Raw genomic sequence first — 72,089 nt, forward strand, 5'->3', positions numbered from 1 at the left:
GAAGCCATCTGATCCAAGGCTTTTGTTTGTTGGGAACTTTTTTTTTTTAATTACTGCTTCAATTTCACTAGGTGTACTCTCTCTATTCAGATTCTGTTTCTTCCTGGTTTAGTTTTGTATGATTGTATATTTCTAGGAATTTATCCATTTCCTTCAGATGGTCCAATTTGTTGGAATATAGTTGTTCACAATATTTTTACAATCCTTTGTATATCTTCTTCATTTACCAGGGAAAAAATTTTAAAAGTTGTGTATTTGGTGTATAAATTTATAAAATTAATAGTTATTATTTCATCAGAGTTATTTAAAAGGTAAAACTGGCATTTTATTTCCCTGTGAGTACATATCTTTGAACAATACAGTGATTATGTGTACAGTTTGGGAATACTGCTGTAACTTTTACCCACCATTTTGGGGGGCCATCATTATAAAAATTAGCATAGTGGAAAAAGCAAATAATATCTTAGTATTGTCACAAAAATAATTTCCACCTTGGGTTTCCCCAAGAGGAACTTAGAGTCATTTATCAGTCACCGAACCACACTTTGTGTACTACCAACCTACTTAGAATAATTTAGTTGCATAGTCCATGTACTCTGAAGAACCGTTGCCTCACCAAACACTTCCTGAGAACACTTCTAGTCTGTGGGGATACATTAATAAACACAACAGTAAGTTAAACTCATTTCTGTCTTTAAAAATGGACGGTCATCATACATTGAATAGAAGCTAATCAGAAATATTATAGAATATTGCAGATGTAATTCCTAATAAATTGTTTTCCATGGAAACTTCAATTTTAGCTGTGGCTTTGTAAGGAAACTTTGTAATTGGCTCATTACTAGTGATTTTATTCTAGATGAATATCTCAGGCATAAATTTTACTGAAGTAGAACTTTCAACCTATACACTCTTTTAAACATTTTCACTTAATTAACTGTTTAGAAATATATAATAATCAATCTATATCATACATGGTGCTACCTAGGTTTTGGAAAGTTAGTACCAATAAAATTTTCTCCATTGATATAAAATAAACAGCATAATCAAATACTACAAAAGATATAGTCAGTGAAATTTCAGAAAATGATGCTTAATCAGTGGATTGCAATATATTCTTATGATTCCTTTATATTCTTTTTCTGTAGTCCAAAACAACTTCTTAGTTAGCAGGAAAAACAGAACACAACTGAAAACCACACAATTAAATAATTGAAAACTAAGACTTATGACCAACCTATTTCTAAAATCAAATATTTTTAAAAAATTGTTTTTAAATAAAAACAATTGGAGGTATACCAAAAAATGTAATTGGTGACTTGTGGATGTTACACTGCATTTAACAGGGAAGCAGTTAAAAAAGCTTAACCCTTCCAAACAGATTACTGCTTTCTAATTTAGAGATGCTTAATTTTACCAATTATAAAACCTGATCAACTGGAAATAAATTATACTTTTCATCCACATGAGTTTATATATTTCCAAAAGCTTTCTGAGACTTCACCACTCATACTTCACCTGTCAGAATGCTCAGTAAAGATGGCTTGCCATGGTTTTCATCTGGAAGTTATAGCTCCAACACATACCACTTATAGGAAAAGCAAAATCAGGATGAATAATAAGGCAATATATTTTGAAATCAAAATATCTAGAAGGCAGGCCATAGTGAAGCAATAGCACCCAAATCTAAGGAGTTATCCTGTGTAAAGTTATTAAAGATATCAGGCTTTATATTAAGAGATGCATTCATGGCTGTAGATTTTAGAGCAAGATGCTGCAAGCATCCAGATGAATAGTGGGAATTGCAAGGAAACAGTCCCATATTTCCCTTCTTGACAAGCATTGGGTCTTTTTAGAGATATATTTTATCAAAGATAAGTAAGCAGAAAAATATTTTAAAAATAAAAAATGTAGTATATATTTTGAAAAATAGGAGAAAAGAAATATTATATTAATGACTTGTAGGAAAAGCTGTCCAAATTAATTAAATAAAGAAAAATATTTAGAGAGAACAGATTTATATTTAGTAAGAAACAAGAAAATACCATGTCTATGAAATAAAAGTGAGAGATCATAAAGCAACTTCCAGAAGAATGGTAGCAGACCAAAGATTTGTAACATCCTACTGAGATACAAACACTCAAATCAAAATGGATAAACTGAAATTGAAAATGTGTTAACAAAATTATGATCCAGTCACTGAGGAAAATTGCAACAGTGATTCTCAGGACATTTTAAGTAGTTCCCCTAGAATAATTAGTGTAAGGCCAGTAACACAAACCCTCTAAGAATGAGATGGCTGGCATTAGAGATAGAGAAAACATTGACACAAACCTATAATATTATCTTATTGGCAAAAAGAAAATAAAAAACAAAAATCAAACGTACAATAGAAAAAAGGACAACTTACAGATTTGACAAATTACCTGGGTAGCTATCCCCATAAGTGCTACCAAATCTAGACAAAATTAGTGAAAAGACAATCATGTATTATATTTTGAGGGTCAATGTAAAAGAAACAGTAACCAACATATACCCATGCAAAAACTACCAGGTTACTTACAAAATACACATGAACACACCGAAAAAATATCAGATTATATCCAGACTTTATCTCTGAAAGACTAAGTGTCAAGAAAATGATCAATATTTAGAGATTTTAAAATTAAATTATGTTTGTTGTTATAATATATTAGTCTCTCAGTAATTTTGATTTTAGATAGAGCATTGGTTATACAGCACGATCTCAACTTTGAACTTAAACATCCAGCCAAATTTACCAGTACATAATGTGTGCCAAGAATTTTGTGTCCTGGCCCAAGAACTTGACTTTTTTAACATGTTATGTATGGGAAATACATTCTGATTTTCCAGAAAAACACCTCAGAATTTGTAAATCTGATTATCTTAAATTTTTAGATTACTATCTTCATTTACTCGGGTTATATTTTCTCCAAATGCATTTTTCTTTGCTAGTTGGTTACCAATGTAAAATAACTACAAAGAGAAAATTTTCTAGCTGAAAAACTTATGTCCAGATTTCCTTTGAAGTTACAACTTCGTAGTTCTTATTGAATGTCAATAATTTGGCGTGTGACTTATAAATCAATCTAGAGTCTATTTTTAAAAGGAACTCCTTATGTAACAATGGAAATAGTCTTTGTTTGTGAGAGAATTCGGTGACTAAAAGACTTTAGACAAAATTTTGAACTGTGAAATACTTACTAATGAATATAAGGCTTCCGTAGAGCCAACTAACTGATTTTACCTTTCATTTTTAAAATTTTATTTTAAACATTAGGTCACAAACATTGGTTTCTTTAATTTTCATAGTAACTACAGAAGAAAATGTTCCTTTTTCTTCATTTTATGTGAGACAATTGAGCTTCCATAAAGATAGAAAAATTGACATTATTCATAGTTTGTTGTTTTCAAAGCCTCCTTAATTAGCATATTTTATAGACATTTGTGCAATATACAGGCAAAATAAATTCATTTTTATGTAAATTCTACCAGTGCCTTTAAAATCCTACTTTTGAAAATTGAAATTCATTGCACTCATTCTAATTCCTGGCATTTGCCTACAAAGCAAATGATATAAATATGCTATGAATGTTTAAAATATGTTATATTTTGAAGCAAACGATACAGAGGTTCCTCAGATTTGATGTATAATGAAATCACATGAATCCCAGATCATTCCAGCAGTATTTTTACTACCTCAAATTCTTTTAGACATACTTAATGAATGAAATGAAAAATAATGGAAGTTGAAATTTTCTTACTAGTATCATCAGTGAAGCATCTATCATGTGTAAAAAATACAAATAAGCTCAGGTTTCTTAAGTAGAAAAATATAGTTTATTTAATGCATACTGCAACAATGAAGAGAATAAGACAGCAATGCTCCTCTGAAAATAGAATTTTGAAAATGCCAGTTCCTTGATTAGGGCTCAAAGTCAGGAATTGATTCACTGTGGCACTTGTATCATTCCTCTGAGTAATTTCTCTTTTTTTGAGAAATACAGCCCAGTTTTGCAGCTGAGTGTCTTTTTTCTTTCTTTCTTTTTTTATAGGTACTTAATGAATCCATGCATAGTTAACTGCAGAATTAAAGGGGACTAATTATCCTTTGGAATGGGGAAAATTCATTGTTATGTGATGGAGAATATGGGTACTAGACATGCTATATTTTGGTTGGATAGAAGAAAGTAGAAATAAAGTTGGGTACACATAAGGAATGAAGGTTTTCTGAAATTGAAGCTTTGTATAAACCAAGCAAGTGAAACTTGCCATCACATCTTATATGTTTGAAATAAGGGGATTTTTGAGGTGGGACTGCTGAAGTCAGAGAAAATTATTCTGCTGTGTATTATAGTTTTCTGTATGAGTTATATTTCTTTTCTTCAGGAAATAGGATGAAATTGTTTACTTGTGTTCATGTGCAAGGACTCCTTGGTGAAAACCATATGGCAAATAAAATTATATTGTTTTATCTCAAGACAAAATGCATCTGTATCAGTTACTTATAGCTGCATAACAAATTATCCCCAAACCAGTAACTGAAGATACCGATAAACATTATTATCCTCAAAATTCCTGGGGGTCTGAAGCTTTTGGCTTGGCAGTTCTTGAATTGGATTGGGTCGGTTGTTAACAAACCTTAATGAGAACTGCCATTTTCCAACCAGTTGACTTGGGATGGGCAATCTACTTGTGTTTACTCATGTATGTAGCTTGTAAATTGGCATTGATTGTTGCTGAGAGGCCCTGGTTTCTGTACAAGTGGGTTGCTGTACAGGAGGACTGTTCCAATGCCATATGGCACATTGGGTGGCTTTTCCCAGAGTGAGGAACACAGGTGAAGAAAGCAGAAATGTTAATGTATTTTTGGACCTAGCCCCAGAAGTCACATAGTATTGTGTTTACAAACTCTGATAGGTCTACAAATCAGTCTTCTTCAGTGTGGGAGAAAACTGAAGAAGCGTGGAAATACAGGGTAAGAATAATTGGAGACCATCTTGAAGAATGGTTAACCAAGTCCATTTTCCAGTAACTAGTGCCTTTATGTTCACCCCCTCATGCAAGATCTACCTCTTCTCTCTAAATGTGCTCCAAATTCTGTTTTCAACATATGCTCAAATGCAGGATCTTGCCTTTGAAATCAGGTTTAAATGTGGGCACGACCTCTCAGGTAAGGTGCCTAGAATACAGGTCCTCTTGATCTGAGAACACTTGATGTAAAGCTACAGGTTATTTGTTTCATTATCTTCTCCAAATCCCAAACCTAATATACAATAATGTAATAGTCATAGAATACTGGCACAGACCTTCTTACTCAAAAAAGGGAAAAGTAGAAAACACACAGTAGTCACTGTTCTATGATATAATTCTGAACTCTCTAATTTCTGAATCCAGAGTGGCATTTATTACCAATTCGTGGATTAGAGTTTAAAGTCTGAACATGATATACTGTGGCTCTTGGACCTGTCCCCTGAGTAATTTCTCCTTTTTCGTGAAATATAGCCCATCTTTGCTGAGTGACTTTCTCCAACTTAATTACTGCCTACAGAATTTTTGGTGTCTAACAGACTTTTTGTTTCTTCCTTTCTTTTTTTAAAATTGAGATATGATTGACATATAACATTATATAAGTTTAAAATGTAGAATGTGTTGATTTGATAAATTTGTATTTTATGATCATCATAGCATTAGCTAACATGTGTATCATGTCATATAATTATCATATCTGGGATAATGCCCTCCAGATCTGTCCATGTTATTGCAAATGGCAGGAGTTCCTTCTTTCTCACTGCTGAACAATATTCCGTTGTGTGTGTCGAGGGGCGCGGGATGGCTTATGACACTTCTTTACCATTCATCCAATGACAGGCATTTAGTTTGATTCCAGTCTTGACTATAGTGAATGATGCTGCAATAAACATAGGAGGACAGATACCTTTTTGATATTCTGTTATCATTTCCATTGAATATATATACATGGAAGTGAGATTACTGAATCAGATGGTGTACCTATTTTTATTTATTTATTTTTAAATTTTATTTATTTATTTTTAGAGGGGAAGGGAAGGAGAGAGGGAGAGAAATATCGGTGTATGGTTGCCTCTGCCGGGGACACACAATGTACCGTGTGTCCCCTGCCAGGAACTGGCCCGCAACCCAGGCATGTGCCCTGACTGGGAATCCAACTGCGATCCTCTGGTTCGCAGGCCCACGCTCAATCCACTGAGCTACACCAGCCAGGGCTTTTTATTTATTTTTTTTTTAGGAACCTCCATATTGTTTGTTCATCTCTAGAAGAAAACATAAGGTAGAATGTTCTCAAAATTAGTCCTGGCAGTAATTTTTTAGATGTGTCACTAAAAAAAAAAACAAGCAATGAAAGCAAAAATTGACAAGTGAGACTACATCAAACTTAAAAAGCTTTTTCACAGCCAAAAGAAGCTATCAACAGTGAAAAGACAATTGACAAAATGGGAAAAATATTTGCTAACTATATATATGATAAGTGGTTAATATCCAAAATATATAAGTAACTCATACAACTCAATTTTAAAAACCCTCGAATAATATGATTTAAAAATGAGCAGAACTGAATATGCATTTTAAAAGAAGACACCCCAAAGGTCAAAAGGCATATAAAAAGATCCTCAGCATCACTAAGCATCAGAGAAATGCAAACCAAAACCACAATGAAATATCATTTCAGACCTGTTAGAATAGTTACTAGTAAGAAGAATGCTGTGTTTAATGTGCACCCATGATTTTGGCTCAAACTTTCAGTAAAAAATCTTTTGTTTTAATTTTTTAAATTCAGTTTTTAATTTATTTATATTTAGAAACAGAACCAATTATCATGTTTCAGGGTATTATTTTGTATACAGACATTATTATTGCTTTCTAGAGTTACGCTTTTAATGCATAAGCATAAATAAAATAATTTAAAACATTTATATATATATACAGAATTACTACTACCTATGTATAATGCACATCCTTATTTTTTCCCTAAAAATTAGCAAAAATTGTTCATTAAACAGAGAAAAATATGGTATTCACGCTGACAAGGATGTGGAAAAAGGAATCCTTTGTGCACTCGTTTTTTTTTAATTTTTAAAAATATTTTATTTATTTATCTTTAGAGGGGAAGGGAAGGAGAGAGGAAGAGAAACATCAATGTATGGTTGCTTCTCATGCATCCNATATATATATATACAGAATTACTACTACCTATGTATAATGCACATCCTTATTTTTTCCCTAAAAATTAGCAAAAATTGTTCATTAAACAGAGAAAAATATGGTATTCACGCTGACAAGGACGTGGAAAAAGGAATCCTTTGTGCACTCGTTTTTTTTAAATTTTTAAAAATATTTTATTTATTTATCTTTAGAGGGGAAGGGAAGGAGAGAGGAAGAGAAACATCAATGTATGGTTGCTTCTCATGCATCCCCTGCTGGGAGCTGGCCCCTGCTGGGAACTGGCCCCTGCAACCCAGGCATGTGCCCGGACTGGGAATCGAACCGCAATCACCTGGTTTGCAGGCTCATGCTCAATCCACTGAGCTACGCCAGCCAGGGCCCTTTGTGCACTCTTGATGGGACATTTTCTATCTTGTTCTCTTATTGTCACTTTTAGTCCAAGCAGGCAGGCTAGTGTAATTCTCTTAAAACTTTTTTGGTCTCTTATGAATGTTATTGGGTTAAATTCACTACCGAAAAATCCACACCTTCAAATTGCTTTGAGATACATATTTTTTTCACAGGTGACTATTCTTAGGCTGCTGAATGATACTGCATTGAATTCTTAGAAGGTGTTAGTTGACATGTCCATCCTCTGAGGCACTGTCCTAGATATGTGTGAAGTTTCAACAAGGAATTTATAGTCACATCTTTGGTTTTATTATTAGATAATTTTGGTCTAATAATAGACCACAAAATAATAGGCTTAAAATGCGGTTTTCCTGTTCTTTAAAATCTGTGACTATGTTATTTTGCATAGAAGAGGGACTTTGTTGATGTCACTAAGTGAAAGGTCTTGAGATGGGGTGTTTATTCTGAATTATCTAGATATGCCCAATGTAATTGCAAGGGTCCTTATACAATATCCAGGAGAGTCAGAGTTAGAAGGGGGAGTGTGATGACATCACCAGAGAGTAGAATGATGCAATCATGAGCCAAGGGCTGTGGATGGCTCTAGATATTGTAGAAAGCAAGGCACAGATTCTCCTCTAGAACCTTCAGAAGAAATGTACTCTGGTGACACCTTAATTTCAGGCCTTTAAGACCTATTTTGAACTTCTGAATTTCAAAACCTTTATGCTTATGGCAATTTGTTGCAGCAGCAATGGGAAACAAATACAACTATGGTGTCCTGAATATGGCTTGGATTTGAGTTTCTCCAGAAGACATTGTTTGATTTTAAACTGCCTTGCAACTTGGAGAGGTTGGGAATTTTCAAATCCAAAAGGTTGTTGTTCTCTTATGCTCAACAATTCTTTTTTCAAATTTTTATTTTTTTTATTATTTTCTTGCATTTTACTAAAAGTATCAAAAAAAAAAAAAAACTAGGCAGCATCTTTAACACTCTGCTTGAAAATACCCTTATTTGGATCACACAGTACATTAAATATTTTACATTCTTTCCAAATTATAATGGACACAATTTCTGCCACTACACATGTTTCTGCTTTCATTTTCTTTTACCATGTATTGTTAATAAATCACTGAGACCTATGTAAAAATCTTTTATGAATATGTCAAATCTTATAAAAAATAGTTTCCAAAACAGTGGGACAAGTCTGCGCTATAGCTTTATATTTTGTAAAATCAATGAAATAATAAAAAATTCAAACTAATTTGGCAATTCAATTTCAAAACTAAATTATTAGAACTTAAAAATAAGATATTCTGTTGATAAGTACATAATATTTATATAATGGTTATATTGATTTTGTCATTATAGTTTATCATATATTTTACTTACATTTATTCTGTTTTGCTATGTTTAATGAAAAATTTTAGTTATTTAAATATTTGACAGTGACCAGAGGGGAGAGGGTAGGGAATTTCAGGGGAAATAGGGGAGGGATTTAGAGGAACAAATACAAAGGATACATGGACAATGACTAAGAAGGGTGGAAATGGGAGGGAGGGGGGAAGATGAGGGGTAGGTTCGGATGGGAGTAATAAACAGAAAACTGTACTTGAAAAATAATTAAATAAATTTAAAATAAATAAAGATGTTTGACTTCTTTAATATTAATATCAAATTGAATATACAGTGCTCTTTTAAAGATACGATGAACTCATATTTTGATTTACACATTAATAGTATTTATAATATTCCTGAATTTTTAACTGTCACCTGAGAATGTGTTTTTTATTGATTTTAGAGACAGAGGAAGGGAGAGGGAAACATCAGTGTGAGAGAGAAAGATCAATAGGCTGCCACTCATACACTCTGACAAGGGATCGAAACAGCAACCTAAATATGTACCCTGATTGGGGAGCAAACCTATAAACTTCTGTTTTATAGGAAAACGGTCCAACTGAGACACCTAGCCAGGGCTACAGTTTTTGTGAGCATGACATAAAATGGATTTCTGTAAAGCATCAACATTTAACTCCATTTTATTCATTCAATTATATGCATGTATCTCAGAGCTGATTTATTAATGATATAGTAGTTTGTAAAAACCCTTAAAATTATGCTTGCTTGGCAAATATGTACCAGTGTAAATCACAGTTTTTACTAAAATGGTACATTGGGATTAGTATAAATGAAGCTTTTCTTTAAATTGTTTATATACTCTCATTATTTAGGCATAATTTCTACTAGTCCTTTTTCTTCCTATGTTTCTCATATAATTCATCTTATCACAGATAGATTATCTATTCAAAAGTAGAATTTATACATTATATTTTTCCCTGATTGGGTAGACACACAGTGGAGCATATTGGTATTTTACTCATAACTGTTCTGTGTATGTGTACTCAGCAAACACCTATCTGGTTTAATTTCTACATTCTCAGAAGGGCAATCTGCTGCAGATAATCTCTACACTAATATTCTGTCTCCATTTCCTGCTCTAACCAGCATGCTGTAAGAATAGTTATTTTGTCACTGGATATGTGAAGAGAGATACAAATATTACATCGAGATTTTTAACAGATCCAGCCATTAGCAACAATGAGTGTACTACCCCGAATTAGTTGATCACGAAGGGGTCAGGGCCTGAATGAAATATAATAGAGGCTAGGTGAATGGACTGTAGTAGTTAGGAAGTGTTGACCCAAAATTGCTGACTTGCATGGACACAGTGTGGAAAAAGCACAGGCATCAAGGAGTCAAGGTGAGCACACTGAGTGCTTCCTCAAGTTGGATCCAGGGATGCTGGAAGGGAGGTGAGGAGGGCACTGCAAACAAACTTGGCCTATTTCAAATTTTTGCCTACAGCTGTAATATACCACTGTAAATATCTTCATTACTGTTTTGTGCTTGTCATACCTGTCATTTTGGCTCATCATCATTGCATCTCTTTCTGCGTGAGAGAAATCTGGTTGCTGCTAATTGCACATTCCTATGCCCTTTAAAAAGCTCCTTGTGTTTCCTTCTTCATTTCTGATTTTGGCCTTTAATTTCCTCTCTGCGTCTTCTCCACTTAAATGCAGTAACATTTAACTTTATAATTGACTTCTACTCTTTCTCCAACTAGCTAGTCTCATTTATCCCTTGTGATTCCCCACTTAAAAACAAATACCTATTAGCACCTGTGATTTCTTCCTATTTGAAAAAAGAAAAAAATAATAATCTACAGGTAAATGTCAAATTCTAAGAGCAATACAAATACCATAATCAACAGAAAGAACCACATGATTTCTGGATGCCAAGTATAAAATAATTGAATGTGTGACTAAAAAAGACAGATTTATGTAATTTTATATAGATATGTTTATTTGTTTTCTAGCTAACTCAGATATGGTAATTCTAATATGAAAATTCCATTGGAATGAAACAACCATAGATAATAATCAGAATCTGAGTATCTTCACTTCAGATTGTGTGGTTTTAGTTCTGATCATTTTAGAATATGGAGAAATAAAATAAGTTATCTGCTCACCAAAACTTATATTTCACCTGTTCTATTTTCATATTAAAAATGTCAAGTAAAGCATTTTCCTTTTCTAACAGTATGAGTTAATTTCAAGAAGAACTTATAATGTACGGAAAGAACACCTCAGAAGTATGACCGTACAACTGCTCACAACAAAAGTCCGTGACTTATGCCTAATTTTTCTCCTCATCTCCATACTTAACCCACCAGCAGGTCCTTTGGCATTATTTTTGATATATATATATATTTTTTCAGTTACAGGTGACATTCAGTATTACTTATATTAGTTTCAGGTGTACAGCACAGTGGTTAGACATTTATATACCATATTTTTCAGACCATAAGAAGCACCTATGTTTTAGAGGAGAAAAATAGAAAAAAATTTTTGAAGCAAAAAATGTGGTAAAATATTCAATAACATATATAAAGAAATATTTCACCAATGTAAATGTAAACAGAACTCAACAGCAGCACTAACAACGATTATTCCTCCCAAATTTGGGGGGCAGGGAATGAGTTTGTCTTATAGTACAAAAATATGGTAATTTATGAAGTGATCCAACCAGTAAGTCCAGTACCCACCTGTCACCAGATGGTTTAAAATGTATTTGTAGTTTAAAATAAAACGGGCTTATGGCAGAAAGAAAGAAGAAGCTCCTACCCTTCATGACAGCATGGATAGAACTGGAAAGCATTATGCTGAGTAAATAAGCCAGGTGGTGAAAGACAAATACCATATGATTTCACCTAAAAGTGGAACCTAATCAACAAAACAACTACTGATAATATAGAACCAGAGACATGGAAATAAAAAAACTGACAGCGACCAGTGGGGAGGGTGGGGTGGGTAATGGGAGTAAGAAAGGGAAGGGCCATCAAGGAACATGTATACTTTTGATATATTTTAACTCTATACATTTATATCCAATATTAGTGCCACCATCATAGGGCAAACTATCATTGTCTCACTTCTGATGTACTATAGTCCTTTTTAAAAATTTATTGTTTTGTTTTGCTCTTTCCATGTTTGTTGTTTCTCCAAACTCCTAATTCTCCCTGGCAGTCTTAACATTTCCCTTGAGGTTTAGTGCTGCCTATAGGCCATTTCCTAGAATAATTGTTTCTAAAAATAAAATATTTTGAATTATAGAAAAATAATTACATTTTAATATCCTTAAATTATTTGTAAAATATAAATCATTCCATGTCACTGCCTTGTTTAATAAATTCTTATTAAATTAAAAGAAGAAAATACTTATTATGACCAACAAGATTCAACTGGCCTGCTTCTCCATTATCGCTTGTCTTATCCCTTGCTCACCAGTTTCTAGCTAAATATATACCTTTATTTTCCATCAGTTCTCAAACTCTTTGTATACTATGGTGTTTGAATTTGATGTTCCCTATTTCTGTCTTACATGACATCTGGAATCTTTTGCAGGTCAGTATTCTTTATTATTATATACTCAGTTTTCATACAACGAAGGTACATAAAGTGTTGGTTGTAATCTTACTGATCAAATAGTAACAATAAATTTAAAACAAAAATTGCTTTCAAAGTTTGAACGCTTCATTCCAAGCACCTTTAGAGTTTTTATGCAAATGGTATTTGCATAGTGTGAAAATTTTGACATTTTTAATACCATGTGTCATACATTGAATTTAGACATGATGAAAAGGCAATCTATTTTCTTCATACAAGTTACTGATAAATTGAAATAGAAGAAAATAAAGTTTTGTAATTAATCATTAGAAATTGCTTTGTCTATACTCCTCAAAACATAAAATCATAAACATGAAAATTGCCATCTTTTTACTATATATGGGAAAAATACAAAACTTAAATATTATAAGAGATTACTTTATGTTCTATTGAAGTATATAAAAATAAGGTTATCTTTTAGCAGATGCTCTGATTGAAATTACTGACTCATAAAAATATATCATTGCTTAATTATCTAAGTTCAATGACAGAAAACGAAGTGAAAGCCACTAACTACCTGCCAATTATCGAAGGGTAGTTCAAGAAAGGGAATTAAACTGAACAGGAATTACTTACGAACAGAATCAACTGAGACAGCATGCTGTATGAAGCATTCATTAAACTAATGAAGGGAAGCTCCTAAAATCAGATTCTAAAGGCATTTTCTTAGGGTCAGAATTCACACTAATTACATTTTGTTTTGATGTGGTTCATTTAAACTTAGTCTGGCATTTAAAAAATTTGCATTACGTGATAAAAAATAGAAAGCTGTTATGTTTCTTGTCAGAAAATTTAAAATAAAACAAAACTCAAGTACCATCACCATATAGTTTCTGAGGAAATTTAGTCATATATATTTATCTAAAATTATAAAGGTTTTCCCAATGCTGGACAGTTTTGATGCTCTTACTGCATTTGATCTTGGAAATTAAATGACAAAATGTCTCATCTTGCAATTTTGATATGAGTAAGGTCAACATTTTGCACATGAAATAGTCTACAATTTATAAAGTTTATCTGGATGTATTTGTTAATTTATTTCTTCCAAAGTACATATTTATGCCAGTAAAACTAGTACATGTGTTTTCATCACATATGTTCTATATGTAACCTAAACAAAAATCCTATTCATATAACCCCAATACTCTATGATATTTTTGGAAGAAAAATTAATTAATGCTTTGATTTTCATAGCTATAGTGTTATTTCATCAACAATATAAAGAAAAGAAGTGTGAATTGACACAAACAATGTGAGTAGCAGAGACCTTGGAAATGTTAAAACTTGCATGTTCAGTAATTTAGCTCAGCTAAAATGATATGAATATGTGTGATTCGACATATTCTTGTCCTATCATTCCAGCATTAATCATTTAGCAAGAATGTTAAGAAAATATCTGTAATTGCAAACTTAGCTTTGAGTGGGTTATTTTTTTAAAAATATTTTATTTATTTATCTTTAGAGGGGAAGGGAAGGAGAGAGGAAGAGAAACATCAATGTATGGTTGCTTCTCATACATCCCCTGCTGGGAACTGGTCCCTGCCAGGAACTGGCCTGCAACCCAGGCATGTGCCCTGACTGGGAATCGAACCGCAATCGCCTGGTTCGCAGGCCCGTGCTCAATCCACTAAGCTACACCAGCCAGGTGAGTGGGTTATTTAACTAAAAGGAAACTATGCTGTCTGTGCTGAATTGGGGATGAATAGGGTAAAAGCCAGCTCCATTCTTAAAAGGTCAGGGATACAACATACGCTCCTTTCTTGTGTTAATGAAACAGTTCATAATCACAGTTTAAAGATTTCTAAAACCAGTGAAACTGGTTAAAACTTCAGGGCTATCGCAGTGCACTAATAAACATAGATTTTGAAGTTTCTTAGCACAGGTGTTTTAAAAGAGTAGATTACTGGAACTATTTCTATACATGCTCTGTAACTAATGTTTTAGTTTGTGATTATAGCCCCAGGATTGTAAAACATGGCTGGTCTGACATCCAACTGAGGATGACACAACTTGTTGTCATTCTCAAAAAAGAATAAATAAATAAAAGCACTTCTTGACTGGGTAACCTAAACTATAAAAATATCATCATGATAGACACCTTTAGATATGATTTTATTTGTGCTAAAGCTCTTCTGGGGAGCACTGGGTGGGGGGACAGGGCTGGGAATACAAGAAAGAAAACTGTACTTGAACAAGAGTTAAATAAAATAATAATAATAATAATAAAAAGTCTTCTGTACTTAGCTTGACCGCTTTATGATTCCTAGGTGTTGTAGTTCTTTTCTGCTATTTAAGTACATTTTATGTAACATAGACAGGCTTTTTATTGGCTGCTTAAGTAAAAAACATATTTTCAAAATAAAGTTATTAATTTTTTGCTTCAGTTAAATGAACTGGTAACAAATCTTGACAGTGCCTCTCTAGTGCAGGCAGTAGTAGGTCATGGTAGTGGACCCGTCCAAGTCCAGGGTCTCCCAGACTTTTCACTTCACAGCCCCCTGTAATGGCGGTGAAAATCTTGTTTCCAGGACATGTCAGTTAGTGCATAATAATATGCATTGTTCCTAGAAAGTTGTGGCTGTAACTCACCTGTGCTTCATAATCTAGTTTTCTTAACCTGCCATATTATTATATCCCACTTTGTTTTTGTCTTTTGTTTAAGGCCATTGGGGTATAATAATTCTTTTATGCTGCAATGTTTGTGACAAAGGCAGTGGAACCATGAATATCTTTTTAAGGTAGCAGCAACTGTTTCCCCTTGATGCCAGGGGATGCCCGTGTCTGAATTTAGACGATGTCTTTCACAGGGGGTGGATGTATTAACACCAGAAGTACTGGTGCATCAACCCTACTGTGCCAAATCTGTGTTTGCCATCTCCTTTTATTTCCATGTATATGAATGTCTTACATTGTAACTGAGGTATAAACCCATGAAAATTTATCAAGAGGACACTCTTGGGGACAATGAACACTTTCTACTACTTAGAGTAACTGTTCTCTCCAACTGTTACATAATTACTATGAATCAAATTTGAGAGATTCTACTCACATTTTCATTGGGTGAATTCCTTCATTGGAAGTCCCTCATTTCCTCCTGCTCAGGCAAGCTCAATTTCTAGGCTGTGCACAATGTGTTTTCAAACTTGAATCCCTGCTGCCCAGAGCTATGGCAAGCCCCTTGACCATAACATGGAAAAAGATATAAAAATATTCTGAAACAAGAAAACATGAGCTATATCCCTTTGAATGTTGCAGTAATGGCAAGAATTGTGTTACAATTCCCTTTTCCTTCTATAACCAGAATCAATATTTCCAGTTCACTCCACTTTAAACAAGCATGCGCTACTATTTATTTTTAATCAATAAATATTGGTTTCTTTCAGTACTGTTTTCTCCTCTAAAAAAGAGTAAAAAGAAGGAAAATGTTGTAGCAATTGCATTGTTTGATAAATTAATCTATGTGTAGATGTGTGTGTGTGTCTTTAAAATAACACCAGGTATTCATAAGTGGAAAATCAGCAGAACAAATATTCAAATAGATAATATCATAGTAAAAAGTTCTCTATTAAGTTTGCTACATTATTTAAATAATATTAAATAAAAATATTGTTCAGAGCCATTCTCTCATTAAATGTGTGCATTTTTTCTACAAAATAAACTGTAGCCAATAATCTCACTGCAACTACACATGTAAAATAAGACATTGCTAATGAATTGCCATGATATTTATGTCTGTATGTCTTCTATGCTCTTTGGCCTACATTTGCTCTGTTAATTATCAACTACATTTAGTCTCTCTCACACAAAGCATTTGTTTTGGGCTTCAGTGTAATCTCATTTTCTTCATTAGTTTGGCTTCTGAGATGAAGATGAAAAACAAAGTCAAAACAAATGAAATTCAACCATCATATGTTTTTGTTTGTTTTTTGTTTCCTTAGGATATAACATTTAACTCTGACTGGTAGTTTTTGTTTTGCTAATAACTGTGTAACAATTCATTCTCCATCTAATTTTAATAGCACTACATTCTTTACTTTTGTTTGCCAACGGTAAATGTCATAGTAATTTTTTACCATACTTATTTTCTTTTTAATATTAAAATTTCCATTATTTCTAAACAAATGAGCAAAATTGTTTACAAAGTACAAGATAACTTATTGCTTATTTCCAGTACTTATTTTCATGTTTATAAAGAAATTATAAAATATTTCCACTCAATGATAGCATAATAGTCTTTAAAATTTGCAATTTTAAGGCTAATTTCAGAATGGGTTTATTATTTTTATGTAGTTAAACTTATTTTTTTGTTATTTTATTTTCTTTTTTAAATATATAATTTTTATTATATTTTCTCTTTACCCTTTAGTCTCCTTATAACCATCCCCCGTGAATGTCCATGAGTTCTTTTTCCTTTTTGCTCCAAATCCCTCCACCCCTTTATCTCCCCCCACCAGCTGTTATCTGTTCTCCGTCTGTAAGTCTATTTGTCCATTTGATTCCACATATGAGTGAAATCAGACGGCATTTGCCTTTCTCTGACTGGCTTATTTCACTTAGCACAGTGTTCTCTAGTCTATTTATACTATTGCAAAGGGTAAAACTTTCTCTTTTTTTAATTTTAATTTTTATTTAATTCTTGTTCAAGTACAGTTTTCTGTCTTATATTCCCAGCCCTGCCCCCCCAGTGCTCCCCACCTCCCTCCCATTTCTGCCCCCCACCTTAGTTATTGTCCATGTGTCCTTTATACTTGTTCATGTGTGAGTAAAACTTTCTTCTTTTTAATGGCCAAGTAGAATTTAATTCTGTAAATGTCCCATAGTTGTTTTATCCACTCATCTATTAATGGACACTTAGGCTGCTTCCATATCTTTGCAATTGTAAAGAATGCTGCAATGAACATAGGAGTGCTTATGTTCTTTCAAATTAGTGTTTTATGCTCCTTCAGATATATTCCCAGATGTGGGATTGCTGGGTCAAAAAGCAGATTCATTTTAAATTTTTTTAGGTATGTCCATACTGCTTTCCACAGGGGCTGCACCAATCAAAAGAGTTCCCCTTTCTCTACATCCTCACCAGCACTTGCAGTTTGTTAGTTTATTGGCGATAGCCATTCTAGCAGGTGTGAGATAGTATCTCATTGCAGTTTCAATTTGTATTTCTCTGATGATTAGTGACATTGAGCATCTTTTCAGACAATTATATGTCCTCTTTGGAGAAGTGTCTATTCAGTCCTTTGCCCATATTTTAATTGGGTTGTTTATATTTTTGTTGTTGAGTTTTATAAGTCCTTTATACATTTTGGATATTAACCCCTTATCAGAAGTATCAGAGAATATGTTCTCCCATTCTCTGGATTTTTAAAAAAATTTTTCAAGGACTTCCTTTGTTGTGCAAAAAAGCTTTTTAGTTTGATGAAGTCTCATTTATTTATTTTTTCTGTTTCCCTTGCCTAAGGAGATATATCTGAAAAAATATTCCTACAAGCAATGTCTGAGATTTTTGCTGCCTATGTTTTCTTCTAGGATTTTTATGGTTTCAGGTCTAACATTTAAGTCTGATTCATTTTGAATTTATTATTGTGTATGTGGTATAAGAAGGTGGTCTAGTTTCATTTTTCTGCATGCCTCTGTCCAATTTTCCTAATACCATTTATTGAATCAAATATCTTTAGCCCATTGTATGTGCTTGCTTCCTCGGTCAAATTTTTTGTTTATTTCTTTTTATATTGTTGTTCAAGTACAGTTGTCTCCATTTCCCACCACCACTTTCCCCCACGTCATCCACCCCCGCCTCCCACCCTCAGTCTTACCCCTCTTTGACTTTGTCCATGGATCCTTTGGTACATGGATCCCTTGTTTCCCCTGTTACCCTCCCTCCCCTCTGGTTACTGTTAATTTGTTCTTTATGTTAATGTCTCTGGTTGTATTTTGCTTGCTTGTTTTGTTGAATAGGTTCCACTTACAGGTGAGATCATATGGTTTTGTCGTTCACTGCCTTGTTTATTTTACTTAGCACAATACTCTGCAGTTGGAACCATACTGGTGCAAAGAATAGGAGTTTCTCCTTTCTTTCTGCTTGGTAATATTCCATTGTGTAAATATACAATATTTTTGATCCATTCTTTTACTGATGGACACTTAAGTTGCTTCCTACACTTGGCTATTGTAGATTGTGCTGCTATGCAAATTGGGGTGCATAGGTTCTTTTGAATTGGTGTTTCAGGATTCATAAACAACCATGAATAGCTGCAGCAATTTTGAGAAAGAAGAGCAAAGTAGGAGGGATCACAATACTTGCTACTAAACTGTATTGTAAGGCCACCGTAATCAAAACTGCCTGGTATTGGCATAAAAACAGACACATAGATCAATGGAACAGAATAGAGAGCCTAGAAATCAACCCATACCTCTACAGTCAATTAATATTTGACAAAGGGGGCAGGAGCATAAAGTGCAGTAAAAATAGCCTCTTCAACAAGTGCTGTTGGGAGAATTAAACAGTTACATACAAAAAAATTATACTCCATCAGCAACTTATACCATACACAAAAATAAGCTCAAGATGGATAAAAGACTTAAATATGTCATGATACCATAAAAGTCCTAGAGGAAAACACAGGCAGGAAAATCTCATATATTCCGCTCAGCAATATTTTTACTGATATATCCCCCAGAGAAAGGGACATAAAGGAAAGAATAAACAAATGGGAGTTTATCAAAATAAAAAGCTTCTGTATAGCTAAAGAGACTATTTCATTTATTTATGCTCTGATATTATTTCCTTCTTTCTACTCACATTGGGCTTTGTTTATTGTTCCTTTTAAAGTTTCTTTAAATGTAAGTTATATTATTTAAGCTTTTTCTTGTTTTTAGAGATAGGCCTACGATGTCATGAATTTCTCTCATAAGATTTCTTTCCCAATGTCCCACAGATTTTGGACTGTTGTGTCTCTTTTCATTTGTTTCAAGTTATCTTTTGATTTCTTCCTTGATCTTGTTGACCCATTCATTGTTTAATAACATGTTATTGAGCTTCCATGTCTTTGCATGTTTTTCAGTATTCTTCTTATGATTGATTTCCAGTTTCATAGTGGTGTGGCCAGAGAAGATGCTTGATGTGATTTTAATCTTCTTCAAATTTTTGTGTCCTAGCATTTAGTCTAAAGTAGAAAAATGTTCCATGTACACTTTTCCAAGTATGTATATTCTGCTGTTTTCGGATGAAGTGCTCTGAAGATACCAATCAAATCCTTTTGTTCTAGTGTGTCATTTAAGGCTGCTATTTCTCTGTTGATTTTCTGCCTGGAAGATCTATCCATTGAAGTTAGTTGGGTGATAAAATCCTCAACTATGACTGTATTTCTATGTCTCCTTTTATGTCCATCAAGATTTGCTTTACAAATGTAGTTGCTCCTATGTTGGGTGTATAAATGTTTACTAGGGTTACATCCTCTTGTTGGATTGTCCCTTTTATCATTATGTAGCGTCCTTCTTTGTCTCTTACTATAGCCTTGGTTTTAAAGTCTGTTTTGTCAGGTATAAGTACTGCTGCCCCAGATTTTTTTCCATTTGCATGAAATTTCTTTTTCCAACCCTTTACTTTTAGTCTGTTTAGTCTTTTGATCTGACATGGGTCTCTTGGAGGCAGCAGTGTTGTTTTGTTGCCTGATCAAACACCCTCTGTCTTTTGGTCAGAGCATTGAAGGCATTTACATTTAATGCAATTATTGATAAATATTTAGTATCATTTTATTATTGTCATATTATTGACAATAACTATTGTCATATGATTGTTTTCCTCTGTTTTTTTCTCTTTTTCTTTTTCTTCTACTCAAAGCAAGCCCTTTAATATTTGTTGCTGTACTGGTTTGGTGTTAAAAATCTCTAGCTTTTTCTTGTCTGGGAAGTTTCTTATTTCTCCTTCAATTTTAAATGATAGTCTTGCTGGGTAAAGTAGCCTTGGTTGTAGGTCCTTGCTTTTCATCACCTTGAATATTTCATGCCACTCCCTTCTGGCCTGAAATGTTTCTGATGAGTAATCAGACGACAGTCTAATTTGTTCTCCCATATAGATAACTACCTAGTTTTCTCTTGCAACTGTTAGGATTCTCCTTAACTTTAAGATGTGTAATTTTAATTATGATGTGTCTTAGTGTAGGCTTCTTTGGGATCAACTTATTTGGTAGTCTCTGAGCTTTCTGCACTTGTGTGACTTTTTCCTTTACCAGATCAGGGAGGTTTTTGGTTATTATTTCTTCAAATAGGTTCTCAATCTCTTGCTCACTCTCTTCTCCTTCTGGTATAATGTGATGCAGATATTGTTACACTTCATGTTGTACAAGATGTTTCTTAAGCTATCCTCATTTTTTGCATTCTTTTTTCTCTTTGTTGCTCTGACTGATTTTTTTCTATGTTGTCTTCCAAAACACTGAATTGATCTTCTGCTTAACAAGTTATTAACCTATTATTTATTCCTTCCAGTGTATTAGTTATCTCAGATATTGCATTCTTTATTTCTGAATGATACTTTTTTATAATTTCTTGGTCATTTTTATGCTATTGATTATTCTTATAATCATTAAACTATCTGATAAATTGTTTATTTCTATTTCATCAAGTTCTTCTGGAAAATTCTCTTGTTCTTTCATTTTGGTACATATTTCTTTGTTTTCCCATTTTGGCTGCTTCTTTGAATTTTTCACCTTATAGGTTAAAGTAATCAGCCATTAAACAGATCAATCAGTAATGTAATCTAATCACTCTGTGATCAGTGGAATCCTGGCTTACCACTAGACCTCTTCTGACAGTGCCCTGAGGAAGGATAGAAGTGCCTCATTATAGCTACACATATAACCTCCACTGACACCACAAGTGGAAGTTAGGGTGGGAGTAAGTGTTTTCATAACTCCTGTATAATAGTGAGTAGGCCTTCCACAGGCCCTTCTGACATGATGCCTGAGGTGGGGGAAGTACCCTTCCTTACTGGCTAATATGAATGGAAATCCAAGTTCAGCACATGATCTCCACTGGTCACTTGGTCGCTTGTTATAGTCCATTGGGGAGGAAAGCCCCAGCTCTCTACTGCACATTCACTGATACCACACCTGGAGGTGGGAGGGGATTGGAGCTCTTTGTTACAGTCTGGCAAGTACAGGAGTCTGGAAGTCTTGGTATTTGGCATGGCTAAAAGTTAAGGCACAGTTTTTCCCTTCTGTGGTATTGAGCTAGCTAGAACAGTTGTTCTTGAAAGTTTTCTGTCTTCCTAAGCTGTGCTGCCTCTTCTCAAGTTCACTGCTTTAAAAAAAAATATTTTGTGCTCAATTCTGCTTTTTCAATTTCCTTTTTCATTTTGTTTTAAAGACATACATTTTTAGCTGGTTGGTCTCTTCTTTCCATCTGTCAGTGTCTTTATATATTTGTCATATATGTAATATCCAGAATTTTTAATTGTATTCAGAGGATACAATAGGCAAAGTATGTCAGCTCCTTTTTTTTGGGGGGGGGAGACTAAAGTCCTAATTGTATTATTTTTTAAAAATTTTGCTGCCTGTTCTTAATTTTTAAGAATTCTTTTTGTGTCTCTGTGTTGCTTTATGATAATGTCACTGATCTTCTCCAGTTATATATTTATAATTTTATTTTCCTTTTTATAAGCTCTACTTAGAATATCATTGCTTCAACTTGATTGTTTTGTTCTCTTTCATTTGTATTAGAACTATTCCATAAATAGTTGATTATATTTGCTAGTTTTTAAAAATATTTTTATGAAAAGCTAATTAGAAGTTCTAATACAGTACACAGGGCTGGTTAAATGATTGGACTAAACACTGTGTAATTGGGTAGAGATTCATTTCTTTCACTAGAGTCCTCTAAATACAATGATTTGTAATTATTCTGTTTGGCCAAATGACACAGAACTATTTGATCATTACAATAGGGTACTGACAGCTAAAAATAAAGGAAGAAGAAAAGAGATAGAGAAATTAAGATTTGAGAACAATGTGAATATGTTTATTTGCTTATTCAGATTAAAGGAAAAGACAAAATAACAAAAATGATGAGAGAGAAGAAAATGAGAGAAAGTAGAAAGCATTTAAGAAGATGAATGCAAAATAAGTTATACTAAATGGGCCAATAACAATAAATACAGATATAGAAGAAGTATATGGATAATAAATGTTAATCATATTCTAGGGAAAATTACTAAATAGACCCATTCCATACAAACTAGAAATAAATGTCTTAATGTAGAAAAAAATAATCTACCCTCAAGCCATGACAATTGAGTCAAACAATAAATGAATGACATATTGGTGTATTCTCCTTTATCCAAATTAAAATATATGACTTGTGGATATTATTTTATTTCATTTTTAATAGTTATTTTGGACAGTACTATCCTATAGGTTGGATAAAATGCATTCACAAACATCAGTCACTATTTGCTTGAGCAAAAATTATGTATTGAGCATGTTAGAGATTGTGACTTTTTATCAAGGATCTATGTATTTGAAAAAAATACATTATTTTTTAAAGTTTTATTTTTAAAGTATATTTTATTGATTATACTATTAAAATTGTCTCATTTTTCTTTACTCTTTATTCCTCTCTGACCTATACCTCCATACCCTCCAGCATTCTTCCTACCCTTAGTTCATGTCCATGGGTTGTACATATCTGTTCTTTAGCTTCTCCATTTCCTATACTATTCTTAACCTTTCCCTATCTATTTTGTACCTACCATTTATGCTTCATGTTCCCTGTACCTTTCCCCCCATTCTTCCCTCTCTCTCCTCACTGATAACTATCTGGTAATTTGACTATCTGGTAATTACCCCCACTGGTAATTTTCCATGTGATCTCCATTTCTGTGATTCTATTCCTGTTCTAGCTATTTGCTTAGTTTGTTGTTTTTTTAGGTTCAGTTGTTGATAGTTGCATTTGTTGTCATTTTACTGTTCATATTTTTGATCATCTTCTTGTTCTTAGATAAGTTCCTTTAACATTTCATGTAATAAGGACTTGGTGATAATTAGCTCTTTTAACTTGACCTTATCTGGGAAGTACTTTATCTTCCCCTCCATTGTCAGTGATAGCTCTGCTGGAGGGTTATCAGTGGGGAGGGGGAGGAGGAAAATGGAGGAAAAGGTATAGGGAATAAGAAGCATAATAGGTAGGCACAAAATAGACAGAGGGAGGTTAAGAATCGTATAGAAAGTGAAAAAGGCAAAGAACTTATATGTACAACCCATGGACATGATCTAAGAGGGGGAAATGCTGGAGGGATACAGAGAGGAGTGGGATAAACTGGAGAAAAAATTGGGACAACTGTAATAGCACAATTAATAAAGTATACTTTAAAAAAGGAACAAAAAGGTACTTTATATTACTTCATAGATATGATTATTTTCTCATCTTTCAGGTACAGATTTATTCGGGGTGGTGTAAGAAGACTTTACTAATTTCCACATTTTGTTGTAGCAATAACTGAGTTATTACATACAATTTGAACATGGTGTAGTCAGCAGGTGTTAGGTACTCTTAAAGGAAGGAAATGATGGAGAAAAACCTGATTACTGTGTGACTCACCAAGACCCCTTACTCTAAATTTGGTAAGGAGATAAAGACTGGGCAAAAGTTGAGGAGGACACCAAATATATAGAATGGGAAGAATTATTTCCCTGGGTAGAGATCACTGACAATGAGTACTTGTTGCATGGGAATTGTGGAGCAAAGAATGCTTCTGCTGATACTTGATTTGAAGAAGAGTGATATGAATTCAAAGAGGTAGTCATGATGGCAAGGTATACCTCAGGAAATGTGCTTGGGAAAATCGACCTCAAATCAATGAGAAAATAAAAGCTTCACTTGATCTTAGCCAAAAGGCTGAGAAGTGATAGAAAATAAAAGCTTAATGAAAAACTTCTCATTAATTAAGAAATGAAAATATCTGGTGAATATTAATATAATTATTAGATTTTTCTAATATCAAATAATTTCATTCAACTTTCAGAAAAAATAGATGCTTCAATTACATGTTAGTCTCTCATAAAGTATTTTATTGAAAATGTACCTGTGGTCTCTAAAATTATCTAAATTATCTAAATACATTAAAAATTATTTTTAGTAACCTTGTAATTGAACAAGGAGCAAACTACTTCTTTTCAAATATTGATAGATTTTTGTCTTAGATTTAACTCTATATTATATATGCAAATATATATATATCCTTGTGTGTACATATATATAATATACAAGAACATATATAATATGTATGTATTATGTACCACATGTACCTTTATCTTTATTTACACATGTCATTAGATAGGTATTTATTCATCCTATTGGTTTTGTTACTCTGGAGAACTCTGATTTATAGTTCTGATTTATAGTCACTTAGGAAGATATCTTCATCTCTATGGCTAGAAGGGCAAAGGGAGCATGCAGTGTTAACTATAGGGAGCTGGGGCCACACAACTGAAGCTGGTAACCTGTCTGGCAGAATCTGGGAGTGCTGGAGGTGCTGACTATCAGAAACTAGAGCCACTGAAAAGATTGAGTATCTACTAAACATGCTACCTAATGCAGTGAAAGAGAAGAATATCCTACCTTCTTCCTTCCTCAGGCTCTCTGATCATCCCCCAAAGCCTCCCATTGGCAGAATAAACCTGGAAGTTAGATAGCAAAGGAATCAGAAGAATTATTTCATAGCATCATGCAACACAGAAAACAAGGAATGAAGAATGAATTTGGAAGCAAATATAGATGAACTGCTCATCTCAAGATGAAGATAGCATATTGTTCTAAGAAATTTCCATTTGCAATGAAATTCATGAACATAAAAAAATAGTAAAAACATTTGGAGCTCTTTTCAAAGTACTATATAGTTCAGTATATCTATTTATATATATATCTATATATAAATATACCTTATACTTTTTATTATTTTATAATACAGAGTTTATACTAATGTATTAGCTTATAAAGAGCCAGACTATTACAGAGTAATACAGAGTATTACAGAGTAAAATCCTCTACAAAGATGTATAATGAGTTTGGCTAATAGGAAGGCAAGTTGCTCTTGTGGAGTGATTAAGTGAGTGGGAGCATTAGATGAAGCATGAGATTTTATGCAGGAGTCAGATTATGTGAGGCCACATTAAAGATGATGCAATTTATCCTAAATGCACTTGCAAGCTGTTAAAATGTTTTAAGCAGGAATATGATCATATTTTTCTTTAATGAGATCAATTGTGGTCACCATTTGGGAAATGAATTGGAAGAGTATGTAATGGTAATCAAAAACCAGTCAGGAAGTCTCTGTGGGATAAGAGGATGGTGTCTTGGAAAATGTGAGAAAGAAGAAGAGAATAGGAAAGAGTAAAGAAATCTTTTTGTAGGGGCACAGTGGTAGCCTAAAAAATATTCCTTCATTCTAATTCCTGAAATCTGTAAACATTGTAGTTTCCATTGTAAAAGAGACATTGTAGAGATAATTAAATTAAGGATCTTTTGATGGTGCAATTATCTAGGATTATCTGAGTGGGCCAAGGTAATCACATGATCATAAGGGCTCTTATAAGAAAAAGAGAGAGGCCGGGAAGCAGATGAATCAGAGGAAAAGAAGCTGTGATGATAAAAGCAGACGGGAGAGAGAGAGAGATTGTTGCTCTTGAAGTTACAGTAATAGGCCACTTGCCAAGGAAGTAAGCAGCCTCTCGAACCTGGTAAAGGCCACGATGTGAATTCTCCATTGAAGGCTTCAGAGGGAACACAGCCCTGACAACACCTTGATGTTAGACTCTGGCCTCCAGAAATGTAACAGAATAAATGCGTTTTAAGTCACTAAGTTTGTGGTGATTTGTTCTTTCTTTGGAAAAAAAAACCCTGTTGATGTTAATATTTATTTCTTTTTTAAATCCTCACCCACAGATATGTTTTTGTTAATTTCAGAGAGAGAAAAGGCAGGGAGAGAAAGAGAGAGAGAGATTGGTTGACTCCTGTATGTGCCCTGACCAGGAATTGAACCCTCAACATTTTAGTGTATGGGATAATGCTTCAAACGACTCAGCCACGTGTCCAGGCATGCGGTAATTTGTTCTCTCACCAATAGGTAAGTAATACAGAAACTTGGAAAAAGTTGGTGTTGCTTTGAATGTGGAGGATGAAAGAGAAAAGAAGTGCCTAGAAAATATCTCACTTGGCAGTATATGAGCATCTATTTGAGATGTGGGAAACTGGGGGAGAAGTGTTTTTAAAATGTGTATATTAAGTCTGAGGTATTCACGAGATGACCAAGTGGTGACATCAAGTGTATCACTGTCTTTGGGTGTATGAAGCACAGACACAAAGATAGTTCTGGCTATACACATGTTAGAATTACCCTATAGATGAAATTTAAGACCATGTAAATAAGTGAGATTCCTTACAAAGAAAGTGATGCATGTGAAGAAGAGGCCTAAGGTTTAACTCTGAGACACTGCAAACTTTGGAAATTAGAGAAGACAAGAGTAATACATAATATGAAGAATTAATCAGAGAGGAAGAAGGAGAAATAAGATACTGCATTTTAATGAAATTCATCATAAGAGAGTTTTAGGGGGGAAAAGATTACCTTGTGGAGAGACTATTAACATGTAGAGAAAATAAAATGTGAGTAGATCTCAACCAAACATGTAAACACCTTCATAGTATAAAAACTGACCTCTCCCTCCCCACCCCCACAAAAGGGATTCTGCCAGCAGATGACCTTCAGACTTGAAATGCAACATTGGCTCTCTTTTTCATCTGCAACTTGATGACCCATCCTGTACATTGTGATTTCACAGTTTCTACAACCCATGACATCACCTTAAAATAAATCTTTCTCATCCTCTCTCTTTTTCTCCCCTTCATTTCATCCCACTGCCCTCCCCTGACACCAGATCAGATCTCTGGAGTGGGCAGAGCACAAACCTCAGTTGAGAGAGAATTGTTCTTCCTCAATGAATGTCCTTTCAATTTAATAGTATTTTTTTAACATAAAATAAATTTTTACTTATGTTTTTTAAGAGAAAAAATGAGCAAGGTATATAGTTTAGATTCAAAATCCACCTTGTTTCTTTCTTTCTTTACTTTTAATTATTTTATTGCCATTCAATTACAGTTGTCTGCATTTACCCCTCACCACTCCCCCAACACCTACCGTCTCCACTTTCCTCCCCTGCTTCCACTCCCACCTTGGTTTTGTCCATGTGTCCTTTATAGTTCTTGAAAATCCTTCCCTCCTTCTCCCTATTATCCCCTCCTACCTCCCTTCTGGTTGCTGTCAGATTATTCTTAACCTCAATGTCTCTGGCCATAATTTGCTTGCTTGTTTGTTTTGTTGATTAGGTTTCACTTATAGGTGAGATAATGTAGTATTTGTCTTTAACCACCTGGCTTATTTCACTTAACATAAAGCTCTCCAGTTCCAACCATGCTGTCACAAAGGGTAGGAGCTCCTTCTTTCTGCTGCATAAGTCTATACTTTTAGGAATCATTTCTATAGTTTGTTCCTATTTTTATTTTCTTAATGCAGATTTCAAGTTAGATTCCTCAGTGTCATAGTATGGTAACATGCATAAATGCACTTATTTGAGTAGTTAAGTGAAACCTAGCTCTTCCATAGCGTGAATTCTCTGAGCTTCTCTACCTGACATGCTCCAGTCCTTTGGCTTCTTGATCTTTTTTTTAAATTTAATTATTGTTCAAGTACAGTTTTCTGTCTTTTACTGCTATTCCACCCTACCCCCCCTCCCAGTGCTCCCCACTTCCTCCAATTTCCACCCCCCTTATTTGTTGTCCATGTGTCCTTTATACTAGTTCCTGCAAATCCTTCCCCTTTTTCCCCTGAAATTCCTTCCCCTTTCCCCTCTGGTCACTGTCCCCATGCTCTCTATTTCAGGGTCTTTGTTTTTATTTTGCTTGCTTGTTTGTTTTGTTGTTTAGCTTCCTGTTAAAGGTGAGATCATAAGGTATTTGTCTTTCAACACCTGGATTATTTCATTCAGCATAATGCTTTCCAGTTCTATCCATGCTGTTGCAAAGGGTAGAAGCCCCTTCTTTCTTTCTGCTGCATAGAATTCCATTGTGTATATGTACCATAATTTTTTGATCCATTCATTTATTGATGGGCACCTAGGTTGCTTCCAGCTCTTGGCTATTGTAAATTGTGCTGCTATGAACATTCTTGATCTTTTAAAATCAAAATGTATCACCGATTTCTACAGACATTGAAATTCCATACTTTTGAATTGTGTGTCAAGGAATCTATATAGCTTGTATTTATTATTAAGGTCACTGTAATCAGCTTTATTTTTTAGCAGAAGAAAATTTAATCCTGGTGTTTCAAATTGCCATTAAAAAAGAACAAAGAAGTGAGTATTTAACAAGAAAACTGCTTTGGTAAAAATAAACTGCCTTAGAGTAATTGCTGGTAAAGTGATGACTGTATTTTGAGGTCCTTCAAGGTTTCCTGAGTTTCCACATCCACAATCTTATTTATTTGTTAATAAGTGTTTTTCTCTAACAGAGGCAGCATGACAAGTAGTGGACTTGTGCTTTATTCTATAATTAGTTTGGGTTTTTTAATAGTTGATATTTTGAATGTCTATTAGGTTTGACAACTTTATTCAAGATTGCCAATTTAAGTCATTTTCTATAATTTACATCTTAATCAAAATTTAATATACTAGTCTATGTGTTTTAATGAAAATTAAGGTAGTCCTTAGGTAATGCATTTCTTATTATTGTCATTTGTGACACCCACTGCTAAATCTAAGTACTCCTCAGTATCCCTAAAGGAAAGATACTTGTTCAGTGCCCTAGATTTTTTTCCAATAATAATTGTAAGCTAACTTTTTGTATATCTGTTTGAGTGTTTTTTCTTTTACATACTTCTGTCATATCTTTCAGGAGCTATTCAGCTTCTGAATTTAAGAAAAGTTGACATTTGAATGGCTCTTTCTGAATGCCAATATATTGAATTATTGCACTTGGGAATGTATTCAAATTGATCATTTGCATAAGTGGATGCACTATACTTATTCCATTTCAATGCCTATAAATAAATATTGTTATATATGCTCTCCAATCTTCATATATTGATTCTGATAAATTCATTTCCATGTAAAGTGAAAAATAATTTATAAATAAAAACAAACTCTTTCAATATATATTTTATGTATAAATAATAAAGTAGCAAATGAATATTGTATGCAAAATAAGACACAGAGTTTTATAGATAATTTATATAATTTTAAATCAAATATTAGAATTTAGATAGTGAAGAGGTGATAATAATTAGGCATAAAATGATGTGTTAGGATTAAAATAAATAAATATAAGCTTATTCTCTTATGAATGTGTCATATCCATGAAGGGAGACTTAAAGTTTAAGTTATATATACATTTTAAATTACTGACTTAACATATAATATTAAAATTCACATGAAATATTATTAAAGATATAATATTTTCATGTTAAAATATTATTTAACTATGGATTACAGTACATTCTACTATGTTTTCAATTTTATCATGTATGGAATTTTAGCTATTTTAGGCACATTTCAATGCTTCTTGATCAGATTAGCTATATTTTGTAGGTATCTTACATTTATTTAGACAAAGTAATATCTTTTTATTTTTTTAATTTAATATTATGTTTATTTATTTATCCATATTTTGATTTACAGTTGACACCTTTTCTTTTTTCTTTTTTAAAAATTTTTATTTAACTCTTGTTCAAGTACAGTTTTCTTTCTTGTATTCCCAGCCTTGCCCCCCCCCCAGTGCTCCCCACCTCCCTCCCATCTCTGCCCCCCATCTTAGTTATTGTCCATGTGTCCTTTATACTTGTTCATGTGAGTCCTTCCCCTTTTCCCCTGTGATTCTCTCCCCTCTCCCCTCTGGACCCTGTCAGCACAAAGTAATATCTTTATTTAAAAAGTTCTTTATCTGATTCTAAATGCTTCCTCTCCCACTTAAACTATCCATTCTGTTTTCTGAGACCTTATTCTGAAATTTGGTTCATAACTTTTTTAAATGTGTATAATAATAAGAGCTCCCTTCACTTTATTGTGTTTATGAAAACCAAATGAGATAATATATGAATATGAAACAAACACAAATTGTATAAGTAAAAAAGATGTTACTAAATCCTAGAAGTTCTAATTATAAGATAAAAACTAGTAACTATGTATGTTGATGGATATTAATTAGACTTGTAGTGACCATTTGTAATATTATGCAAATATTATCATTTGTAATATATGCAAATATTGAATCATATTGTACATATGGGACTAATATAATGTTATATGTCAGTTATACCTAAATAATAAAATAATGACATATAATTTCACCAGTTACATTTTTGTGCAAAACAAATGACACATCAATATTTTGTTCAGAAATATTATCTCTCACCTAAAAATATAATTTTATGAAAAAAGCTTTTGATCTTTTTTATATATTATAGTTTCAGAGAAATAAAATCTAGAAAAAGAATATGTTTTAAAGAAACCTGACAATTTATAAATCAACTGCTTTCTCTGTTAACATTATCATTTTATTTTTACTTATGATTGCTACCGATATAATTAATGTGTTTAGATAACATCTTATTTTGTTTAAAGCTTAAGCTGAGACAAATTCTAAAGAACTTTCTCTAGAAAGTTCTCTCATTTTTCTCTGCTTGTTACAGGAAAATATGGCCAGAAGAATACTTCCATCATTAACAGTTAAAGTAAATATTCAGGTATTACAAAGTCTGCAACAATAAATAAATATTTTAATTGAGTAACTTTTTACACAATTTATTTATCTAGTTTTTCATAAATAATGTATTTACATCTCGTCAAATTAGAGAATACCAATATAAAATTATAGAGAGTATTTGACTTCTTATTTATAATAGCTTGCATTTTTATCTTCAGAGTCTATCTAATTAAGTTTTTTACTTATAATATCAGAAAGTCACCACGGGAAAAGTATACACTATAATCATCAAATATTTAATAAATATCAACTTCATACTAAGTGCATTTCTTTAAATTTAGCTTTTGTTGAGTTTAAAATGAAAAGGTTTAGAAAAGATTTAACTCCAGCTTTAATTATTATTGTTAAGAATAAAAATTATCATTATTAGAAATAACATTTTAAATTATGTTATATGTTGTTATGGCTAAATTATGTCCCCCCAAAATGCATATGTTGAAGCCCTAATACCCGATATTGAGAAAATAATTTTGTTTGGAGATAGGGCATTCAAAGAGGTAATTAACTAAAATGAGGTCTCGAGTGTAAGCCCAGATTCAATCTGCCCAATGTCTTTGCAGGAAGAGAGAAGTAGGATACATGGACAGACTTTGGTGGGTATGTGTACTTGAAGGATGGCTACGTGAGGACTTGGTAAGGAGGTGGCTTTCTGTAAACCTAGGAGAGAGGCCTCAGAGGAAATCAACTATGCTGGCATATTCATCTTGGACTTTCAGCCCCCAGAAATAATTCTGTGTTGTTTAAGCAACCCAGTCTGTAGTATTTTATTATGGTAGTCAGAGAAAACTAACATATACGTAATTCTTTAAAATGTCTTGGAAAAAAGGAGGTATGGAGGAAGAGAAAAAATTGTAATACAAAAGCAATTAATGTATTGCTTTTTAATGCAATTAATGTGAAAGCTCCTAAAGTAAAAGCAAACTTTGGCCTCTCTTATCACTTTACTTTTATACTTAAGAATACTGATAATGTTTTTTAAAAGACATTATCAGAATACAGGTTTAATAAAAAGTTATTTGACTCTTCTTTGAAATAGAAATAATGGGAGAATGACCTTTCTTAGAGTAGGAGGAAAGAGGATGAAGTTACAACAATGTGCAGTTTAGGGATTCTGCTGGTTACTGGTGTTTTAGGGGGAAAGTGTTCATATGACTCAGATAACTGTCAATATCATTTGTTGCCTTTGTTCTCTTTGGAATGTTAAAAAAAAAGCTCCTGTGAGGGCAAGGGCCTAAACCAAATTATTCGTAATTATTTGTAGGAGAGATTCCCAATTTTCTTTTTTAAAAAAATATTAAGACTGCTGAATTTCAGCTGGGCAGGCAGTCACTCCACTGTATAATCCATTTCCAAGCCTTCCTTGTGGCTATTTTTTAGTCCATGATATCTAATTATATATTTTGTGTTCAAATCCAAGATCATTTATTTAAAGACAAAGCTACTAAACTATGAGTTTTAATTAGGACATAGAAATTTATAAGAGATTACTTTTCCCACCCTACACACTAGACAAAACAGGATAGATTAAAAACAGCATAAGTTTGTTTTTTTTTTTAAGATTTTATTTATCTATCTTTAGAGGGGAAGGGAAGGAGAGAAGGAGAGAAATGTCAATGTATGGTTGCCTCTCATGAGTTCCCTGCTGGGAACTGGCCTGCAACCCAGGCATGTGCCCTGACTGGGAATCCAACCGCGATCGTGTGGTTTGCAGGCCCGAGCTCAATCCACTGAGCTACACCAGCCAGGTAAAAACAACATAAGTTTTCAATCCAGCAGACAGCTGAACATACAAAGAAACATAAATAAACTAGATTTCAGGATGTAAATTGTTCTTTCTAAGGGACAAGTGATCCCTTTCTGCCATCATTCTTGACGGAGTAGTGGGCAATGAGGAATACATGTAGATAGGATTATGGAGAACCTAGTCATAATTTAATTGTGTTTAATGGACCAGAACTGGCTTGGCATGAGAGATTAAAACCTGTAGGAATCTCAGTAACAGAACACTTGGACAGCTACTGACAAACATTTTTCTGTGGATCTCTGACAAGTGCACAAAGATACTGGACTGAAGACTGGAATCAGAGTAGGAAAGATGAGTGAGGGCCCCTCCGAGTCTGAACACATCCTCTACAAGTTAAAGACATTGGCCTGCTACAAGATGCAGTCAGGAAAGGATATTCAGAGGCAACCATATAGACATTTTGGGTCCTCAATGTATAACACAGATTAGGTGGGGGGCAGTGCTCCTCTATTCTCGTGAAGAATAGAAAGTTTTTGGTGGGCTGGTAGAACAAAGAGAACTGGTGTAATCCCCCCAGACTGGAATCTCCCATAGTTAGAAAAGTTGGTGTTCATTAACTACTTACTTCTCTCCATGGTGTCTTGGATGAAGATCACGTACAGATGCTCCTTGAATTATAATGAAGGTAGGTCCAGATAATTTCATTGTAAGTTGAAAATATTGTAAATTGAATATTCATTTAATACACCCAACATACTGAATATCATTGCTTACTCTAGTCTACACTAAATGTACTCAGAACACTGACATTAGCCCACAGTTGGGCAAAGTCATTTATCATGATGAATACACTGAAGAGTATCAGTTGTTTACCCTCATAATTTTGTGGCTGACTGGAAGCTCTGTGTTGCTGCCAAGGCCTAGTACCACAAGGGACTATGTACCACAGACTGCTAACCCAGAAAAGACCAAAATTCAAAGTGAGGTTTCTACTAACTGCATATAACTTTTCGCACCATTGTAAAGTCAAAAATCATAAATCAAACCATCATAAATTGGGGATCATCTGTCGTGAGCACCAGAATCTTCAGTGCTCTACTGAAGAATAAGTCCTGACACAGCTTTCAAAGTATCTGAAGCTAACGGTGAGCGGCATCAAACTGAGGCAGTAACAAAAACAAACTCAGTTCAGATATAGTTTTGATTGTCTCAGTTATTCATGCTAGCTACCTGGAAGAAATAGGGGCATGACTTTCTGGGAACAAATAATATTCACTGCAATCTCTACTTTTTAAAAGCAAAATGTCTAGCATATAATAAAAATAAAGAAGCAAAACAAGAGAATTTAACCCATAGTTAAGGCAGAAAAAAAGTTAACAGAAGCATACTGAGTAATGACCTAAATAAATGAATCGTTAGTAACAGAAATAGACAAAACAATTTTATAAAGAATCTCCATTCTTCCCATGGTTCACATAAAAATTAGCTCCTTGTGGCTTCTATAGATATTTATGTCAATATTACTTTTGGAAAAAATTATCTATTATGCATATCAATGCTTATCTTTATATAATAAGTCTGTTCATATTGGATTGATTTTCAATAGTTTTATTGTGTTGTGACTAGTAAATTTTGCCTATAAGCTCTGGCTGGTGTAGCTCAGTGGATTGAGTGCAGGCTTGCAAACCAAAGCATCACCAGTTTGATTCCCAGTCAGGGCACATGCCTGGGTTGCAGGCCATATCCCCAGTGTGGAGTGTACTAGAGGCAACCATACATTGATGTTTCACTCCCATCTTTCTCCCTCCCTTCCCCATCTCTCCTAAATAAATAAATAAAATCTTTAGAAAAATTCTGCCTATAAGAACTAACAATTATTCAAACATGGTCAGGAGCTTACATATGTACACATATACTCTGAAACTTATTTGCAAATTCATCTATCTATGTATATGAAAATATAAATCTGATAGTCATTATATGTGATCTTTGTATCAATCTTTAAACTTTTTATATATTTGAATTTTTCTCATAATAAAAGAATATGCACAACAAAGGAATATAATAATTTTTTTCTTCTAGGGGCTATGTCTTGTTGCAGTTATAAGCTGGAGATAAATAAGAATGATGACAAAATAGTGCAACATAGCCTAGTGAAAAGTACATTTAATCTTGTAATTGATTGAATACCGACACACAAACTGTTAAAAAGATGTAATCTATTGACTTCTTGTCTCCATGGTGTGTTAAATATGCATTACTATCATACAATTTATACAAAATATGTGTAAGTATTCTAGTTAGGAGACTTCTTGTTTTATAGCGAAGTAAATACTTCAAAACATATTTTAGTGAGATAAATAATTTGTACTCTTTGGAAAACATATATTTTGAATTATAAAAGCCATATAGAAATATCTTTTAAGTTATAGACTATGTCAAGAACTGTGTCTACAGTCCAGAGGGCTGTAATAAACCCAAATATTGATTTCAAAGAAATTCTATGTATTCTCAATTGAAAAAAATATTTAAATGCACGCACAAAAAGAAAACAAATAAATTGCATTACAGTAAACAGCTCTTAAATATAATGACTATCATGGATGATAAATAAAAGAATGACAAAGACATAGTATAAATACATTGGTATACATCATTATTTGAGAAGCTACCAGTTAAGGTTAGCATAAAATTCATAACACACAAAAAAAAACATTTAAAAATAAGTAAAGGAATGCTCGTTTATTTAAATTTATTTTTATATTCTCATCTTTCTCTGTGGTCAGAACTAGAATATGATGATTTGAAAAGAAAGCAAGTTTTTAGAGATCGCAAACAACCAATTTCACACTGCAGGAAGTCAGAAACAGCTAAATTCCCTTTAGTAATACACTATTTATCTTTGTGCTTCATTGAGTTCAGAGAAAAGCTTTTTTCAGAGTTTAAGCAATTAGTTTCTCACTTTTTTCCTATTTTAGAAAGAAAATTATCAGAAAAACATAGGGTTAGGAAGCTACAGAGTTATAACAGTTATTCCTAGTGCATGAAATTTCAATTTAGCAAAACATGTGAAACCCTAAAGGCAGTTAAGACACAATATAGGGAAACCATTTGTTTTCACAGTATATTTGTTTTGCATTGTTACTGACCCAAGTGATTTTATGCTGAATTGACATGAGTGGGGATTAGTTTCAGAAATTATTCTGTGCTGTACATTCATTACCAAATCAATGTTATGGTTTACCTACAAAATTCCCTGAAAAGTTTTGTCAAGCTTATGTTGTAGATATTTTTTATACCTGACAATTAGATTTTACTTTCAAAAGAAGCTGAAATGTAATGTTTCTTAAATATGTATCTCATATTCTAGGAAAGATTAGAAATTGATGTGTTATAAAATGACTACCCATTAGAATAATTATAATTTTCCCTAAGCTTATTAAAATATATCTATTTTAATATTCATAGATTATAATATAATTTATAAAATAGTTCAAAGATGCATAAAATTTAGTTATGTACAATGAGGATAAAAATAGTTACAAGAAGAGAGAGTCTGGAGATGTTGGTGATCATGTGGTCATTATTATTGCTCCCTTTTACCCTCCTAAATTATCTAATTACAAAGTCATTAGGATAATAAAAGTAAAGACCTTTAGCCAATATCTTGAGCAAAATTTGGTGACAGAATATTTTTATAGACCCACACATTCAAGTAAGTGGGGCAAAACACTGGCAGCTACAAGACTTTGATTGTCTCAGTGTTCATATGGGAAGAGACACAAGGAACTAAATTTAGCTTCTGTTGAAATTTCCAAATCCTGGAAATCATGTTGGGCCAGTCTGAGAGAGCAGTGAAAACTAGACAAAGTTACTCAAGAAAAATTTCATGAGTAATGCTGGATTTACAGTGCTGGAGAAACTTGCACTTCACAAACACTCTAATACAACTCAATATCTTGGCAAGACAAAACTTCACACTGTGGAGGCTGTATAAATAGAATCAAAATTGATCAGGACAGGGTCAGTGGGGCAAAAGAACAATAAGTTCCAGGAAGGGAAGCAGACATGACAGATACTGTAAAGTACAAATATATATATATATGTACACACACACACACATATATATATATATATATGTATATATATATAATTTCATTGTAGAACCATAAAAGAAGGACATTATATAAGAATGTTAGAATGGAACATATGAAAATATGTTAGGATGTAGCTAAAACAGGGTTTAGAGAAAATTAGAGAAAGATATGTTCTAAAATCAATGACATATTTCACTTTGAAATATAATAAGAGAAAAAATACAAACACAGGTAGAAGAAAATAGTAAAGATAATAACAAAAATCAATCAATAGATATAAGACTGGAAATAAAACCTGTTTATTCAAAAATATCAACAAAATTGACAATCTTTTCCCTTAAACTAGTGGAAAACAGAGAATATGAATCAGCAATATCAGGAATAAAATAAAGAGATTATCAATAAAGATCCTATGGACATTATAATAATGATCAGAAAATACTAAAAACAACTTTATGCCAATAATTTGACAACTTAAGCACTATGTTTCAATTTGTGGAAAATATAATTTATAAGAAGTTATGTAAGGCAACAAAAAAATCCCTGAATAAATTTATAACTGTTAAATAAATTTAATTTGTTGTTAAAAAATCTTTTCAAAAGTAAAATTCAAGCCCAGAATTTTTTATTAATTAATTCTATCAAGCATTCAAGTAGGAAATGGCATTAATCTTAATTCTTTTTCTGTAAGTATAGAAGGAGGAAATATTTCCCTACCCTATTATAAAGCTAGTATAGCCTTACAGAAAAGTTTTACAAGTCATTAAAAACAAAATTGCAGACCAACAATTGTCTTTATTATTGGCATGAGTCTTTAAAACTATTAAAAATCAACAATTTTACAAAAAAGGGTAATATGCCAGGACCAAGTAGACTTACTGCTTCATGCCCTTCCTGTCCCTCAAACTCTTGGAAGCAACCACGTCATGCCTTAGCTCTGTGCTGCAACGACCAATGCAACGGACAGTTCTACATATTGAACCTTTCTTATCCTAGAAATGCAAGCCTAGTATAATAATGAAAGACCAATAAAAATTATTGAAAACTTCTTGTATTCTCAGACAATATTGTAAGTTCTTTACATGTATTAAATATAATGATAAATATCAATAAAATGGATACATAATTAGTAAGTGGCAGCAGAGTAATGCAAATGGAGAGATGCTAGCTCCAGAATCCATATTCTTTTTTTAAAAAGATTTTATTTACTTATTTTTAGACAGAAGAGAAGGGAAGCAGAGATAAGGAGAGAAACATTAATGTGTGGTTGCCTCTCACACGCTACCCACTGGGCCCGCAACCCAGGCATGTGCCCTGTTGGGTAACTGAACAGGCGACCCTTTGGTTCACAGGGCTCATGCTCAGTCCGCTGAGCTACATCAGCCAGGGCCAGAATCCATACTCTTACTCACTGTATTAGGTTACAACAAATTAGAGAAAATGTTTTAAATTTTACCTAAAATTCTTCCTTAGTTGATCAGTATTCAATTTTTTTAAATTTCTTCATTTATTCGTTCATTTTTATTTTATTTATTCTTAATTAAATTTGTCGGACTGACACTGGTTAATGAAAGTATATAAGTTTTAATAGTACAACTTTATAATATTTTATCTATGGGTTTCATTGCGTGCTTTCCAAAGTCAATTCTCCTTCTATCACCCTATATTTGGCCCTCCTTACCCTTTACTACCTCTCTTACCCCTCTTTTCCTTGGGTACGCACCTTGCTGTTGTCTGTGTCTATGAGTTTTTGATGAGACGAACAAACACAGACTCAATATTCAGTATTATACAGCTACCATAGATGTAGCATTCACAATGTTCATGTATCTGTGTGATACACAGGGCATCTGGTTTGTTATATAGATGCCTCAGATAATTAAGACAATATATGATATAATCAACCCAATAAGGGTAATATTCTTTAAAAGCAAATATAGTTTATATAAAGAAATAAAATTCAGCCTGAATAATTATCTTTCTGAATTTTTTCACATTAGAAATATCACATTAGATAATATGATGTCTTAATTTCAGAGAAAATATTTCTTCAGAAATGCATATTCAGCCTAAAGAATGCCATTCATAACACACCAGGGTAATCCTGAATATTCGGCAAAATAACATATCTGTGTTGCATGTTTCTTGGAAACTTTCATATTATTGTTGTAATCTCAATGACTGAGAAAAACATAAGAGTAAAAATGTAAGGTAGTGAAGTGAGAATAACACTGAAATAAAAACTTTAATCAGAAATATATAGCAATTCTTTCTTTAGTTTCCCATTTCACAATTTTTGCTTAGTGAAGTATATTGGCTTTGTACATATACTACCTCTCATCACTTGATAATGGCTTTTTAGATGCTGTGTCCAGAAGGATTCTGAGACTGTATCTGAGCTATTCAGAAAAGATTACCTCGATGAATTTAGGATGTTTCCATTTCTGCCATTGCTACTAAATATGGCCTACAAACTGAATGCATGCAGTCTTCTCCAATTCCATACGGGTGACCCACAGAAAACTGAAGAATATCACTGCTATTTAATAGATGTTAGCTGAAAGAAAAAATTATATTTTCAGTCTGAAAAATTTTATTATCATGTTGCATTATAGTAATATATCCATTATTATCCAACTGTTTATCAGATATGTTTTTTTAAATATTTTTTTATTTAATTCTTGTTCAATTACAGCTTTCTGTCTTATATTCCCAACCCTGCCCGCCCCCCGCCCCATGCTCAGATATGTTTTAAATAGAATGTTTCCTGTAACCTGAAATAGTAGTAACTGTAATAGTGTATTAGTGTCCTATGATTTCCATAACCCAATTACCACAAAAGTGGTGGTTTAAAACAAAATAAATTCATTCTCTCATAATTCTGGAGGCTAGAAGTATGAAATTGGTGTCATTGGGCCCAAATCAAGCCTCCTAAATAGTTCACAAATGATCATACGTGTCACTCAAAATTATATAGAATAAAGTGGATCTCTGGGAAGAAAATAAATACTTCTAAATTGAATTTAAAAAGAAAAAATAATGACAGAAGAGTATTGTATTATTTCAGATTATAAGGTATTTATGAATTTTCTATGCTGTATTATTTCCAAATCACAAAAATAACCCAGAAAAATCTTCTAAATACACCTTATAAATGTTAAAATTTCACTGATGCTTGAAAACATCAGATCTAGAAAATATTGCTTATTATACAGAAATTCTAACTAAAACACAAAACTATAGTCCACAGTGCATTACAAATTAATTTTCCACTCTAAATAAAGTATTTCAGGAATTCAAAGAGGTATAAAATGAGGTAACTTATTGATATAATATTCCACATATTTAAGACATATTTAAGAAAATCTAGTGACCTTCTTAATAGATGCCCCAAATAACCTTGATATATAATCTATTGCTTTTTAAAATAAGAAGGAAATCACTGTAATAAAATAAGAGGCAATATATTGCCTTAATGTATTAAACATATTTTAGAAATTTTTGTGGTACAAAAATGTACAAAAATAACATAGTGAACATTTTAGTGGTCAAAACTCAGCTCAGTGAATAATACCAATTCAAATAACATGCGCAGTGAATTAGGATTTACACACACTGAATACGCTTTATCATTCTGTGACTTTTTGTTTCACTTCAATACTATCCAAAACAATTGTTTTAAATTCATAAAATTACATATATATTATGTGTAATATAATATATAAGGTATATAATACATATTAATATTTTCCTTAAGCAAAATTTGTGTTTTTATAGATTGCTAAAAGGCATTCCTATGAAGGTACCAAATGTCTTTTATTTTAAACATTTTAGAGCTTTGCTTTTTACACATTGATTTTAATATACTTGGTAATAATTTTAAGGCATGAATTCCATTATGAGTCCTATCTAATTTTTCCATATAAATTATTAATGTGTGCAGAACAAACTCCGCATCTGCAAAGCAACATCAGACACCATTGAACAATATATGCCCAGTTATAGTTTTGGAATCTCTGCTGTGTTCTCTTATCTTTGCACGTTCTTCACAATTGCATATTGTTTTCATTATTACAGGTTTACACTAATATTAATATCTAGTAGTGCAAGTCCTGAAAACCAGGCTATATCTAAAAAAATATACTACTTTTTCTTAGTTTCTTATGTTTTCATATAAATTATAGAATTGGTTTTGCCATGTTCAATGTACAAAACTCTCTAGTACTTAATGTATTAGATGTATGAAATGTACTTCAGTACTAGATTTTACCGAATTTTTGGATTCATGTGAGGTAATCGTCATCTTTAAAACTTAGTCTTCTTACCATTATGTCCCTCCCCCTTTCTTCTATTCACTTTTGGTCTGTTCCTTTTTTCCATGACTGTAGTTCTATTTCATTTGTTAGTTTATTTTGTTCATTAGGCTCCTCTTATAGGTGAGATAATATGGTTATTTGTCTTTCACCAAGTGGCTTATTTCACTTAGTGGTGGAAAGAAAGGGAAGGGACTAGACCAAGAACATGTGTGAAGAACCCAAGGGCATGGACAACAGTGTGGGAATCGACTATAAGTAAGGTGGGGTGGGCTGGGTAGAGGAGGACAAAGGGGAAAAAATTGGGAAAACCATAATAGAATAACAATAAAAATGATTTAATTAAACTTAGTCTTCCTTTCCATGTTCAATATATATCTTTTCCTTTATTCAGATCCTCATTAATATTACTCAATAAGGTATTATTTTTCAATAAAACATATCTATATGTATCACAATATTTTTTACTGATATTGAAATTGTAGCTTTCTAAAAGTATATACTAAGAAAAATTATTGCAGTGAGGTAACATTTCTGTATCTTGATTATGACCGTGGACACTTGATTTTGGACCCTCATGTTAATTTGCAATCTGAGATGCCTATCATGAACTGTATTTTGTATAATACACCAAAGCACAGTGTTCAGTAGGCCATTAGCAGTGCCTCATCAAGTGAGTGTTATGCGTATAAGTTTGGTTCAAGCAAGAGTTGAAGGCACAAGATGTCTGAGTGTGTTGCCCAGTTGCCAGTGATTTATATTCCTGCCACATTCCCTATTTCTTCTCACCTGCCTCTGTAGAATCATGGGAAGGAAGGGCTCTGAATGATTTATTGTTAACATGTGAAAGTGGACCGCTAAAGCACTGCAGACGACACTAAGGTGGGTCTGATGAAGCAAAATCCTCTCAGGAAGATGAGACAATAGGAGGTATAAATTTACACTAATTCATATATGGTAACTAATGGTTTGGCTGAATGACCAGGTGTGTGGAAGGGGTATGTGGAAAGAGAACTCTCCAAAGGGCACAAATGGTGAATATATTTGGACTTATGTGACTATTCATCAAAGACAAATCTCCGTAGACAAGGGTCTTAATAATCAAATGTACAGGATAATCTGTTCTGTAGGTATCAGTAAGCTTTCTTCCCCTGCCAGACATCCCTATGCTCAATAAATTAATGAGTAAAGTTGTCATGGCAATAGGAATAGCACACACATATGTGTTCAATAGCATGGACTTTCAATCATTCTGTTGAATAGTTTAGAATTACTGCCAATTGTCCAATCTGTCAACAGCAAAGATCAACAATGACTTTCCAATATAGCACCATGTGGTGTAACCTGGTGGCAGACTAATTAAATATGAACACTTCCTTCCTCATGGAATAGACACTTGTGTGATACGGATTTGTTTTCTTTACTCTCAGTACTTCCAAACCACCACCTATGGATCTCTAGATGTCCTATTCACAATTATGGTATTCTATGCAGTATTACTTCTCGCTAGATAATTTATTTTATTGCAAACAAACTGTGGCAGTGAACTCCTGCTTATGTATTTCACTGGCTTTACCCTGTTTCCTATCACTGTGAATTAGTGGCCTGAAAGAGCCACAGAATGGTTATTTTTTTTAATTAAATTTTTTTACTGGGGATATTTTATATTTATAGAAAAGTTACAAAAATAGTACAGAGAGTTTGCATATATCCTTCACCCATTTTTGGTTTAGTAAACATACTGTTTAACTAATGTCTTCATGTTACATTACTCTGGTATGTTTTCAAAACTGAGAAACTAATTTTGGTAAATATCAATTAACTAAACTCCATACTTTATCATTAGTTTTTCCATTATGTTTTACTTTTTTAGACTCCAAGACATATCCCACACAGGGGTTAGTTGTCGTGTCTCCTTAGCCTCCTCTGGTCTGTGACAATGACTCAGTTTTACTGTTTCATGACTTGGGCCCTCTTAAAGAGTACTCTGTGACCAGTATCCATCTGTGTTTGCCTTGTGTTTTCGTCATGATGAGACCAGAGTTATGTGTCCTCGTAAAGAGTGCCCTTGTTACAAGGACACATGACACTACTATGACATCACTGCTAACGTTTGACTTGATCATCTGATTAAGGTAGTGCTTGCTAGATTTCACTACTATAAAGTTACTATTTTTGCTTTTCTGTATTCTCGTTTGTATCCAGCCCACTCTGAATGGGTTCTGGGAGATAAGATTCATCTTCTGGAGGAAAGACTATTTACATGTATTATTTGTACTTCTCCTGTAAACATAAATGGTCTGTTCTCCACCATGTATGTATATATTTACTCGCTTAACCATCTATTTATAGCAGTATGAAGTCATGTATATTTATGTTATACTAAAGGTTAGAAGCTAGCAATGCGCTTTTCATTTTGTTGTTTAAATTATTACAGTTCTGGCCATTGGGAGGTCCTTCGTGCTAGCTCCTGGGTCCTTTAAAACACCCTCATCTCCTCATGTTTTTAGCACTTTCTTTCTTTTTTGAGAACATCCTGTATTTTTGCTGACCCAGCCCCATTTTCAGCTGTGACATAATCTTTTAAAGCCTTTATTACACCACTAGCTGTATGGCAAACCGCCAAGAGGCTGGGTTAGCAAACATCACCAAAGATGTATACAGAAGTTTTGAATGTTGTTTTGAGGGTAAAGTTACCTTATTTTTAGTTTGCCACAGATAGTTTTTTCAATGTTATCTGGAAGTTTGATTTCACTGTTGTCTTTATTTAGAAGTTAAGAACATTTTAGACTCTTTAGACACAGAGACCGGACTGGTGATTGCCAGAGGGAAGGGGAGTTGGACTGGGTAAAATAGGTGACGGGATTAAGTACAAGTTGGTAGTTACAGGATAAGTCACAAAGATGTGAAGTACAGAGCAGGGGACACAGACAACAATACTGCAATCACTCTGTGTGGTGCCAGATGGGTACTAGAAATATCAGGGGGAAAGCTTTGTAAAGTATATGATTGTCTAATCACTATGCTGTATGCCTGAAACCAATACAAAATAATAAAGTAAATTATGATTGAAAAATTAAAAAATAAGAATAGTCCACTAAAAGAGTATGTGCTAAAATAATTAGGCAGAAATAAAGCATGACTGCTCTTGTATGCCAATAAATGTATTATAATCACGCTTAAAGAACAAATGTAAATTCCCATAAGTATCTTCATAGCTACTTTTCTTGTGATTAATTCTGGATCAACTGATAACAGGGCCACAAAACCAACAGAATGAAAAAAGTGAGGTTTCACTGAGGAACCCTTTGATAGGCAACTGTTATGTAACAATTACTGACAATGGATTGCGTGTATTTTACCTACGCAACCGATTGCTGAAAGCTATTTGTAACATTATTTTTCAAATAATAATAGTGCAAAATGAAGTGCTACAATAATGCTCTTTGTATAGCAAAGGATTTTCTAAAATAATAGATTTGTTTGGTATATGTGTCTTCCAGAAGAAAGTCCACTGCTTTCACTATGTTCTCAAGGTGTCTGATAAAAATTATTTAGAAACTGTTTCCTTTATTAAATGTAGTATATTCTTAATGAAACTAAAAGAAGAAAAAGAATTGTTATGAGTTGAACTCTTTGACCGCCCCCCTCATAGGTTGAAGCCCCAGGACTACTTTACAATGTCACCTTACTTGGAGATTGGGTCTTTACAGGGGAATCAAACTAAAGGAGGTCATTAAGACGGTCCCTAATCCAATACAACTGGTCTTCTGGTGAGAAGAGGAGATTTAGACACAGGCGCGTGTGAAGAGAAGATGATGTAAAGGCCCAGGGATGTGGATGAAAAAGAGGCTCTATAATAAATCTGACTGAAGGTAATCTCACAGGATGATCAGATCACAATTTTGTAACTGGGCAGGTTGGGGTAGGTAGTTCACACCCTGAGCCTGTAAACAAGTTTATCTAGGACTCAGGCAAGCCCTGTTCATTGTTCTTATGCATCCAAATTAACATACCTTTGAAGTAACTGAGGAAGCTGTTTTCAGACACGTTGGAGGAGTAATCACCCTGGAGGAAGCACGTAATCTTGTTAGCTCTTCTGTACCTTGCTTTTTCCCACCTTCATGAAATCTTCCTTATGTTCCCCCCTTAATTCCAAATGTATAAAAGAAACTGCAAAACTGTCATTCTCTGAACATACTTGAGATCTTGCTTCTTGGCATGTCATCCATTTGGCTCGAATAAACTCATAAAAATTATTTTTTAAACTTAAGTATGTTTTAAAAAATGAGTATATAGATGGCATGTTGAAATAGGGTGGGTTGTAGTGGATTTGAAACATGTCAACTAATTAAACTAGAACTACATTTTCCAGAAATAATATTTGCTGCATGGTTCCAGGGTAGTATGGGTCTTAATGGGTATTTTGTGCATCTCTTGAAATGTAAAAGATGACCATGACTGTGTTATGCTGAGAAGTTTGGTGCAGGGTACTTGCTGTTACAGCTCATTCACATTGCCACTGATCTGCTTACTCACTGGGTGGTTGTGGGGTTTGGCTTCTTATGTTACAGCTCTTCTGGGTCCCATAGATTTATGCCTTTAGCATTTCCAAGTCATATGCCAGGGCATTCAACTCTGAGGCAACAGTAGCCAGATCCAAGCTTCTCCTTGTTGTGCTGAGTCTCTTGCCTTCATTCTCTTTGGATCTTGGTACAGGTGCTTATCTTTGCAATGAAAGCTTATCCTGCAGGTCACCTGAAACCTGGTGATGGAGCCTGGTAGGCAACAAGAGTCTGACCCAGGTTCCAGCTCCTCCTTGTACCTCCCATTTGCCCTTTCTCTTCCCCACTTTATGTTCACATTTCCTTCAAAGCCATTTGCTCTGCTGCCCTCAGGCCCAGCATCTGATGAAGAAAAATGACTATATGTAATCTGTATAAAAATGTGTAAGGTCAGATATTTGTAAGGTCAAATCTCTGTAGCCAACCCTCTAGTTTATATCATTGCCTATAATTCTATTTCTGTAATCACTGATAAACTACAGATATGAAATATGCAGTTATCTAGTTATCCATGTATCTCCAGCAGAAATTCTAGCCTTCCCCTTCCCTGCCACCCCTGTGTCATGGAAGCTCTGGACCAGAATACAATAGCAAGTGGGAGAGAAAAAATTCAAATTTATGCTATCTCATACAAAGCTTATATTCATAACCACTGTGTTAGAGTCAACAAACATTCTCTTAATAAATGAGGTAACAATTTGGCAAATTAAGAAAAAATTATAATGTAATTTATTTAGTTTCCATAATCACTATTTCTGCTAGAAAATAAGTATCTAAAACATTGACCTATAATCTTAATATTAGTCAGGTAGCTATAGTCTAATAAATGACTCTTTCATGAAGCAAGACTTGAATGGATAGAGAGGAATACTAAGTTTTGGAATAATTGTTGGAAGGCAAAAACTAATTTACAGACATCTAATTGCCATATATCACAATGTAAATATTAACTCTTTTATGAGTGTCATTGGTTATAATCCATTTATAAAACATAATCTTCACTATGGTTTAAACTGTAATATTTCTGAGACTTCATGAGTATCTGTGTGTGTGTGTATATGTGAAGTTATCCTGCTGAACAATAAAAAAATAAAGAAATGTAGCTACATACCAGCCTGGTGGAAAGCGTTCAAAGAAAATAAATCTTGAAATTTCTCTTATGATATGCCCACTGTGGACCATATGGCTTTATTCTTTGAGAGTGTTCACCTTAAATTATGAGGTGGGGTAGACACCTAAGTTTTCTCCCAATGACACCTCACATTTTATACACAATGTTAATTCTTTTTTTTATCTTTGAACTAAGTGTTATATGTGGAATTTGAACACCTGAATGAGCTTATATGCTTATAGAAGTAAGAGAGAGTAATAAAAGGAGTTTGGGCCTGCTCTAAGTATTTTCTTCCCCAACCTCAGGAGGCTCTTGTATAAATAATGACAAGCCTAACAGGCCTTTAGTTCCTGTGTCTAAGACATAATAAACATCAGAATCACCAATGACATCGTGTAGAGAACAGAAAGTTTGGAAAACTATGTAGCAGATGGAGACATTTGGGGCATCCTCTCTTTCCAGCTATATTAAGAGGAGATGACCTTTAATAGGTATTTGATTACATGTAAAACATGGAAAAATAATAAAATAAAATTCAGAGAGAAATCTGTAAGACAAATTTCAGTTATAGTAGATGATAATTATTCACGGTTAATATAAGTATTTAAAATAAGAACTATGATGAAACTTATGGTCTAAAGTATATACTTGATTCATATACCCTTTGTCTCTTAGAGCAATGAAGCAGAAAAGGCAATTGTCATTTAAAAATGGAGATAAAGGTGATTCTTTCCTATCAACAACACACAAATGTGTGGATCATTAGAGATTGATTTCACTTAAGGGATAAGAGCCTGTAAATCCCTTAGCATCTTTGAGATATTCTGGATGACCTTCAAGTCACTTTCTTACCCTCTGATTCTGTTGTCATTATTTTATTCTGAAGATTAGCTACATTCTGTAAAAACTTTGCTTAGAAAAACTGTCCGCTTTTAAAACGATAATTTCTATATTGACCAGGAAGACATTAAAATGGTGTCTTCTCCAAAACTTTAAATTATATGGGGATATGATTCTTCTAAAAATAATAAACTCAGGAGGAAAAAATATTAAAATATCAATTGTATTTTATAAAAATGAATTAAAGTAATAAAATTATAGAAGTCATAAGGATATTTTATATAAGGTTTATGTCAAAATTTTTCATCTTTTATATTAAAACAACTGTGACGTAATTTTTGCTAAAACTGTACAAATCATAAAGCAGACCATGCTGCATTTAAGTAATGTCTACAGCTATCACTTCACATGCTTTTTAAAAGCAGTATGGAAGTAAAAGCAAATTAATTTAAAAATGTTTAAAGATTTTATTTAAAATTATTAGACAGAGGGGAAAGAAGGGTGAAAGAGAGGGAGAGAAACATCAATGTGTGGTTGCCTCTCACACACCCCCCACTGGGCACCTGGCCTGCAACCCAGGCATGTGCCTGACTGGGAATTGAACCTGCGACCCCTTGGTTTGCAGGCCAGTGTTCAATCCACTGAACCACACCAGCCAAGGTTAATTTAAAATGTTTTTGGGTCTGAGAAAAATATTAATTCTAGAATCATTCCAAAAGTGGAATCAAAACAAATATAAAATTCGCCCTCAAATTAATTTTTCATTTACTAATGATCATTTTTGGTCAAAATTTATATTTAGGGATAAGTAAATTTATTGCCTTAGGGACTTTTTATTATACCAGTAAGTATTTAAGATGCAATTAATATTTAATACTAATGATTCACTTTTAAAAGACAAGAATCTAATTCTACCTCTTTGTACACTAGAGTCTTGAAATCTTATACAAATCATTGCTGTGCAAAATGACATCAATTAATTAATGAGCTACATTAATCTAAGTTTAGTTTAGAAGGAATAAGTTTGACATTTAGAGAGCTTTCCACATTTGTTTCATATCAATTTTCAATGTTAAGCTAGTAGTCTGTTTCCAAAATTCAAATTTGATATGAACAAACAGATTTCCCTTTAGCCTATTATAATAGCATATTATGATTGGAATATCATATTTACAACAAAACATACTAATGTTGAAATGAAGCAAAGTATTTTCTTTACTCACTTTCAGGTTAAAATTTCAATGATAGTTTAAGGATAGCAAGATCCTTTTTATTTGTTTATTATATCTCTATTTATTCCTAAAATGAATTGAGGTGGTCTATGATTACATTTCACCATAATAGTGACCTAGTAACATGAATAAGTACAAAGGTCATTTGATAAAGAAAACCACTGAAAATGGTTTTCAGATTTACTTACTGTTTAAAATACAAAAGAATACCTTATAGAGTATTCTGATAACTGAAATCCATTACATAAGAAATATAAGTATGGCACTATATATGTTTCTTAAAAGCCTTCAAACACAAAAACATACACAGTCCATGTGAAACAATGTATACAAAATGATATCTGCAACTCAAATTGAAGCAGTTTTTAGCAACTTATCCTTATGTTGCATTTGAAACTTTATACCAGATAAGATGAAAATGACAATGAGAAGTTATATAACTTCATTCCAAGTAGAGGCAACACATTGATTAAGATGGGCGCATTACTTATCCAGGTCAATTCTGAAAACAGTTAGCAGTGTAGGACATTTTATATAGGGTACATTGAAAGATAATGTGAAGTATACACCTGATAAAAAAATTTAGCTCCATAAACCAAAAGCACCTAATTTATGCATTTTCTATATAGATTCTTCGTGAAAACTCTGCCAAAATATCAAATAAAAACTCAAGAACATGGACCTTAGTGTTACACAGAGCTGGATTAGTCCTGGTGTTGCCCACTACTAAGTAGCAATGATCAAGTTAAATTAATTCTCTGCTTCTATTTTAATTTGTTTTTACTTTTTAAATTTCAACTACAAAACAGAAAATTAAACTTGTTCTACATTCTACTCTTTCAGTAAAATGCTACTCTAATTATATTTTATAATTAATATTTTCAACTATCATGATAGCATACCTTTCAATGGTATAATGACAAATTATATTATTACTATTTATATACACATTATGTAATAATGTATCATAAATTTGAGTATGATATAATAAGTAATATGGTCAACACATATCTTCTGTATTATTATATATAGTGCATATCAGTATATAGCATTACATATTATTTAAACATTGCTATATTATTAATTATATATGCTTATTTTTAAGCAAAATTCTCAAATACAGAATAATTTATTTTTTATCATCAATGTTAATATATTAATTGAAATCATTAGTATATTCTGTTTTGATAAACATTACACAGGAATAAACTTTCTTTGAAAAATATATCTGTTATTGAAGTGGATGAAGTAAAATTGCATGCTTCACAATTAATTCATTCATTCATTCATCTGTCTCATCCTGCAAGAATGAGACAGATTTAGGTAAAATTTCATTTTTATAATATAAGCACTAGGAAATGCTCAAAAATAAATAAGTAGAATGAAATGAAAAGTATTTCATTATAGTAACATTAAATATTTTTAAACTTTCTTTCAAGACTTTTGTCAAAGTCACATGTTAGTTTATCGATGAATCTTATTTTTTTTGTTTTTAATTGAAGTATTATTTACAGATTGTAGAGTTTCATTGGTTTTAATGTTTTCACTGTTTTTGGTTTGTGGCTCTTGGAGAGAGCTAAGGAGAGGGCCTCCAGGACTCCTGCGCTGAGACACTCTCCTGAACCACGGATGCCATTTTTCTTGGCTGAAGTAGCCCTTACCTATGGCATCAGCCTGGGGGAATGTTATAGCCCCCAAATCTGTGCTCCCTATAACCCTACCCTACTCAAGCATCATGTGTTTTGAAAGACACATACCGTCATGTAACCATCACTGCAAGACATAGAACAAGCACTGATCTCTTTATGTAAAGCTTTACCCTTTTCTAAATGTCATTTGAATGGGTTGTACCATGTACAGCCATTTTAGTCTGTCATTTCTCATTTAGCATGCAACATTTGGGATTCAATTATGTTGTTTATACCACAAATTTATGTTTCTATTATTGAGTAACCCCATTTTATGGATGTAACTTAATAGGCTATCCATTAACCAATAGAAGGGTATTTGGTGTGTTTTCAGTTTTTGGCCATTATTTCTAAATCTGCTGTAAACATTCTCATACAGGTTTTTGTGTAATTATAAACTTTCATTTCACTTGGTTATATTTAGAAAATAAATTCCTGGGCCATATATATGTTAGGTGTGTATTTATATTTAATATTCAAAATTTTTCTAATCCCTTGCTTTTTTTTCTGCTGGTATCTCCATGATGCGGTAGCTGTTATACTTCAAGTTGTCCCAGTGTCCCCTAAACTATCCTCATTTTTGAAAATTTCTTCTTCTTGTTGCTCTGATTGGGTGTTTGTTCTGCCTTTTCTTCCAAATCACTGATTCAGTCCTCTGCTTCATCTAACCGAATGTTTTTTCATTCCAATTTATTTTTTATTTCAGATATTGCAATCTTTATTTCTGATTGGACATTTTTTATGGTTTCTATGCCCTTTATCATGCTGTTGAACATCCTTAAAGTCACTGCTTTGAACACTGTATTTGATATCGTTTGCTTCCATTTCATTTAGCTCTTCTTCTGGAGAATTCTCTGGTTCACTGATTTGGGTCCTGTTTTCTATCTTCCCATTTGGGGTTCCTCTTTGTGTTTCTGTATTTATATATTATATAAATATATACAATATATGTACATTTATAATATATATATAAATTATATATAATATATAATTTTCATTTTCAGATATACATATAATAGCTTAAAAGTTATCTAGATGATAATCACAGTAGAAGTATAGTATCTAGAATCCTTACATTAGAAGACTATATGCATAAAACAAGTTACTCTTAAATTATTTATAAAGTAAGCAATTTATAAGCAGTAAGTGAATAAAATAAATAGTTCAAAAACCATTTTTCCCAATGTTTATGAGTAAGTTGCTAGTCAAAAACTGTTGTGGAGTGTATTATTTCAAAGGTGAACATTACATGAATGACAGCAAATTTTTTAAGATACCCAGAAATGAAAAATATTACATCGGCTAAGTTTTTTTTAAAAAGTCAATACAAACTTACATTTAAACACAATTTTAAAACTTTATCATCTTAGAAAGTCAGGAAAAATTGTGAAAAATTGAGTTTTAGAAATCACATTTAAAACTTGATTATTAGGTCAATGCAGAGCAAGAAATTTTAGTTTACAATCTACTTATTTAAATTGTGTTTGGAATAAAGGACAAAGTTGTTTTTGTCATTTTGACAAGCATAACAATATTTGAAACCATTTTTTGAGGAGTTTTGTAAGTATGTATTAGACCATTGCATTTTATAGAAAATAAAGCATCAAAGGTAATTTTATTTCATTTCAAACAGAATAAGATATATTTTATTTGCATAAGTATTGCCATAATTATGTTTCAGTATATTCCTTTTAAAAACTCAGTGATCTTTATAAATTTTGATATTTTCCTAAATATTGTTATTGTTTAAAATTGATTTGAAGATGGTACAAAAAATTAAATGTTAATGTACCTAAGGTATTTTTTTAATATTAAATGAATGTACTTACGATTTTGTAATAACTAGCCCTCAGTTTTTCAGTAAGGTCCCCATCTTAAACAAAGCCTGATGTGCTCTCATAAGAAGATGTTCCTATAGTTTATAAGGAATCAACTTTTCAGTTAATGATGCCTTTAGGGTAGTGTTTACTCCACTATGCCTGTATTTACTTAAGTTAAAGAGAAGTGGGGAGATGGGGAACAAAAATGAATTCAGCTCCTGTCATAAAATTCAGAGTGTAATGTCCCATTCCTTTTTGCATACTGATGGGAAACCAGTGCTAAATGTGGTCCTACATGAGTGTCCTGTCAAAGGCAGCACCGCTAAAAGTGTGAGAGGGACTGAGTCTGTTCTCCAAAGGCTCCTCATTCCCGAGCAGAGCAGTGCCCCCTTATCTGAGGTTTTACCCTTCACAATTTCAGGTACTGATGGTCAACTATGGCTCACACTATTAAATAAAAAATTCCAGAAATAAAACAGAATCATAAATTTTAAAGTGCATGCCATTTTGAATTACACGGTGAAATCCCACACCATCCTACTCCATTCTACCTGGGACATGAATGATCCCTTTGTCCCGGGTATCCGTACTGCCCATGCTACTCACCTGCTTGTCAGTCTGGTAGTAGTCATATTGATTATCACATCAAATGTTATGGTAACATAGTGCTTGTGTTTGGGTAACCAATATTTTGCCTAATAATGATCCCAAAGCCCTAGAGTGGTGGTTCTGGACCATTGGATATGTCAAAGAGAATCTGCGGTGTATTTATCTATGGGCAAGAAAAGAATACATAGTATACATAGGGTTCAGAGATCAACTGTTGCCTTGGAACACATCCCCTGCAGAGAAGGGGAGTGACTGTAATGTGAAAAGTATTCAGGAGTTTCTATAGGGTTTCTGGAAGCAATGAGCAGATATCAGGAATCGTGCCATAGGGATTTCTCTTTCAAGTGGCAACATAATGCTGCTACAACTGTGAAAGGGTACAGAGAAGCCAGATGGAGAACATGGATGAGATTCAAGAATAGTTTATGGCTCTAAGCATGATCAATTCAATTCAGCTGGGAAAGAAAACAGCACAGGCCAGAGAGAAAACAAAATATGCACGCAGCACAACACAGCACACCTCCAGTCTGAGCAACTTAAACAACCTAAGAAAAGACTCTCAAGGATTCAGAGGAACTAAAATCCATATTTTGTTAACAACCTCTGATCATACAAAATTGTCATTGACCTACATTCCCCTATACCCAGAAACTATTTACAGGAGTAGCTATAGAAGAGATATAATGAGACAAAAAAATTGTCTAAACGTGACTGAGTCAATTGGAAGAGACTGTTTTAGCTGGAAATTCTGAACTACTCTACAATAACAAGCATGGAAGGAGCAGGAAGTCCGCATAATTTGTCTATAGAAATAGATGTTATATTTTCTTTGCAAACATGAGTGTGACATCAGAATTAGTACCCCTTTTTATAATCATAGTATAAAGGGATTATAAAGTCACTTTAAATGCAAAATATAGAAAACACAGAAAGGGGTAGAATAAGAGAAAGGAGACACATTAAAGAAGTAAAAGTTCAAGAATCTTCTTGCAAATGAGTGGAAAAATGGGAAATTTCTGGAAATGCACCAAGTTATGGCTATCTACTTATCTAGAGCTTTGAGTAGAACTGGTGAGAGACAAGAATATACTCCTTTTATTATACACCCCGCCCCTTGTGAGGGCTATCATCACCGCAGCTAACTCTGTTTCAGGACTAAAATATCTAGTATTCCCTCATTTGTAGGACTCATTGCACAGAAAACAATCTTTTCTAGAAAACCGTTGATGACAATATTCAGTTATTGAATCAGTTAACATAAAATGCTGAAAATCTCAGATTGTTTTTTGGGGAGTGGCATTTCCACTAGTCAGCACAGTTGAAAGAAAGAAATCACAAGTGATGTATGGGGAATCAAGAAGCCAAAAAGACTGTGGACTTTTCGACAGTAGTAATTAATACAGAAAAATATTATACTTCAGTATATAATTTAATAATTTGGCAAAATAAGAGATGTTTAAATCTTCTTCATTTAAGAAAAATAAATTGGAAGAAAGGTATTATGGACATTTTCTCATCCAAAAGAGATAAAATTTGTTTTAAAAGCAAAAAAAAAAATAGTTACTAAAGTATGGCAAGTGTCCTTGAATCCCTCATTTATAACTGGTAATTAGATTGTTTTTATATTGTCAGGATGATATTAGNAAGACTGTGGACTTTTCGACAGTAGTAATTAATACAGAAAAATATTATACTTCAGTATATAATTTAATAATTTGGCAAAATAAGAGATGTTTAAATCTTCTTCATTTAAGAAAAATAAATTGGAAGAAAGGTATTATGGAGATTTTCTCATCCAAAAGAGATAAAATTTGTTTTAAAAGCAAAAAAAAAATAGTTACTAAAGTATGGCAAGTGTCCTTGAATCCCTCATTTATAATTGGTAATTAGATTGTTTTCATATTGTCAGGATGATATTAGTGTCTATTTTTTGTATGTATATATCTATCATTGGTCAGTTTTTTTAACCCTAATTTCCTACATTGTGTCTGTAGTCAAAAACTCACTTTTGTCAGAAGTTTGTTTGTTGATATGCTCGACTATTAAAACATCTGTAAATAAAGGACACACAGACAAAACCAAAGAGGGTAGGATTTAGGGTGGAAAGTGGGGATGGCTGAGATGGGGGGAAGTGGTGGGGAAAAATGGAGACCATTGTACTTGAACAGCAACAAAAAAGAGAAAATAAAATAAAACATCTGTGAATGGTCAGAATATGTCTTTATAAACACATTTAGATTTTGTGGTCATCTGTGCTGCAATTTGATATTTAATTATATAAATTAAGAGAGACAATGATAAGTTCAACTGATTTTTAAAATATATATGTATATATCATTGATCATTCTGTACAAGGGGGAAAAACTCAAACACCTATACAGTTCACAAGGTTTCATTTATTTAAAATTAGTAATACAATTGCATTATAAAAATCAACCAAATGAATATACGTTCATAAGGGGTGCAGTAGGGAGAAATAAAATGAGAAAAAAATTCACTAAGAAATTACATTCTGAAGGATCATTAGGTTCCTTATCATTAGGGTTAGTAGGCAATTGATGAAATCTTCAATAAAATTGAAATAGCTGAGGGCATAAGAGAGTTCAGTTAGAGTGTGAAAACTCTATTCCTACTTCTGTATTTCCCTGTCTAATTTACATTTCAAATGAATGCTTCTTAGACAAATCTCCAGTTCTTGAATTTGATTCTAAGGACATACTCAGTGGTTAAAATAATATAAAATGTTGTACATTATATTCTTTTACAAGGTGACTCTCATAGTGAAAAATAGATCTGAATTTCTGTTTTATCATCCACCTGTCAAGCAATCGCTATGTTGTTAAACAGGAAAAAATGTTACTTTGTTGCTATTTAAGTTGGTAAATTTAGTTATTATTTATTATACAATAAAAATGTATAAGCAGTTCTCCTAGATCAAGAAATACTTTTAGTCTTAAACCTTTCTATAACTTTTACTTTAATACTTAAACAGTATGCTTTAAAACTATATTAAAAGTAGAATACTTATCAAGTGTTTTTCTCAAAAAAAAGTTTGGGAGCTATATAAATGGTTTCAAGTGGTTTGACAGTATTCAAAAATTAATAAAGCTCTTCTCTTTACACTTATTTCACAAATTTAAACTTATGATTTTTACATAATCATGTCATGCTATTAACAATCTATACATTTAACAATTCACTAAGTTTCTATAAAGCCATCATTCTGTGTTCAATTTTGTCAACAGAAGGGGGTTTATTTAAATCAATATATTTTCAAGTATTGTGCATGATTTTTTAGATTGTATATTTTGCTTTGTATTAGTTTATTAAGCATCATACCCAATGTCTAAAAATGTATAATTTAATTAGAACTGTCTATTCAGAACGTGCAAATAGACATGAAATAGTACCATAAATGTCAAATTTGTAAATTTCTATGGAAAGAAAAAAACAGCACCACCCCAAGTGGTATCAAGTGCCTTGATCAGTGCTGTCCAACAGAAATATAATTCTAAGCACAATCTAATTTTAATGGGCACTAATGACATTTAAAAAGTAAAAGGCCCGGGCTGGTGTGGCTCAGCTGGTTCAAGCAGTACACCAAAAGATAGCACATTTGAATCCTGATCAGGGCACATACCTAGGTTTCCCAGTTGGGGCACTGTAGAGGGGGTAACCAATCAATATTTGCCTCTCATATCGATGTTTCTCTCTCTCTCTAAAAAGTCAATAAAATATATTAAAAATAAAAAATAAACTGTAAATTTATTTTTAATAATCAAAAACTTCCTTCAATAATTTAAATGCTACCTTCAGTGAGATAAAGTACCCCCAGGAGTGAAAACACAAATAAATTACTTGGTAAATCAATGCCTTAAAAGAACCAGAACATATGATTATACATATGTATTTCAGCCTTATTGAGGCATATGAAACTGTAGAATATTTAAAGTATACAGTGTGATTAATTAATGCACATATATATTGTTGAAAAGATTAACAATAATCATCATTAAATATACTTATTATCTGAAGTCACAGTCTTCAAAGGACATTTATTCTAGGGGAGCAAAATTTCAAAAGCAAGGAAGTTGTCTCTGGCAAGAAAATAAGCAAAATGAGAAACACTTATGGTAATGATAGAAAAAAAAAAGGATGAAAAACACACAATTTCTTCCCTCACTAACAAAACAAACAAATAAAAAATCAAACAGACAAACAAATCCACTAAAGCAATTGAATTTTGTTCCACTAATAGAAGATGATAGTTACCTAAGAATTTTGCAAAGCTCTTTTATTCCACAATATAAACTGAATAAAATTAAATGTTTATATGTCTTAATTTAAAATATAAAAAATGATTTCTAATATACTCAAGTGATGAGAATTCACCCCAAAACAACCATAAAGCTGAAGAACAAAATCACATGTTATATCAGAGAGACCTAAAATAAAATCTAAAATTCTAAAAAAATTTAAAAGTCTAAAAATAAAGAGATGTACAAGGAAATGCCAGGCAAATGAACAAAATAAGCAGCAGGAGAAGTCCTGCCATTAATCAAAGAAAAATTAATATAAAAAGTATTAAGCTTGAAAATAAGACAATTTTTCAAGCTAGCATCACAATTCATAATAAAGATATAACATGAATAACTATACATCAAATAGCGTAGTACCTAATTTAATGAAACAACATTTATAGGAAACTCAAGGAGCTGAGTTAGAAACACACTGGAAAAACACATCTTAAACTACACTCAATACAAATTAGATGAAATGAATACAAAATATTCACTTCAGAATTCGAAAATCTAAATACCATAAAAATGATGTTGCATCCAACTAGAGTAACATTCCATTGCCTTTGTTCATTTCCTCTAATTTTGCAAGACACATGCTCACATAAGTCTCTTTCTTCTATCCTCTGTCATGGCAAGGCTTCATAGAAATACAATAAAATATTGAAAATCAATTTTTCATTGATTTGACTGGTGGTGTAGCCACCAGTTAAATAATTAAGACTTGAGCTATTTGACTTTCAGTATGAACTCAGTAAGTACATATTATATTTGGAAAAGAAAAGTTTATTTTTCATATGGTAATTTTTATTAAATTACCATATGATGATATTGAATTTTATTAAAACTATCTTGTTCAGAGTTTTTTATGAAACAATTAATGTAATTCATTACTCTGAGGTATTAATGCAAGAACCAAATATTTCCCCTTGAAAAACTGAATGCCCTTTTATTAGACAGTGAACATTTTGTGCTGTAATATAGTTCTCTCTTACCTCATCTTGTACAAATGCTAGAACAAAGCTCAGTTAAGTGTTTGCTTATTTTCTGGTAAAATACCCTCTCAACACATCCATCTTTTCCATTGGTTTCAGCATACACTTTAGTTTAATAAGCCTGTAATGCCTAAATTTTGTTTTCGTTAACTCACATTTTACTTGGAGCTATTTGTAGGATAAATAAATTCTCTATATCAGGTTTTTATTTTTAATAGAACACTTTGAAGCACAAACATCTCCCCTATTTTACATTCATCCATACCTTGTTCTTTTCTCCATTTAATCTACATCATTGTCTTTCCCCTTCCTCTTTTGAAGACAATTTTCTCTATTGTGCCTTTTTTTCACCTTCTGCCTTTGTCTGTTACTTAATTGTGTGATGTAAATTGCTCTTTAATGTTGTATTCTCTCTTCTACACAGTTATCTTCTTTTTTCTTCTTTTTTATTTTTTATTTTTATTTTTTTCTCCTTTTTTTAAAAAAAAAATTATTTAATTATTTTTCAGGTACAGTTTTCTGTCTATTACTCCCATCTCATCCCACCCCCCGTGCTCCCCTCTCCCTCCCATTTCCACCCTTCTCAGTTGTTGTCCATGTATCCTTTATATATGTTCCTCTAAATCCCTCCCCTGTTTCCCCTGAAATTCCCTCCCCTCTTCCCTCTGGTCACTGTCAGCCTGTTCTCTATTTCAGTGTCTTTGGTTATATTTTGCTTGCTTGTTTGTTTTGTTGTTTAGCTTCCTGTTAAAGGTGAGATCATATGGTATTTGTCCTTCAACACCTGGCTTATTTCACTCAGCATAATGCTTTCCAGTTCCATCCATGCTGCTGCAAAAGGTAGGAGCTCCTCCTTTCTTTCTGCTGCATAGAATTCCATTGTATATATGTACCATAGTTTTTTGATCCATTCATTTACTGATGGGCACTAATGGAATAATTCACAGACATAGAACAAAGACTTCAAAAATTTATATGAAACCATAAACAACCCCGAATATCAGCTGCAATGTTGAGAAAGAAGAACAAAGTAGGAGGGATCACAATACCTGATATCAAACTGTACTACAAGGCCACTGTAATCAAAACAGCCTGGTACTGGCATAAAAACAGGCACATAGACCAATGGAACAGAATAGAGAACCCAGAAATAAACCCAACTCTCTATAGTCAATTAATATTCAACAAAGGGGGCAGTAACATAAAATTTGTCTTCAACAAATGGTGTTGGGAGAACTGGACACCTACATGCAAAAAAATGAAACTCGAGCACCAACTTACACCATATACCAAAATAAATTCAGGGTGGATAAAAGACTTGTATATAAGTCATGACACCGTTAATGTCCTAGAGGAGAACATTGGCAGAAAAATATCAGATATTTCTTCTTTTAAAAAAGACTTATTTTATGTAAATATTTTATCCACTTTTAAAAATTAATGCAATTATCTTTCTCTGACTGGCTTATTTTATGCAGCATATTAGTCTGCAGGTCCATGCAAGCTGATGCACAGAGTAAGATCTCTTCCTTTTTTAATGGCACGCAGTATTACACTGTATAAATGTACCACAGCTTCTTTATCCACTCACATACTGACGGGCACTTGGGCTACTTCCATATCTTGGCTAATGTAAATAATACTGCAATGAACATAAGGGTACATATAGTCTTTTGACTCGGCCTTTCCAGAAGTAGAATTGCTGGGTCATAAGGCAGTTCTATTTTTAATTTTTTGAGGAAACTCCATCCTGTCTCCCACAGTGGCTATATGAATCTGCAGTTCTATCAACAGTGTACCAGATTCCCTTTTCTCCACATCTTTGACAACACGTTTGTTGATTTATTGTTGATAGCCATTCTGACAGGTATGAGGTGATATCTCATGATTTTACAGTGCAATCTAGTGAACAAAATAAACTGGCAAGCAAAATGGGAAAGACTCTTAGATACAGAGAACAGACTAAGAAGAAGAAAAAACTCACAGATGACAGTGTGGTTACCAGATTACCAGAAGGAAAGAGGTGGGAGGAGGTAGAAGAGGGTAAAAAGGGCATAAATAGTAATGGAAGGAAGCTTGACTTGGGGTTGTAAGCACACAATAAAATATGTATCTATTTTATATACACATATACATATAATAAAATGATGTATTTATATACATATAAAAAGGATATATTATAGAATTGTACACCTGAAACCTATATAATTTGATTAACCCATGTCACCCTAATAAATTCAATAAGATAATAAATAACATTTAAGTATATGATCAAAATTATCAATAAATATAAAAATAACTCTCCTTCCTCACTACAGTCTATTTAATCATTTCACCATCATACAACTGACACCACTTCTCAAATGTCTTTGATCAGAAATTTTAAGTGTCATATGCAATGCCCTTTTCTCCAACTTTTCCTTTTAAATATTTAAACTCACTGTTTTTATTTGTTAACTTACTTTTCTCCCCCTTTTTTTCCTTTATCCTATATTTTAAAGTATTTAATATGTGTTTGGACAGCCATTTGATGGTATATAATCAAGGAAATGAGAGGAACCCACGTTTTAACTTAAATTTTGGTGTCTTTTTTCATTAGCTTAGTTACATGTTTTCATGCATTTCCTGAGTATGTTAATGAGCTACTGTTTTTCTAATTACTAAATATTGAGATTCTTGCATTTGGTTTTTCAATTCACATTTAGCCATAAAATTTTACTTATTCTCGTACGCAACAACTCCCTCGCCTGCCTTTCCACTTCACCTCTTGTTCCTGGAGTGTGTCCTGCTGTCGTTGGCTTGAATTACGTTGATGCTCAATCACAATTCTGATCTCTGGTTATAATTCTCTTTTAATTATTTTAATCCAAAGGTTCCACATAAACTTACTAAATTTTCTTTTCTAACATCGATTCAAATGTTAATACTTGCTTAACCTAAAATATTTATGATTACTAGTTGTCTTACAAAACCCCCAACATCTACCCTGAAGATCTTTACCTATGATCTGCTCTCATAAAATCCAGCTAAGATATCAACTTTTTAATTCTTACTCAACCCATGTCCTCTACAGTTTCAAGTATTACAGCTAATATTAATTGAATATTCACACTTAAATGATAAATCTCCAATCACATCTAGAGTTTACAATTCAGCTTTGGCATAGAATGTTTAAGTTACTTGCCCAAAGTCACACAACTATTTAACTGTGAAATTGGAATTTGATTCCTGGCATCTGGCTTGAAATCCTGTGCCCTTTATCACTAATGCAGCTTTTATAGGTGCCATTAGGCAGATGCAAATTGTATTGAGACTACAAAACAAAACAAGTCCATAAAAAAAGCATAATATGTAATTTTCTATACTCCTGAGCACCCTGTTTCATTAGGTACACGATTTTACCTATTACCTGACATGATAAAGACCCTAACTGGAATCCATTTTAGGTTTAAAAAAATATTGTCTGTTAAGTTTTAAGCATATGCCCTTGCTAAGGTTGTATCTACAATGTTTTGGGACACCTGGCTAAATCAGTAATATAAATCGAAGAAACTGAGGCTGCATTAGTACACACACTACTATTAGAGTGATGTAGTTTTTCAATGTTCAGATGATTGTGTGAATGTGGTATCTTGCCATTCTGCCCTTATGTTTAATATTACCACAAACATTGTGATACGTGTAGAATTATCATGCCACTATTCTATTTCTCAGAATATTAATATTCATCAAGGTGTTCCAATTTCTGTTCTTCCCTCATCTCATAGGATGAAAGTGAAACAGCTGTTACCAATTCATAGCATATGGACTTATCTTTTTTTATTGCAATATATTTCCATCTGAGTACTTAAGAAGCTCTCTCAATGAAGTCTTTTTCTTCATAGACCAAGTAAGTAGAACATGAAAAGACGTACTAAAAGGTGTATAATTTGTCAATTGCATTTGCTTAAAATGTTTTGGAACTTACCAATGCTTGAAAATATAGAGTAACTACTGTTGTGTTTTCCCTTGATGCTTTAGGGAAAAACTTTAATTGCATATTAGCACTGCAAAGCCATATGTTTTATAGCTGACTTTTGGCATTAGAAGGTATCCTTTTGATATCAATGTTTGCTTTGTGGAGGTTTTGGAAAAACCTTCACTAAGAAAAAACTGACAAAAAGGAAATCAGTGGTAAGTCCTTTTAAAATTTGTTTTTATTTTTAGAGAGGGGAATGGAGGGAGAAAGAGAGGGAGAGAAACATCACTGTGTGGTTGCCTCTCACATGGCACCCACTGGGGACCTGCCCCACAACCCAGGCATGTGCCCTGATTGGGAATCAAACCTGCAACCCTCTGGTTCACAGGCCTGCGCTCAATCCACTGAGCTACACCAGCCAGGCCAGTGGTAAGTTCTTCATGGTGAACAATTTTTTCCTCAGTTTTACTTTGTCAAAACCATCTTGAGCAAAGGAGTAGTAGCAGACTTTTTGCTTTTGCTGGGTGATCAATATATTTTTATAACTAATCTGCTCATAAAATTTAAATCTAATATACTCTGTTAAATTTTAATCACTTTAACAGATTACTAGAGAATGGTGATAATTTTAGTGATTACTATAACCTTTTATGGCTGTATACAAAGATTGTTTGACATAGCCATACAAATAATATCAATATCTGTTAATTATACTATTTTGAATTAAAGCACTAAACTAACATTATATAACACCAGAATATGTACTTCATGAGAGAATCACAGTTTTTATTTTTTGTTATATTTAACATCTAGAAAAAATACAACACACTTGAAGAACATAAATACTCATCACATATTTGGAAAAGTAGCAGGAATATCATTAAAAAAATCAGATCTTAGTTGGCAAATATTAAGCCTTTTTTTTCCTTCTCTAATACCAACAACATATTGCCACTCATTAATTTTTTTTAAAGTTTCCCTTAATGTGTATCTTTACTGGATGCAAAATTTATAATTTGTTATTATAATCTTTAAAAGTATTAAAACATTTAAGACAAATATTGATCTTTCTAATTAGTATAATGCATTTTAAATAATTTCAAAATATTTTGTGTGAGTATTCCAATTATTTATTTTAGTCAGCACAACTATGCTATTCCTGAGGTATTTAAACTAAAATAAAGGTGCTAAATTGAGTTTTAGCAGTCAGAAGATGAGAAAAAAGGTAAATGTAGAATATTTCTGGGTGAAAATAGATGTCAATAGAAAAATGTTTTTTATTAGCAAGCAAATCTATAGAAGACAAAAATTAATGCCAACTTCTACAACAAGCACACAACCATAAATAGCTAACCTTTTCCCTGTTTTGTATTGTGAACCATAGTCAAGAGCTGATAGGGCAAATGCTACTATTGAATTGACATTGAATTTCTGGAAGAGGAAAGCACAACAGTTCAAAATATAAGCTTGTAGGCTGTAGGCTCTGGCTGAGTGGCTCAGTTGGTTGGAGTATTGAGTTCCTCTAGACCAAAAGGTCACAGGTTCAATTCTTGATCTCGGCACATATGTAGGTTGAAGTTCGATTGCAGTTACAGCTCCTAAAGGAGGAAACCAATTGACACCTCTCTGTCTCGGACCCCCACCCCTTACACTCTATCTAAAATCAGTCAACATATCCATATCCTTGGGTGAAGATTAAAACAAAACAAAACATAAGCATGTGGGACAGCAACCAGCAATGCAAGAGAAAAGTGATTTTACTTTTTTTTTTGAAAACTGAGATGCTGTGGCCTGAGCAGAAAGCAAAAACAACTCCTGAAGTCTTCTATATCAGCCAGAAAATGGAAGTATACAACCATGGCATAGCTGAGATGAATAGCATCTAAAAATAGAGATCATTAAGGAATTATAAATGTCCTAGAATCTGCACAGGCAATGCATGGGTACATACTTTTTTCTGTGATAGCTGTTTATTTTAATATGACTTGATGATAAGTACTTTTGCTATTGAAGTTTTCTCAAGAAAAAATGGTATAATACATCACACTGGCATTGGTTTTTGAAAATAATAATAGGGTTAAAGAAACATTTAAAAATACAAATATACGGACATACTAAGTAATTGCATATTTTATAACTAAAGTAAAAATTTAATAATTAAGTAATAACATTATACTAAATAATAAGTATATATATGCACTTTTTAAAATAATTGTTTATTTGTTTTTAGAGAGGGGAAGGGAGGGAGAAAAAGAGGGAAACATCAAAGTGTGGTTGCCTCTTGAGAGCCCCCTACTGGGGACCTGGCCTGCAACCCACCCTGACTGGGAATCAAACCAACAGCCTTTTGGTTTGCAAGCCAGTGCTCAAACCATGGAGCCACACAAGACAGGGCATATATATGCTTATTATTTAGTACATATTTATATATGGAGAGAGAAAAACTATAATAATATAAAATTTTAAAGTTTTTCAGGCTTGGAAAAACAAGCTATGTATAATGTATTATAGACATAGTTTATATGTTTTATTTAATTCAAACTTATTTGTTGATATTATAAATTTATAAGAGAAAAAAAGCTTATATACAGAAATGTAGACTAGTACAAAGGTAAAATTTGTTCCTATGAATCCACTAAACAGACATGCTTAGTGGATTTTCCATTGGTTTTTTTTTATTTATTTAATTATTTTTCAGGTACAGTTTTCTGTCTATTACTCCCATCCCATCCCACTCCCTGTGATCCGCCCTCCCTCCCATTTCTACCCTTCTCAGTTGTTGTCCATGTATCCTTTATATAGGTTCCTCTAAATCCCTCCCCTATTTCCCCTGAAATTCCCTCCCCTCTTCCCTCTGGTCACTGTCAGCCTGTTCTCTATAGTTAAAGAACACAGACCTCCAGTTAAATTTTTCTTTATTCTTGTCTCATCCTCAAATATACCAGGCCACAAATTGAGAGAAGACATATAAAAACATAAACTGAGAGAGAAAAACACTGGCGGTGGCATCAGCATCATGGGACAGGAGATATCAACATGATTTTGAAAGAGAAAACAAATGAGAAGAAATAGCTGATGTAGAAGCATGGAATGATTTGAAATGCAAATGTTTTCAGAGGGAGATTCTGAAGAGAAGGAAGCTGATTCTGCCCATAGTAACTGAGAATATTTTTAAGAATTGGCATAACTTGGCTCTGTGTTTTCTTTGTGTTATCAGGTGGAGGAATGAGTGAGATTCATACATAGGTAAATTGAGGAAGAGTTTGCCTGTATGATCTGGCTCATAGTACAGGAATTTCACTTTGGGCTTATACATTTTCTTCATTACATTATAAATTCACAAGAGTGGCCTTACACTTTTGACAATCTTTCTTTGTAATTTAGGAACAACCCTTATTGATTAAGAAGGAGTACATTTAAGAAATAAATTTAAATGGTATAAATAAACATGTTTATTTCTTTTCATTTGGGGACAATACTAATACAAGTGTATAAATAGTAAAAATACATAACTCTATAAACTCCCATAAAATGAAACTAGAGAGGCATTATTAGCAGATAAAGAATATTTAGAAATTATTGAAATAAAGTCGTTTCAAAATAACAATAATAGTCAATTAATCTAGACAAGGAAACAAAAGACTCAAAAGGCTCCTTCTCTTTTCCAGTCTCCCTCTGAAAGTCACCCACTGTGCAGGGCCCAGCATTCTGGAATGCCCAATGAAGTAGACAATTGGAGCAGATATAGAACTAATATGTTCTTTTTAAATTTATATGTGAAATTATGGATTTCTAATCATCTTTTATATGATATGCAGAGAACACTAGCAAAATGTCATCTTCCTTATACGAGATAAAAGGCTTCTTGACATTCTTGAATTTGAGGATGTCTCAGGCTGTCTCTATGCTAAATTGCCTAAAAGCAAATTTCCAACATAGAAAAATATTGTTGATAAGCTCTGTCATTCTAATTAGGCATCTGAATTCTACTGCTAACTATGAACAAGCAATAATTGCTAGACATTTGAACAACATCTCTAGTGTGAAAAAAATATTGATCTTAAATGATACTGCAAAAAACAAAATAAAAGGTTAAAACTCATTTTATTTGGAAAAAACACATCTATGGAATAAAAATATGACAAAAGAACTGTCAACAGCCAAAAGTATTCTTAAAAATTGATATTTGATTGAATTTTAAAAACTAATCAATATACCTATTGAATAAATAAAGTTGTGGGAGTAGGACTAGGCCACAAAACTTTTCTGGAGGGGGTAATTTTATTTATTCATTGATTGATTTGAGATGTCTTTATTGAAGTTTTTCATTACCATTTAGTCCTCCTTTAACCCCTTCTCCCAGCAATCGCCACACTGTTGTCCATGTCCATGAGTCCTTTTTCCTTTTTGCTCAATCCTTCCTCCTCTAAATCTACTTTTTCCACTACCTGTCACATGCTCTCCATTTGTTTCAAGATATCTTTTGATTTATTCCTTGATTGTATTATTGACACATTCATTGTTTAATAGTATGTTATTTAGCTCCTATGTCGTTGAACATTTTTCATTGCTGTTCTTGTGACTGAATTCTAGTTTCATAGCATTGTGGTCAGAGGAGATGCTTGATATGATTTCAATCTTCTTAAAGTTATTGAAACTTGTTTTGTGTCCTAACATGTGGTCTATCCTAGAAAATGTTCCATGTGCATTTGAAACATGTATGTTTTCTGCTGCTTTGTGATGAAATGCTCTGAAGATATCAATGAAATCCATTTGATCTAGTGATCATAATTCCATTTAATTTAAGGCTGCTGTCTTAAATCTTGTTGATTTTCTGTCTAGAAGATCTAGGATCAAGGGTGGGAAGTGGGGTTGCTGGGGTTGGGGGTAATGGAGACAATTGTACTTGAACAACAATAAAATGTGAGGGAAAAAGAAGTCAATGGGTTATTAAACTCCCTGACTATGACTATTTCTATTAGTCTCCCTTTATGTCCATCAAGATTTGCTTCACATATTTAGGTGCTCCTATATTTGGTGCATATTTGTTTACCAGGGTTAGATCCTCTTGTTAGATTCTCTTTATCATTATGTAGTGTTCTTCTCTGTCTCTTACTATAGCCTTGGTTTCAAAATCTATTTTGTCAGACATAAGTGCTGTTATCCCAGATTTTTTTCATTCCATTTGCATAAAATATCTTTCCCCATCTCTTTGCTTTTAATCTTTGTGTATCCTTTGATCTGAGATGGGTCTCTTGGAGGCAGCACATATGTGGCTCTTGATTTTTATCCATTCAGGTACCATATGCTTTTTGATTGGAGCATTTAAGCCATTTGTATTTAAGGTGATTATTGATAGATATGTATTTGGTGAGATGTTACTGTTAGGCTATTTTCCTCTGTTTTTTATTTTCCTTTTTTTCTTCTCCTTCTTCTCAAAGCAAGCCCTTTAACATTTGTTGTACTGGTTTGGTGTTAACAATCTCCTTTGGCTTTTTCTTGTCTGGGAAGCTCCTTGTTTCTCTTTTAATTTTGAATGATAGCCTTGCTGGGTAAAGTAGCCTTGATTGTAGGTCATTGCTTTTCATCACCTTGAGTATTTCAGGCCACTTCCTTCTGGCTTGACATATTTTTGTTGAGAAATCAGATAGCAGACTAACTGGTGTTCCCTTGCATGTAATTACCTGCTTTCCCCTCACAACTTTTATGATTCTCTTCTTGTCTTTAAGCCTTTTCATTTTCATTATGATATGTCTTGGTATGGGCCTCTTTAGGTCCAATGTGTATGGGACTCTATGAGCTTCCTGGACTTGTGTGTTTTTTTCTTCATCATATTAGGGAAGTTTTAGGTAATTATTTCTTCAAGTAGGTTCTCAACTGTTCTCTTCTCCTTGTGGTATTTCCATTATGCAAATGCTATTATGCATCATTTTGCCAAAACATTTCTCAAGCTCTCCTCATTTTTTAAAATTCTTTTTTATTTTTGCCACTCTGCCTGAGTGTTTTTATCTATTTGGTTCTCCAAATCACTGATTCAATCCTTTGCTTTATCTAACCTACTTTTTATTCCTTCCAGTGTACTATGTATTTTAGACATTGCATTATTTATCTATAACTGGTCCTTTTTTATGGTTTCTATGTCTTTTCTCATGCTGTGGAGTATCCTTATAATCATTACTCTAAACTCTCTTTCTTATAAATTTCTTACATTTACTTCATCTAAGTCTTCTAGGGAACTCTCTTGTTCTTTTATGTTGGGTCTGTTTCTTTGTCTTTCCATGTAAGCTACTTTGTATTCTCCACCTTAGCTGTTAAACTAATCAATGATATAGCTTTAAACTGTAATCAGCAGCCCAGCTTAAGCACTACAGAGTGAGGCAGAGTAATTCCTGTGGGCAGGGCTATTGCTTCTTCTCAGGCTAATGCCAGTTGGAGCAGAGTGCTCTGCCTAGTTAAGGTGGTTCCTGCAGTATGGGGAATGACTCAGCATTGGGATCCTAGTAGCTCTATCTTCAGTTCTTTCCCCAGAGCCACCAACTCAGACTCTCCTCAAACATCTCTAGCCTTTCTGCTCTCCCTCTGCTGGAGCCCAGGGTAAGTGGCTGCAAGCAAAATTTTGTACATTGGCCCTGTAGGAGGCTTTCTGTATCTCCAGCTCTCTCACCTTAGCTGACAGAAACTCTGCTGTTTTTTATGAGCCTATGTTGTCTGCGCTCCTTTATGGCTATGGTGTTGTAAGCTCATAGCTCAGCTTGGGGTTTAGACACCACAGTTCTCATTGGGAACCCACTTGGCTGCTGAAATATCCCTATAGAACTTTAGCTTGCATCTGTGGGAGCTCAGCCAGCCCTCTCATGTCTCCTCCACACTCCTTGCCAGTCTTGTTGTGGTGAAGTGGTTTCTTCTGCCCATTTTTGGTTATCAGGCTTATTTCCAGTTAGTATTCAGTTGGTTATTTAGGATTTCCCTACTATTTAGTTGTAATTCCAGATTGGTCCTGGGAGGACATTAGTATAACTTCCACTTAACTCCCTCACCATCTTAGATCTCCTATGCCACACAATGTTGATCGGGGTGGCCAAAAGAAATTTCTACTTTATTTATATCACTTTATTAATTTTATTTTGGACATATATAAAGTCAATACAATGAAGTTCTGAAATTCCAGTTCTAAGTGTTGGATCCATATCTTTTATATTATTTACTATAACTTTACTTTAATAAAGCAAAATACCTAATTAAATGATAAAGCTAATATATCATTTTTAAAAACAGCACAAAATTATTATATAATTTTAAAACTACTTTTGTGGTAATGAGTTTTATTGTTTTATCTCCAGAAATTTTCTCTCTTGTAAATTGTAGACTCATGCATCCAGCTACCTAAATATATCATAGGAATTTCAAATTTTCATGCCCAACACTGATTTCATGAAATTTTCTCTAAAACCTGCCCTCCTGAAGAATTCATCATTTCAGTTTGTAACTTCATTTTCCATGTATTTAAGAGACTTAGATAGAAAAATTTATTCATTCTTGAACTTGTTGTTCATATTTTATATGTATTCTTTCAGAAAATCCCATTGGTGCAATTTTTGGAAAGGAATCTACAACTCTATATGTCCTCATTATCCCAAATATCACAGACTTAGTTCAAGCCACAGTTATCTCTAATTTGGAATATTGTAATAGATTCTTGACTGGCAATCTTATTGCAGTTCTTTTGTGTTTTATCTACACGGTAGCCAGAATGGTGTGCTAAAATCAAGTGAGCACATGTTACTCATGTTCACAACTTTTAAATGGCTTCTCAGATCACTCTAAGTAAAAGCACAAGTCCTTACCAGGGCCTAGTCCAGCATGATTTTCTTCCCATTACAGCTCTGACCATTTCTTCAACCTTCTTCCCTTCATTGACGCTATTCAATCCTCTGTGGTTCCCAGACACATCAGTCAGGCTCTCCCTCAAATTTTCACACTCAGTAGTCTCTCTGATAGGAGTGATCTCAGAACAGTACCATGGCTAGCCAACTCATGTGTACAGGTCTTCTCTTTACTCAAAAGTTGCCTTCTCAGTGAGGGTCTCTGTGACCATCCTCAACCTCATCTCCATCCCATATCACCCTTGCATGACTTGTTTTGTCTTCTGAAAATTGTCATTGACTAATAAACTATGCTCTTTATCTAGATCTTCTATTAATTTTCAGTTTTCCCTGTTAAAATGAAAAGTACGTTAGGCAAAACTGTATAGTTTCTACCACTGCTCTTACCTTAGCATCTAAAACTGCTTAGAACCTGGCATATTTTTAATACAGCTGTGACAAGTTAAGGATCTTTAAAAATGTAGCCTGGCTGGTGTAGCTCAGTGGATTGAGCGTGGGCCTGCGAACCAGACAATTGAGGGTTCGATTCCCAGTCAGGGCACATGCCTGGGTTGCAGGCCAGTTCCTGGCAGGGGACCAAGGAGAGGCAACCATACATTGATATTTCTCTCCCTCTCTCCTTCCCTTCCCCTCTGAAGTTAAATAAATAAAATAAAATATTAAAAATTAAAAAAATGTAATTAGGTATGTTAATTACCTGAGAACGAACATCAAGAGCTTTTTTTCTTTTTCGGATGTATCATTTTCCAAAAGCTTTATAATTACATGGTATTGGGAATTTCCCAATCATTTGCTGTGCAAAACTGACCTTATAAAAGCTAACTCAGATCTGGTAAATGTTCATTTTAATACTGCCCTCTGCTCTTCACAGATGCATTGGGTTGTTTTTAAGGAGCTTGTTATCTGTGCAATCATGCCCATCTCCCAATATTTTGTATTTAAATCCTCCAGAGCAACTGAACACTCCTTAGTAGGCATTAGGCGTTGGGTTATTATTATTGTTGTTGTATCCTAGAAAAAACACATAATTTCTAAAGTTCAATTTTATTATTTTTCATAGAAAATTAAAACAAATGGTCTTTTTAATGTAGACAGAAATTAAATAGTATAAAAGGTAAATATATATATATTAACAGTTATCCTTAAGAAATAGTTTATTAAAGCACTTCCTGGAGTAGACAATAAGTGAGAAGGCATTAAGACAGCCTCTTAACATTATAGTCAGATAGTCATTTCCATATATAAGCAAATAGTATGTGTGCCTTACAATACAAAGGAATTCGTAAAGCTGCCAGCATAATGGAGTTCCCAGCAGGAGCACAATAAAAAAGTGCTCAAGTACACACAGAAATGAAAAACAATGGAGTCGTTATTAAAAATGATTGCTTAAAATAATAGCCATAATTTTATTTTAAAGGTCTTAGCACACTAGGATGCTTCTGTTTTCTCATTAATATCCTAAATATGTACATAGAATATGTCAAGTTGGCTGTTATCAGTGCTATTTCAAGGTT

The 72,089-nt window shown here is 33.1% G+C and overlaps 1 pseudogene; it reads left to right on the forward strand.

Moving 5' to 3' along the window:
• The first annotated feature begins 28,119 nt into the window (after positions 1–28,119).
• On the forward strand, positions 28,120–28,188 carry LOC118995888 (uncharacterized; annotated as a pseudogene).
• Positions 28,189–72,089: the final 43,901 nt, after the last annotated feature.

Source organism: Sturnira hondurensis, unplaced genomic scaffold (genome assembly GCF_014824575.4).
Source record: "Sturnira hondurensis isolate 20B ecotype Veracruz unplaced genomic scaffold, ASM1482457v3 Scaffold0010428, whole genome shotgun sequence".
In the NCBI taxonomy this organism is placed as follows: domain Eukaryota; kingdom Metazoa; phylum Chordata; class Mammalia; order Chiroptera; family Phyllostomidae; genus Sturnira; species Sturnira hondurensis.